Genomic DNA, 72,089 nt, shown 5'->3' on the forward strand with positions numbered 1-72,089 from the left:
AAACACCTTCACTATCCAGCGACGTAGGGCATTTACAGGGCGAGCAGAGGGAGAGGTATTTGCAAAAATTGAGGTTAGCAGGCTTAGAGAACGACGTTTACCTGCTTCCACCAGGATTGTTCACTGACGTACGGAAGTACACGAAGCCCTCGTCTTTACCTGACTTCGGCCCACATGATCTGTATACCTATGTCGTTAAAAACCCATCGCCATACACAGGTATTGATCTGAAAGCGTATAAGAGTTTGGATACCTACAAATATTTTGTGTCAGGCTGGGTAACATGCCTACATCAGCGGGTCGTCCCTGGAGCCGGTGGTCACCATCTTATTACAGCTAAGGTTTGTTCACATTTTCATTTACTTTCGGTCCTCAGGATAAACAAAATGTTATTAAATGTCATTAAAATAACTTCTTAGTCTGTTGAGACATGGCCCGTTATAAATTTGCTCTTACCAGGCAATGACCAAGAACTGTATTATTAGGGTCGGTGTAGTTGTAGCAGTGTATTAGCAACTAGCTGTTAGCACTAGCTAATGCCAACAACATCATAGCTGGTATGTTACTGTAGCAATGTTTACGTTCAGTCATTTGGATGACTGTTAAAACCTTTCAGCCTCAAGTTTTTCCTTTACTGGATTTACTAGTTTACTGAGCTAGTGCGCTTGGGCAAGCTGGGAGCTAGCGCGCGCTAGCCTGCTGGCGGCCGGCGCGTGCTAGCCTGCCGGTGGCCGGCGCGTGCTAGCCTGCCGGTGGCCGGCGCGCGCTAGCCTGCCGGCGGACGGCGCACTAGCTCAGTAAACTAGTAAATCCAGTAAAGGAAAAACTTGAGACTGAAACGTTTTAACAGTCATCCAAATGACTGAACGTAAACATTGCTACAGTAACATACCAGCTACTGTTGTTGACATTAGCTAGCTTGATGTTCAAAATGGCGGACACCAGGGCGTCACGTGACCCTGTGACATCAGGTGAAATACCTCAATTGGAAGTCTCTTTTCTCTTTCTCTAAATCTAGCCATAAAGACCAGACATAAGTTAAAAAAATAAAGGTGTAAAATAGCATGATCATATGAAATATGTCTGGAGAGGGGGCGGCACGGTGGTGTAGTGGTTAGCTCTGTTGCCTCACAGCAAGAAGGTCTGGGTTCGAGCCCTGTGGCCGACGAGGGCCTTTCTGTGCAGAGTTTGCATGTTCTCCTGTGTCCACATGGGTTTCCTCCGGGTGCTCCAGTTTCCCCCACAGTCCAAAGGCATGCAGGATAGGTTAACTGGTGACTCTAAATTGACTGTAGGTGTGAGTGTGAATGGTTGTCTGTGTCTATGTGTCAGCCCTGTGACCTGGCGACTTGTCTAGGGTGTACCCTGCTTATTGCCCATAGGCAGCTGGGATAGGCTCCAGCTTGCCTGTGACCCTGTAGAACAGGATAAAGCGGCTAGAGATAATGAGATGAGATGAGCATACAAATTTAAATCTTTTCACACTTGGCCTGAATACTTGAATCCATACTCAGGGTCAGTTCTGGGCTTGTTTAAGTGAGGGGCTCACATTCACAGGTTTTCTTTCACCTAGAAAAATGATATTAACCAGGTTGATTGGTTGGTTTGTTTAGTAATGTATATTATTTGTTTGTTTGTTTGTTTCCTTTGGTGGCAGCAGCACATTGGTGCAGTGGTTAGCACTGTCGCCTCACAGCAAGAAGGTCCTAGGTTCGAGCCCAGCTGCCAAAGAGAGCTTTTCTGTGTGGAGTTTGCATGTTCTCCCTGTGTCTGTGTGGGTTTCCTCCGGGTGCTCCGGTTTCCCCCACAGTCCAAAGACTTGCAGGTTAGGCTAATTGGTGGCTCTAAATTGACCGTGGGTGTGAATACGAGTGTGAATGATTGTCTCTGTGTGTCAGCCCTGTGATGACCTGGTGACTTGTCCAGGGTGTACCCTGCCTCTCGCCCATTGTCAGCTGGGATAGGCTCCAGCTTGCCTGCGACCCTGCACAGGACAAGCGGTTATGGGCAATGGATGGACATTTTCAGAATGATATTAACAAGGTTGATTGGTTGGTTTGTGTATTATGTGTTTGTTTGTTTCCTTTGGTGGCAGCAGCACATTGCTTCAGTGGTTAGCACTGTTGTCTCACAGCAAGAAGGTTCTGGGTTCAAACCTCACTAGCCAAATGGGGACTTTCATTGTGGGGTTTGCATGTTCTCCCTTTGCCTGTGTGGGTTTCCTCCTATAGTTCAAGGACATGCAGATTAGATCAACTGGCTCCTCTAAATTACCCATACGGTACATTACAAAAGTTTGGACACACCTACTGTACTTGTTAATAGATTTTTCTGTATTTTGACTATTTTCTACATTGTAGAACAACAATGAAGACATCAAAACTATGAAATAACAAATGGAGCATATATGGAATTTTGTGGTAAACAAAAAAGTGTTTAAAAAACAATGTTTGATATTTTAGATTCTTCAAGGTAGCCACCATTTACCTTGATTACACTTTGTACACTATTGGCATTATCTTTGAAACCATCAAACAGTCAAGAGTGAATAATAAAAAAAAAAAAATACAGTAAATAGGCCTATTCAACAACTGGAGTAATTCATATTATATCAAGAACCACTCAACTAAGTAAAGATAAATGATAGTCCATCATTACTTTAATACATGAAGTGTATTTTAATTAATTTAAAAAAACCCTTTTAATTAGAAGGTATGTCCAAACTTTTGACTCATAATGGTGTGAATGGTTGTGTGTCTCTGTCTTAGCCCTATGATAGCCTGATGACCTGCTCAGGGTGTGCCCTGCCTCCCACCTGAAGTGAGCTGGGATTTACCGTAACTTGAACTTCCCTCACAGCCCTGATGGATAAGCAGTATAGATAATGGATGGATGGATGGATAATCAATTTATTTTTTAAAAATCATCCAATTTATTATTGTGACCTAAATTCATTTCAATCGATGCAACAGTCCAAACTGTCCAATGGTTACACCCCGAGTATAGACCATGATAGGTCCAGCTATTTGTAGAAGATAAGGTTTGAAGACAGACAATTTGATGTTATTGCTGTGGCAGCGGGGGTGTGGTAGAGCGTTGGCTGTGGACGGCGAGGAGGCAGGTAGAACCAGCAGGTAACATGTGATGAGTCTCACTTGTGTCAGATTACTGACAATTTATTTGTGTGTCTTTTGTGTTCTTGCAGAGAAACGCTGGTAACCAGAGAGAGAGAACTGAGCAACCCAGCACCATGTGTGTGAGTGTGGGTGCCTAGAGTGCATAAAGTCAAATAAAGGTGCTGAAAAGTGATAGTAAAATGGAGAATAAAAGACACCTTGAGTTGTCACAAGCCTGTCTCCCATTTCCTCATTTCCCCAAGCTGAGAGACTGCTATAATTGCTTTTATTAAGATGGCTGCAGGGGCGGCACGGTGGTGTAGTGGTTAGCGCTGTCGCCTCACAGCAAGAAGGTACGGGTTCGAGCCCCGTGGCCGGCGAGGGCCTTTCTGTGTGGAGTTTGCATGTTCTCCCTGTGTCCGTGTGGGTTTCCTCCGGGTACTCCGGTTTCCCCCACAGTCCAAAGACTTGCAGGTTAGGTTAACTGGTGACTCTAAATTGACCGTAGGTGTGAGTGTGAATGGTTGTCTGTGTCTATGTGTCAGCCCTGTGATGACCTGGCGACTTGTCCAGGGTGTACCCCGCCTTTCGCCCGTAGTCAGCTGGGATAGGCTCCAGCTTGCCTGTGACCCTGTAGAACAGGACAAAGCGGCTACAGATAATGAGATGAGATGAGGAAGATGGCTACATTTTCCCAAGGAAATATTCTCTCAAAACGTGAGCTCAAATACATGCTGGTGCAAACTTCAGGAAGGCATTTGTTCAGTCACTTTCATGCCTCCAAGGCCTTGCAAACTAAAGCTACCATTGCTCTACTCTACAAATGGTGCCATTTTCAAAAAAGGCTTCTATGCTTAAAAAACCCTGTTGGAAACAAAGTGGCCAGCTGGAGGATTTCATTAAAATGGGATTCTAATTTAGTTTAGTTCTTTCAGAATTGGGGTAATTTTGAAAAACTGCTGTTGTGGCCTTAAGCAAGACATTTAACTACAAGCTGCATGAAGGGGAGCAACACAATATAAATGACAATATGCTCACATGCACTTTTCCTGTACTATAAAAATGTCAAGGCTTGCTATAATTATTCAAATTTATATAATGACTACCAAGATGAACAGAAAACTTAGAGATAGAAAATCATCAGGATATCATAATTGTGCAACAGTTCTGAAAAGCACCTGTGAAATGGTGTTCATGGACATGTATTCATCGCTGTAAACCACCCATGTGATGCTGATTTATTTCTCATCTCATCTCATTATCTCTAGCCGCTTTATCCTTCTACAGGGTCGCAGGCAAGCTGGAGCCTATCCCAGCTGACTACGGGCGAAAGGCGGGGTACACCCTGGACAAGTCGCCAGGTCATCACAGGGCTGACACATAGACACAGACAACCATTCACACTCACATTCACACCTACGGTCAATTTAGAGTCACCAGTTAACCTAACCTGCATGTCTTTGGACTGTGGGGGAAACCGGAGCACCCGGAGGAAACCCACGCGGACACGGGGAGAACATGCAAACTCCACACAGAAAGGCCCTCGCCGGCCCCGGGGCTCGAACCCAGGACCTTCTTGCTGTGAGGCGACAGCGCTAACCACTACACCACCGTGCCGCCCGCTGATTTATTTCTTGAAAATTAATTTTGATGAAAAAATGATTTGATAAAAAAGATATATTTAGCTCAATGTACTGCAATCGAATTTGTCACATTCACTCATGTGGTGTGACGTTGTGAAAATAAAGAGGAATTAGAAGTTACTGGGCTTCTGAAAGGAGAAGGTATGTTTTATTTTACATGACAGATGAAATTCGTCAGCATTTTTACAGCGTTTCCACCAAGAACTGTCTTCAACCAAAACTATGAATGTGTGCTTGAAGCCGCTGGCGACGAGAAGGATGAGAAGGATAAAAGCCAAATGTGCAAATAATGTCATAATGCAATAATTACAGGATTAGAGAGATGTAAGGCTCATGGGGGAATAAGGAAATTGTATGTGCGTGTGTGTGTGTATGCGTGTAGATGGCAGCTGCAGAGAGCTCCAGCTGCATCCAGGCTCATATTTTGTGGCCTGCTGTGGTGCTCCTACTAAATGCCAGCCGCTGATGAGTGTTTGTTTATGGCAAGGCTGTGCCTAAACCACAGATCAAGCGCACCGGTTCAGAGATTTTTCCTTTGGAACCAAACAAGATTTAGCTTGCCGTCTCTCGACTGTTTATTTCTGCAGTTTAGCCTGTTATATTTAATTAATTTGAGCACAATTTTTCTTTGGGTTATCCAAATTTACTGTATGAATAAAACCTTTATTCCAGGAATCAGTTGTTTCACTGACTTTTCAAAAATTCATGGTAGTTTGCTTGCTGAGCTCTTTGTGAAAGCATGCTGATGGCTCAGAGAACAGCTTGTTGATGAGCCAGTTGAGCTGGCACAACCTAATAAAACCTCCAGCTTGATAACTCAAACCCATTCCCACTGTTCAGGCTAATCACACTCACAGCACAGGCAACTTTTTTCCAGAAGAATTCTATTTTCCATCATAAATATTTAGCAATAAGTGATTTAACACTATAATTCAGATAACCATCCTTAATACCCAGGAAATCTCTCAGGGAGACCCTGTCCCCAGCATAATGAAATATAACACTGCAAATATAATACAATACTCACAGCTTGTTAAAAGTCAAGTACCCCTTACTGCAGAATCAAAAGTCCAATGGGTGGGGTCAGACCTCCTCCAGCTTCTTTTAACAGGGCAGAGTCCAACCTAAGGTCCAGGGACAGGAGACAACTCAGTGTCCCTGTGTCTGAAATCGCTCCCTACTCACTATATAGTGGGGACGCCATTTTGTAGTGCTGTCCGAAACTGTAGTGAGGATTATTTACACCCTATATAATGCACTCAAAGTATCCCACAATGCATCACGAAAAGTAGTGTTACAACCAATGGTCACTAACCAAAGCAATATATCTCATCATGCATTACGGTCATGGTGAAATTAAAAGTCTCAAACTTGATTTAATAAAAGGCAGCAGCAAAGAAGAAATTATTCAGCCTTGAATTAAAAGAACTGAAAGATGAAGGTACTTTGTATTTATTAATGTGGGAAATGCGCACAGTATAATATGGATTTATCACAAAAATACATGCATGTATTTATTGTTTTGAAAACCCACCAGCCGACTGATCTGGCACGTTTTAATTGTGTGACAGTAATGATGTAAATACCAGAGCGAAAGACTAGTGTCCGAAAGCATTTTTTCATTTTACCAATGAGCATACATAGTCCTCTATATAGTAATTCTCTATATAGTGAGTAGGGAGTAGTGAACGAGTGAGTGATTTTGGACACAGGGAGTGTGTATCAGGCTGGATAAGTGCAGGGCTCTCAAGTTTTGAAGTCAGTTCAGAGTGAGATTTTGTCAGGAAGGGCAGGGGTAGTGTTGGTGAGGGGTGTCGGTGGCGGCACACAGGGGGGTGGAGGAGCGGGGGGGGTTATGATTGGTGTTGTGTGTTGTAAGTGTTAGTGGCAGATTTTGAAGCCTTCAGTACGGGGGTAGGGGGCTCCCACTTGAAACGCAGTGGTTCCAGGCCTGCCGTTTTAACAGCCATGACTGAGGAGAGAGTTCCGTCAAGGGCCAAGCTGTTTCTGGTCTTGGTCTTATTTAAGCCAACCATGGAGAAAACCCTCTCTGCATCGGCATTGGAGTGAGGGAGCACTAAAACTAATTCTGCTATCTTGGATAGCCTCCCAAACTGGCTCAAACCGGTGACCTTTCAAAAAAAGGAACAGGGGTCCTCCATTACTCAAACGTTTTGCTTTCATCATGTCAGTTAAATTAAATGTGTATGTCATGTGGTGCCAAATATTTCTTACCTTGTTCTTGGTTGAGGACATTCTCCCCCAAAACTCCTCGACATCAAAGGTGGTTGGATCTTCGGGCACGGGGATATCCATGAGTTGATACTCAAGAAACTCCTCGCTCACCTTATTATGTTCCTGTGGCCCATGGAATGGAAGTAGTTCATGAAATCTAAAAAGAGCATAATGTGTAAAGAACTGATTAAGATACTGTACAGTGGGAGTAAAAACAGGATTTGTTCTGTGGCCATCATCATCAAACTTAATCTATTCAATATGTTGAAACCCTAGAAAGTATGGAAACCCTTGCCTGTCTACAAAGTATAGGACATCTTACACCCCACACTCAGCCCTCTGCTGCACATCAACAAATTTTGCATGCTTACAGTGCCTTGAAAAAGTATTCATACCCCTTGAACTTTTTCACTTTTTTCTACCTTACAACCACAAACTTAAAAGTTTTTTTATTGAGATTTTATGTGATAGACCAACACAGAGTAGCACATAATTGTGAAGTGAAATGAAAATGATAAATGGTCTTCAAAATTTTAAACAAATAAAAATCTGAAAAATGTGGTGTGCATTAGTATTCAGCCCCCTGTACTCTGATACCTCTAAATACAATCCAGTGCAATCAATTGTCTTCAGAAGTCATCTAATTAGTTAATAGAGTCCTACTGTGTGTAATTTACTCTCAGCATAAATACACTTGTTCTGTGAAGGCCTCAGTGGTTTGTTAGAGAACACTGAAGAACAAACAGCATCATGAAGACCAAAGAACTCACCAGACAGGTCAGGGATAAAGTTCTGGAGAAGTTTAAAGCAGGGTTAGGTTATAAAAAAAATATCCCAAGCTCTGAACATCTCAAGAAGCACTGTTCAATCCATCATTCAAAAATGGAAAAAGTATGGCACAACTGCAAACCTACCAAGACATGGCCGTCCACCTAAACTGACAGAGCGAGCAAGGAGAGCACTGGTCATAGAAGCAGCCAAGAGGCCTATGATCACTCTGGAGGAGCTGCAGAAATCCACAGCTCAGGTGGGAGAATCTGTGCACAGGACAACTATAAGTCGTACACTCCACAAATCTGGCCTTTTTAGAAGAGTGGCAAGAAGAAAGCCATTGTTGAAAGACAGGCATAAGAAGTCCTGTTTGCAGTTTGCCAGAAGCCATGTAGGGGACACAGCAAACATGTGGAAGAAGGTGCTTTGGTCAGATGAGACCAAAGTTGAACTTTTTGGCCTAAATGCAAAGCGCTATGTGTGGTGGAAAACTAACACTACTCATCACCCTGCACACACCATCCCCACTGTGAAACATGGTGGTGGCAGCATCATGCTATGGGGATGCTTTTCTTCAGCAGGGACAGGGAAGCTGGTCAGATTTGATGGGAAGATGGATGGAGCTAAATACAGGGCAATCCTGGAAGAAAACCTGTTGGAGGCTGTAAAAGACTTGAGACTGGGAAGGAGATTCACCTTCCAGCAAGACAATGACCCTAAACATACAGCCAGAGCTACAATGGAATGGTTTAGATCAAAGAATATTCATGTGTTAGAATGGCCCAGTCAAAGTCCAGACCTAAATCCCATTGAGCATCTGTGGCAAGACTTGAAAATTGCTGTTCACAGACACTCTCCATCCAGTCTGGCTGAGCTTGAGCTATTTTGCAAAGAAGAATGGGCAAAAATTTCAGTGTCTAGATGTGCAAAGCTGGTAGAGACATACCACAAAAGACTTGCAGCTGTAATTGCAGCAAAAGGTGGCTCTACAAAGTATTGACGCAGGGGGGCTGAATACTAATGCACACCACATTTTTCAGATTTTTATTTGTTTAAAATTTTGAAGACCATTTATCATTTTCATTTCACTTCACAATTATGTGCTACTCTGTGTTGGTCTATCACATAAAATCTCAATAAAAAACTTTTAAGTTTGTAAGGTGGAAAAATGTGAAAAAGTTCAAGGGGTATGAATACTTTTTCAAGGGACTGTAAGAAGGGCTTCTCTCAGGGGGAGTTTGTCGATTGCGTACTCCACAGCCCTGACCAGAAATGCCAGTGATGCCTGCTGGAATTTCTGAACCTCCTGAGGTGTGACAACTCCAGCCTCAAGGAGCCTGTTGAGGGTAGCTCTAGTGGTAAAGCCAACATTCAGCTTTTCTCCTACTGGAGAGAGAAAAGAGAGAGAGAAAGCAAATCAAATACACGTAGTCTAAATAATATCTATAGGTTTCCTTACAGATTCATGAACAATCAGGGACAACCACAATTGCTAACTTGAATACCCATTTTATGCATTTTCCATCACATCAGTGATATCACCCAACTCATAAGAACAATCTTCACAAACAGTGTATTTGTGCTCAGTGAGCATACAGGTTTATCTCCTTATGTGAGACTTGAAAGCATTACCCGGCAGTTGGTTCAGTGGGTCCTTGTAGTGGATGTCATGGACTTGTCGGCTCTGTCATGCTGCTGGCTTCATGAACCTTGCACACAACTTCAAGATGAACTTTGTCATCTACAAAATTGTATTTCATAAAAAATTTCCATGCATTACATGTAAAAAGGAAATATCAGCTAATGAAAAAAAATAGCCAAACAGATAGCCCAACCCTTCCATTTTAACTCTCCATGGAGCTGGAATATGGATGATTTTTCTCTCTGGAGGAGGAGGTTCAATGTAGAGAACACTGGCAGCGTCGCTTGGAAGAAGAGGAGGTAGACTTCGGTCAAAGGGTTGGAAAATGCATCCACCAGCCTTCTAAACCTTGGATGTTTCTCATCTGTAAATAAAAACAGGTTGTGTTTAAAAGTACATATTTTGTATTGTATAACAATCTTAACCAAGTCACTGAAATGTGCAGCAACATTTCCATGTACTTGCTTCCATGGAAGTCACAAAATTCTGGAAAAAAATACATACAGTATATATAACATCAGTAGTAAAACAATTAGAAATTTTTGCACTTTGTTGTACAACACTATAACACTAGAGCTGGTTGAATCACAAACCTGACAAGTAACCTTCACGGTTGGTGCTTCCCTTAAACCAGTATCCAACATCCACAGTCAGATCCTCGGGATCAAATCCAGATATCTGCAATACATGACATGAACTCAAAGATTTATTACACCACAATACAGCAAACTTTTTTGACTTGGCATTAGGCTTAACAGATACCGTAGGTCAGCGGTTCCCAAACTTTTTTGGCCGCGCACCCCCTTCTATACTCCAACCAGGTTGACGCACCCCCAGTTCCCCAGTTTCAAAAAAACACACGCTTTCTTATAAGGGAAGCATCTTTAATAGTGCTAAATGATAACAAACATCGTTTGCCACACCTGCAGGAAACCATAAAAGTGGAAAAAAAAAACCACACCAAAGCTTTCTTACAAAGGCAGCATGTCATGCTCGAATGAGAACATTGAATCACATTAACATATTATGCACTCTCGTATTTGAATCAGATAGAATTTGATTGAAATGTAACAGTTTTAAAACGTTGCAACACGATAAATGCGCAAATTCATTACAAAGGGAAATCACATCGAGGCATGTACCGTAGTCTACCAGCCAGATATGGGGAAAATATATGATTTTCATCCGTGTTTAAAACACTAGCAACACAACCCTGTCATTACAAGGTTATGAAAATGAATTGAGAATGAATTTAATTTGCAAAAAAGTTAACATATAATAACAGTAAAAATAGCAATGATAATTATGAACATATGCATTTTAAAGAGATATGGTACAACAATTAAGGAGCATATCAGGAACAGATAAACAAGAAGATCCATCTGATTGTGAAGTGCAACGCTGGCGGCTCAGTCTGCAGCGAGAGACAGACAGACAGACAGACGGTGGGTGGGTCAGTAGGCTATATAGGTCCTATTTTCAGTAGCAGTATATATATTTTTAGCAAGATCAATGCCATTTGGCCAAATACATACCAATATTAATGCGACGGATGGGCCTGCGCGCACCACACTTTGGGAACCCCTGCCGTAGGTCATGGAAAGCATACGTGTTTAAACTTACTTCCAGAAACCTCTGCCCAGCCTGTCTGGCAGTGTTGTGAATGATATGGCAGGGGCATCCATGTATGTAAATACTGTCATTTTCCTTCAGCATTTGGGCTGCAATGGAATTTTTTGGCACCTGTATTTACAGGTGCATTGTCAATTGAGAGACCAACACAATTTCTCCAAGGTATGTTATTTTCCTGCAAGGCGTCATTGATTTTTGTATATATAACTTCAGCTGTGCCACAGCTTCGTCCACTGGTGGTGCACATATCCAGAAATCTGTGGACAACTTTGGTGGTGTCAAATATCCTTACAGTGAGGGGATTCATCTTCTCTAGTCCTGCAACAATAAGGTGCATAACTAAACCTACACATTATACAGAAATTGTGTGAATGCACGTGACATGTGCATGTAGAAATGGAAACAAACATATAAAGTAGCTGTCAAAGTCATACCTGTATCATTTGAGCCATCTGTGACAAGTGTGAAGGGATTCTCCCTCATCTTCTTCACCAATTCATTTCTAAAATGTGGTGCCACTGCTTTGTTGATGATGCATGTTGTCTTGGTGCTGGCACTCTTGAAGTTCTGAGCCATGGGGGAATCTTTAAAACACTCCTTGTACAATGGACTGAAATGGTCTGCAACTGCAAATGGCACATTGTGCTGTACCATTACAACGGCCACCTTCACCTCAGCTCTCCTGATCTGCGACAGAAACAACTGATTACATAACTCAATCATAAACGTTCCATTCCATAAGTTTTTATATTGATATAACCTACAATTTGAAGGAAAATGCAATTCATCAAACATTATCACCAGGCTTTTGGTTTTCATGTGCTATGTACCTTGGCTTTTTGTATACTCATGCCTCCAACAGAAGCTGCTGGAGTATAAAATTGTGCAACACTGCTGGCCGAGTTAAGAGCCTGTTCTTTGGCCCGATGTCCCTTATTTTGATGTGCCTGCTTACGTCCCTCACACCTTGATGGACACAGGAGTTCTCTTGTCTGCAGACAGAGCACTAGTAGTAGGAGCTGGTGGTGCCTATTGTGATGAATGGCCATTTGGTTGACCATTCTTTCCTAAAAGAACACCTATAGGTGGCCGCTCCAGACAGTCCTCTCTTTTTTCCTGTTTCCACTGGCTTGTCCACTGTCTCCTCTATAGTCTCCTCAATGGGCTGTTCCACTGACTCTTCTGCTACTGACACCCTAGCTGTCTCCTTCACTGCCTCCTCCACTGTCTCATCTGCATCCACCATTGCCTCTTCCACAGTCTCCTCCTCTGACCTGGCAACCTTTTTAGGGGGCTGACCCTTCAGAGCGAAGCATGAAATAATGCTCATTTGCTTCTTCCCTAACATCTTTGAAACAGATAAATGCAATGATTAATGTATGTATGGCCAGGATATAAAATATAAAAATGAAATATTACAACTAAAAGTAGCCTACTGACTAAAATGGACTATGCAATGATGAAATTGTGTTTATTACAACTGCACTAAAACTGTTAAGCCTAACAACAACAAAAACAGATAATGGAAATATGACTACACTAGTGTAAGGACAAGAAATGGTAACAGAATAAGCCACCCCCCCTTCCTATATATTTTTCAAGTTATTTCATTTCAAATGTTTTGTATGTATTGTATATGCATTGTTCTGTGTAGCAGTGTAGCTCACAAAATAGTATCTGTGCTCCAGTTTCTGTGATGAGTAGTACATAAAGAGAGGTGTGGTTTCTTTGTGTGGCGTGGTACCCGCTAAAGTGAGCACTGCTCAGGAGTAAACAAGGCAAGCACATGTACTGTAGTGCTAAGCGAGAGACCGTGTAAACAGAAGCGCATAACGATCTACTACTATATCTGTGTATTTTGCAGTTTGGCAAGTACCCAGTAAAGGAAGAGATAAAAAATCACACTGAGTTTTCATTCAAGTGTGCAACACTAGGACTAAAAACAGGTGTCATAAATAGCTGCTGAAATTAGCAAGGATTCCAGATTGAAGTGGCGAGACAAGCTCACAGACTCTGGTCAAACTGATAGTTAACGTTATTAGCTGGAGACAATATTCCCCAACATCAGCTCTCATTAATTTTGTGATGCAAGTACTAATTTCATTCAGGAAATACTAAATCATACAATGAGATGACTTACTGTACTGTAGGCTACTCATCAAATATGGCGCTCCCGCATCATCCGATGTGTGTCGGTCTGCACTTCACCGCATCATCTTCTTTGGAAAGTTATTGGTGGGATCGCGTAAATTTTACCCAGATACAACCATGCTATTTTTTGATTGGCTGTTGGGTAGCTACATTTCTCAATTTATTGACTGGTGTGTGGCAAGCTATTCCTGAACTCTGCGGGAAACCGCTTGATGCCTGCTCTTTGTCCACAGTTAAAAAATTGCGGTGCACTTTGGTGGGTATTGTCCTAGTAATTTCTGTGCATGAGAGATACAAGGTGTCGTGTGTAAGCATGTGAACTGCTTGAAATGCGTGTCTCTCACTCCCAATGCATGACACTTGAGAGCATTGCTTTAAGTGTGTTGTGAACTGTGTTGTAGAGCTTCTCTTGGGTGAGAAGTTCAGGCTAGGTAGGGCAAAGTGGGAGATGGATCATGCCCAGTTCTACTCCTAGACCTTTTGGAGTTATGTAAAGAATTTCATGACATAGCTCCCTGTTTAAGACCCACCTTGTCCTGTGCCCACTGATTTTTCCATGGCATTGTAACTGTGAGTAAGTTTGGAAGGAGTAATAGCCCTTGAATTGAACCCTCATTCAATTTATTGGCAACCTGTTCAGGGTGTGCCCTACTGAAAGTCAGCTGGGATTGGCTCCAGCTTCCCTGAGACCCTGATGGATAAGCAGTATAGATAATTCATGGGTGGATAGATGGATGGATGAGGTACAGTGTCTTGCAAAAGTATTCATCCCCCTTTGTGTTTGTCCTATTTTTTTTTTTTTTTTGCATTACAAGATGGAATTAAAATGGATTTTTGGAGGGTTAGCACCATTTGATTTACACAACATGCCTACTACTTTAAAGGTGCCATTTTTTTTTTATATTGTGACACAAACAATAAGATGAAAAAAAAAACAGAAATCTGGAGTGTGCATAGGTATTCACCCCCTTTCAGATAAATCCCTTCAATAAGAGCTGGTCCAAACAATTCACTTCATAAGTTACATAATTAGTTGATTAAGCTCCACCTGTGTGCAATCAAAGTGTCATGTGATCTGTCACATGATATCTGTATAAATCAACCTGTTCTGGAAGGACCCTGACTCTGCAACACTACTAAGCAAGCAACATGAAAATCAAGGAGCACTCCAAACAGGTCAGAGACTAAGTTATGTAGAAGTATGGATCAGGGTTGGGTTATAAACACATATCCCAAACTCTGAATATCCCAGGGAGCACCATTAAATCCATTATAGCAAAATAGAAAGAATATGGCACCACTACAAACCTGACAAGAGAACGCCACCCACCAAAACTCACAGACCAGGCAAGGAGAGCATTAATCAGAGATGCAACAAAGACACCAAAGATAACACTGAAAGAGCTGCAAAGATCCACAGCGGAGATGGAAGTATCTGTCTATAGGACTGCTTTAAGCCATACATGCCACAGAGCAGGACTTTATGGAAGAGTGGCCAGAAAAAAAGCCATTGCTTCAAAAAAAAAAAAACCCTAAGAAAACACATTTTAAGTTTGCCCAATAACATATGGCAGACCCCACAGACACATGGAAGAAGATTCTCTGGTCAGATGAGACTAAAATTGAACTTTTTTGGCTATCATGGAAAATGCCATGATGGCCAAAAAGTGTGGTGCACACCCAACACTTCCCATGTGTGGTGCAAACCCAACACTTCCCATCACCCTAAGAACACCATTCCTACAGTGAAACATGGTGGTGGCAGCAGCATGCTGTGGGGATGTTTTTCATCTGCAGGGACAGGAAAGTTGGTCAGGACTAAAGGAAAGATGGATGGCACTAAATACAGGGCAATTCTAGAGGAAAACCTGTTTGAGCCAGCCCGAGGTTTGAGACTGGAACAAAGGTTCACATTACAGCAGGACAATGACCCTGAACATACTGCTAAAGCTACACTGGAATGGTTTAAAGGGAAACATTCAAATGTCTTGGAATGGCCTAATCAAAGCTCAGACCTCAATCCAATTGAGAATCTGTGGCATAACTTGAAGATTGCTGTACACCAACACAACCCATCTAACTTGAAGGAGTTGGAGCAGTTTTGCCTTGAGGAATGGGCAAAAATCCTAGTGCCTAGATGTGGTAAGCTAATTGAGACATACCCCAAGAGACCTGAGGCTGTAATTGCAGCAAAAAGTGGCTCTACAAAGTATCGACATTAGGCATTAGGGGGTGAATACCTGTGCACACTCCAGATTTCTGTTCTTGTTTTTTTTTTTTTTCATCTTAATTATTGTTTGTGTCACAATAAAAAGAAAGAAAGAAAAAAACAGCTTGCACCTTTAAAGTGGTAGGCATGTTGTGTAATCAAATGGTACTAAAGCCCCCCCCCCCCATCCATTTTAATTCCAGCTTGTAATGCGACAAAACAGGACAAACACCAAGGGGGATGAATACTTTTGCAAGACACTGTAATAACAAGCAGTGTCTTACTGAAATCAGTGACTGGCAGGATTTTTTTTCATTGGTTTCTAGCCAGTTAGCACCTCGAGATGTCACTGATTCATACGTGATCCTAGCAAGAGTTCTTACATCATCAGTGTGAATTCCACAGAGATCTAAAAGCTAGAGAATTTCCCACAGTTCAGGGGAACAGATGAAATCCTTCAGTTACATGAAGACATGTTTTTAAGATGAAACAACATTCTCAGTTTGCTATGCCTCAGTTTCAGCTGCTGGATAATTGCAGTGAGATCAGCAGGCTGGTTGGTTGGTTCTATTTAATTGTGGTTGAAATTCCCTTTGAGCCCAAAGACATTTAGAAGATGCAAAAAATTATATCAAAAAGATGTCTCTGAGTGGCAGATGTTGGTGTCCAGATTTTGGCCAGAGTGAAAGTTTTTCGCACATCTTTTGAGAATGCTGAAAAGGTTCTTGAGATTGAAGACCACACATCAAACTTCTTTTGGTGCAGATCAAAGCAGAGTTACTGCCAGTGGACCAGTAGCAATGTGTTTGCAGTCAGGCAGGTTGGTTCAATAATGAAGGTCCATGAACATCAAGGAACTGGTCCTCACTGGCTGATTGCTTGTACAGTACATGGGTGGAAAAGGCTTGAGAAAGGCCATCTGATTTTTTTTTTTTTTGCATTACTCGTTCTTTACCCCTAGATGTCAGTATAGTGCTGAGAATAGACTGATGAATTTAATGAGGCAGTCTTTTCTCATTAGTGAGCCTCTGATGGCATGAACTCTCATTAGATTTGAAATTCAAATCAGGAATCGGAATTCAGAGAAACTGTAACAACCGAGACAGGCTAACGGATCTGATGTGTTTAATAAGCACTCATTTCCTTAAACCCAGTAGTTATTTTTAACAAGCAAGCGGTGTGGTAATGAGGACATTTTGAGGACCTTTTTTCTCAAGAAAAAAAGGAAAATGGAAAGAAAACCCCTTCAGGCTTTGACTTGGTTGGCTCTAAGCCATTCTCAAAAATCAACCCTTGTAGCAATATTGATTTAGCTGTTATCAATTCCCTGTGCTGTTATTATGAGACGAAGAGGCACAAAAGCTTCTTGCTCAACACAACTATTCAGCTGACAGAAGAGGAGTGTTCAGCACCTTAGTGCAAGTGGACAACACAAATGAAGAGGGAGAGACAGTAACACAGGATAAGAGACAGAGAGATAGACAGAAAGAGAAAGAGAGTGAGACAGTGAGGGATCAGAGTCTCAGACACAAGGGAAGAGAGAGGGAAAGGCAGTTTGGGAGAAAATAAACATCACAGATACAACCCAATTCCAGAAAGGTTGTGAAAAATGGAAATAAAAGCATAATGCAATAATTTGTAAATCATGAAAACCCTATATTTAATTGAAAATTGTACAAGGACAATAGAGGAAATGTTAAAACTGATAAATTTTATTGGTGTTTGAAAAATATATGCTAATTTTGAATTTGATGCCAGCAACATGCTTCAAAATATTGGGATGGGGAAACAAGACTGGTAATTTTGTGTAATGTTAAAAATAAAAAAATTCTGAGTCTCTCAGAAGTAAAGATAGGGAGGGGTTCACCAATCTGTGAAATACTGCATGGGCAAACAGTGCAACAATTTAAAAATAACATTCCTCAACATAAAGTTGCAAAGAATTTGGGGATCACATAAACTACATGACATAATATCATTAAAAGATTCAGAAAATCTGGAGACATCTTTGTATGAAAGGGACAAGGAAACTGACATTGGATGCCTGTGATCTTCAGGCCCTCAGGCGAGACTGCATTAAAAGCAGACATGTGTCTGTAGTGGAAATCACTGTATGGGCTCAGGAACACTTTAATAAACTATCATCTATGAAAACAATTCATTACTGCATCCACAAATGCAAGTTAAAACGTAAACAATATCCAGAAAAATCGCTGTGTTCTCTAGGCCCAAGCTCTTTTATGGTGGACTGAGATGAAGTGGAAAACTGTCCTATGGTCTGAAAAATCAAAATTTAAAATTATTTTTAGAAATCATGGACAACACATCCTCCAGGCTAAAGAGGAGCGGGACCATCCAGCATGTTATCAGTGCACAGTTCAAAAGCTAGCATCTGTAATGGTATGGAGGTGCATTAGTGCACATGGCATGGGCAGCCTGAACATCTGGGAAGACATCTTTAATTCTGAATGATATATACAGGTTTTGGAGCAATATATACTGCCATTCAGACAAAATCTTTTTCAGGGAAAACCTTTCTTCTTTCAGCAAGACAATGCCAAACCGCTTTCTGTACATATTACAACTGCATGGCTCGGTAGTAAAAGAGCCCAGGTGCTAAACTGGCCCGCCTGCAGTCCAGACCTGTAGAAACATCTGGTGCACTATGAAGCACAATATACAATAACGGAGATGCCAAACTGTTCAGCAAATAAAATTGTATATCAGGCAAGAATGGGACAACATTTCACTTTCAAAACTACAGCAACTGTCCCCTCAGCTCCCAAACAATTACAGAGTGTTGTTAAAAGTAGAGGTGATGCAACACAGTGGCAAACATGCCCCTGGCCCAACTTTTTTTGAAACATGTTGCTGGCATCAAATTCAAAATGAGCAGATATTTAAAAAAAAAAATTCTCAGTTTCAACATTTGATATGTTGTCTTTGTACTATTTTCAACAAAATCTAGGGTTTCCATGATTTCAAATAATCACATTCTGTTTTTATTCACAGTTTACACAGCATTCCAACTTTTTTGGCCTTGGATATATATTAAAAGGAATGATTTTTAGAATGGGTGGCATGGTGGTGTAGTGGTTAGCGCTGTCGCCTCACAGCAAGAAGGTCCGGGTTTGAGCCCTGTGGCCGACGAGGGCCTTTCTGTGTGGAGTTTGCATGTTCTCCCCGTGTCCGCGTGGGTTTCCTCCGGGTGCTCCGGTTTCCCCCACAGTCCAAAGACATGCAGGTTAGGTTAACTGGTGACTCTAAATTGACCGTAGGTGTGAGTGTGAATGGTTGTCTATGTGTCAGCCCTGTGATGACCTGGCGACTTGTCCAGGGTGTACCCCGCCTTTCGCCCGTAGTCAGCTGGGATAGGCTCCAGCTTGCCTGCGACCCTGTAGAACAGGACAAAGCGGCTAGAGATAATGAGATGAGATGAGTGCCACTGTAGTAAGATTGAATGAAAGAAGGACAACAGAGAAATAGGCAGATTATAGGGTTTTTTTTTTTTAAACTAATGTGCATTGTTATTTCAGTGAATTGAACTGTATTGAATTAGACTGAATTGAATTCAAGTTAATTGAGAGAGATGGGACAAAACAGAAGTAGCAAGGCAAAGAGTAGACAAGAGAAAGGTGCAGTGAGAAGAAAGCAGATGGTGTGAAATGTTGACAGAGACAAACAGATGGATAGAAAAAGAGGAAAACAGATGGAGAGGGAGAAAAAGAGAGTCATAATGGGTAAAAAGGTGAAAGGGAGACAGGGAGCAGGAAATACAGAAAGAGTGATAAACAGAGAGAGACAGGAAGAAAGATGACATGAAGCAGAGAGAAATACAGAAGGGGTGGGGAGAAAACAGCAAAAGAAAAATAAAGGAAGGGATGACAGAGAGGGAGACAGTGGTAGAGAGGAAAAGAGACAGCAATCACAAAGAGGTTGGGAGTAAAAAAGTGAAATACAGAATAAGAATGTGCTTTCAGTAGGCCAAAGTAATTCAGAAGTTTAGAGATTAAATGAAGTTTGCAGATTGGTGTCCCATTGATGCAAAAAACAAGTTATCGACAAATCCGAGGTTACTGGACGACTGGTGGGGCCTACTAGCCACATGCACAGAAGCACTGGCTATTAGGAAGACCCTGAGGAGGAGAGATTTTACATGAAAAATTGGGCAACACACAACATGATACATCATATACAAGCTAGTCAATGTACAGTAACAGAATTTGAATGAGCCATCAACATCTAAACCCACATTAATCATGCCAATGCAAAGAAAATTTAAAAGGCAAAATAAGCATAATGAGTCAGATTATAAACAAACTAAAATGGGTCAAAGAAGGTTCAACATGTTATAACTGCTGGAGATTGAATGACTGGCCATCCATCCATTATCTGTAGCCACTTATCCTGTACAAGGTCACGGGCAAGCTGGAGCCTATCCCAGCTGACTATGGGCGAGAGGCGGGGTACACCCTGGACAAGTCACCAGATCATCACAGGGCTGACACTGAGGCTACGTTTACATTACGTCGAATCAGCGGATCATCAGATTAACGTTCTTAAAATGATTCGCGTTTACACTAAAACCGTTAGCCGTGCACACAGCAACACCAATACGCGGATACGCTCAGCTCCGCAGGCATTCTGCGCTCCAAATCACTCCACCCTGAACAGCGAGTGCCCTCTGGAGGGTGCGCACTCCGGCCCTGCGCAGCTCACAGAGTGCGCGAGTGAAGTGAACAAGCCACGATTCGGGACTGAGCCGCTGTGTGTGTGATCCCAGCGCATATCACTTATTACTTGCAAGTGGAAGGATGGCAAGCCTAAAGACAATCATAACTACACAGTGGGCAGTATTTGCATCAGTATTTGCAGTATTTTCATACTTTTATACTCTTTAATGAAAGGTGATACAAGGCGGAAGTCCGCGCCGTTTTTCAGCAGTCGCGTCACATGACCAACGCCAGCGAATCAGGAAGGTGGATGTCACAGTGACGTTGTCCAATGAGACGCCAGCTAGAGCTCAGCACAGCGTATTCGCGTATTCTGAATGTTTACACAGCACCGGAGCTGACACGATCTGGATTGAATACGTGGACGCTGGCGGATTCCCGTTTCCCCGCTTTTCCAGGGGGGTTAATGTAAACGGACAGTGCATCCGCGAAGAAAACGAGACAGATACGGTCTAGTGTAAACGTAGCCATAGAGACAAACAACCATTCACACTCACATTCACACCGGTCAATTTAGAGCCATCAATTAGCCTAACCTGCATGTCTTTGGACTGTGGGGGGAACTGGAGTACCCGGTGGAAACCCACACAGACATGGGGAGAACATGCAAACTCCACATAGAAAGGCCCTCATCAGCCACTGGGGTCAAACCCAGAACCTTCTTGCGGTGAGGCGACTGCTAACCACTACACCACCGTGCCGCCCTGGACATTGAATGGGAACTTGTTAAACAGCTAGATTTTGATGGTTTGGTGGATAACTGAAAAGCAAGAACAAAGTCAGTCACCTAAGATAAGACTTCCTTTTGCATATCACAGAGACTAGTTAAACACTCATGATGAATGTGTAATGTACTAATTCATTCTACCATAAGTAATGCAGTAATGAGATAAAGGGATGAAAAGACTGAACAAGATAATGGAGAAAGACTAAGGTATGGATTTGGAGGAAGAGGAACAGTCAGTCAGAATACAGAAAGAGGGAGTGAAATAGTGATAGACAGAGAGAGAGAGAGAGAGAGAGAGAAGGTAGAAATAGGGAAGCCCAAGGAGGTGCACTAATGAGCCCATGCTTGTGTGTTGTGGTGAGACACTGCTGGACAGGAGGACCATCTTTAATAAGTGAGCCATTGATCCAACCAGCAATTAAGAATCCAAACTCTTTAATGAGCTCCAATTGGATGGCTGGCAATTACAAAGCCAGTGGCTGGAAGAGTGAGCATGAGGCTGGTACTCTGATTGGCTTCAGTGCTCTTAATGGGATCGTGGCTCCACTCAGCTCAATGGCTGACTAGTAATAGCAGTCCAACTGCAGATAGATATCGGTGTGAGACCTGATTGCACCCTGCTGTCAATAAGCCGTCCTCACTTTAATAGGAACACATGTGTGTCCCTGTAGTTGCTAGGGTCATCTTGTGTCATAGACTGTTCTAGTTGCGCACGGGGGCGTATGAATCCTCACTAATGAGAGAAAAAGTATCAAATGCTTGTGACTTGTGATGCCACCAAGCTGTTTTAAAGCCACTTGCTGCACTGAGAGAGAAACAGACATTATTCTTATTTTGCGCAATCATGAAGCTATTCATGCAGCAACCAAGTGGCCTTGGGAAACTTTTGAAAGAGGATGATGAGCTGGATAAAGAAATATATAAACTACAGGAAGCTCAGTCATAAGAACAAATTGAAAGAATGCACTTTCGGGAACTTGAAAAATTACTGAAAGACGATGTGAAAGAACTCATATCTACATTATTTGTGCAAACAGGCAAGATTGCAAGTTTTTTTTTTAATTCAGTGGACAAATTGGAACACTAAATGTATAAGGGATATTACTCTATCCACATTCACTGGATATGAGCAATGTTATGCTCTGATTGACTACTCTCCTACTAAGCTTTCAGCTCATATACTATGAGTAGAGGAAAACAAAATGGCGGAGTGTGTTGCTGAACAAACCAAGGACGAAATAAAAACTCTGCTCAAACAAAATCCCCCAAAATACAAAAAAAACCCAACAAAATATGAAATAAAAGTATTTGATGATACATTCTTATCTTTTTGGATTTTTCAAGAATTATTATTATAGCATTTTTCACAAATTGCTACTGTCATTTCACCGGTTTGTTTACATTCTAAGCAGAAATGATTTTGTCGGACATTTTGTGTAAAATTGTATTTATTGAATTTGCAAAAAATACAAATAAGAATGCTCTGTTTCTCAAAATCCAGTGAATGTGGATAGAATAAAACAGTTATTCCACTCAATCTCATCGTACATGGCTTATAGCCAACTCGGAGCTATGCACCTCATCGACTATCAGCTCATGTACAACTTGATTTCGTGGAATAACTGTTAATTGTAGGTTGATCTGTTGCAGAGAGTTAAATAAGGAAGCCACTCAAAGTTATAGCCTCATTAAAGTGAGATAGTGAAATTAATTAATTTATTCTTTTATTTGTTCATATATCTTCAGTCACGGTCATAGGGATCAAGAGCTTACTCTGAGAATTGGGAGCAAGACAAGAATGCACTATTGAATGGATTATAGTCCATCACATGATTGTGGAACTGAATATTAAAAACTGACTCCTGACATCGTTTACCGGATATCACTGGTTATCATGGCTAATTTTTTTGTTTGTTTGTTTTTGTTTTAAATGAGGTCACTTATTAACTGGACTCTATGCACATGAAGGTCAGTGCTGAACTCATAAGTGTATTAACCCATAACTTATCAAATGCCATTAGTGTGACATCCTTAGGGTTACATAGCATATGGTAAAATCTCAAATACGAATTGAATTGAAATAGGGCTAATAGTCATATTCCATAGGACAAGAATTCATAAAGGATAAAAAGGGAGGTATAACAAGTGAGATGATTTTTTAAACCAGGGATATAGCCCTTTCTCACATCACCATCCACAATTTGAGTCCCTTGTTGATGTGAGAGGTCAGAGGAGTCTGTCCGCATTGGTTTGAGCTGAACGGATAGCTATAGGAAGTCAAACAAGAAGACAGAGTCATCTATATCTCCCACCCTATATACCAACTATATACCAAGTTTCAAGAAATTATTTGTCAGATTTTTCAAATTCTGCTGCAGGAAACCAACCCTACCTCTTTACACTGACCTCAGCAGCCCATGGCATAAGCCCACTGGACCTTTGGTCCAGGTGAGCTAAAAATTTAAATTTCTCACATTTATTAGTATCAAAAGGCACATATACATTAATTAATCAACACATGTACCAACTTTCAAGACCATACCACTCATAGTTTTCAAGTTCTGCTCTGGAAACAAAACCTACCCCTAAGACAAACCTGAGAGACTCAGTCTGAAATTGTTTCCATGGAAATATGAAAAATTTAAATATTGCAAATTTCTTAGTATGAAAAGGCACATCTACATCACCTTGTTAACATGTATACCAAGTTTCAAATCCGCATCATGAATAGTTTTGGATATATGCTCCGGAAACGGACATTGCTCTTAGAAACTAAGTCAAAATCTGTTTTTTATGTAAATGTTTGAAAAATACTGTTTTTCAAAAATCCAAAATAGCAAAAGGCACCAGTTGATATGTCGCTTGATATGCATACAAAGTTTCATGTAGATATCTTCAGTAGGTTTAAAGATATGGCCCGGAAATGAAAACATGATCAGATGGACAGCCAGACAGACGGACAGATGGACAGGCGGATGGACAGAAGGAACCCATTTCTACATCCCCTGCCAAGCTTTGTTTGGACAGGGCATAGTAACCATAATATACAACCATAGTGAGCAGAAATGCATTACAAAAGGCACAAGACATTTGTAGGGATGGGCTGCCATGCCATAGCCATAGTAACCAATTCCCTTTCACTGTACAGCATTGAATACACCAATCCCTGTACTCGATGCCATGTTCTATCTCCGCCCATTCTTCTGACTCCCTGTAATGGTATTGGATACAGAGATGATACCGGATACCAAATACAGTGACGTCACGACTATGCTTAAAACCTGCGGCGAAATTGAAATTCCTTCTCTCTGGCGGTGGGTTTCCACACGTGAGACGTCATTGCATCTGTGGTACAGGAGAACAAAGAACAAAGAACGAGCTATTGATACTGGACCTTTAGCCAAAGTTCAATGTATTTGATCTTCGCATAGTTGCAATAATAACTGAACCGATTAGTTACTGCAGCCCACATAGTATTTTAAAGAGAAAAGGCGACCGGATCCCTTTCCCTTTCACAATGTCAATGAACTACAAACAAGATTCCTTCCAGATCATCGGACGACCGATGGGACACCAAAGATCTTCAGCTGACGAGCTGTGAAAGTAAAAAGAACAGAACTGTTTTTTTTCCCTGGACCTGTGCTCCGTGCTGTCTTCAGATAACAGACGGCGCACTTCAGTCGCCAAGCAAGAGCGATCTCAAGTAAGGCTGGCATCTGAGCAATTGTTAGTCTTAGTTGTGGCTAGTTAATGTGAAGAGTGTTGTTTATTTGAATTCATTCATGGTTTAAATGTACGCATTTTGATTCACATGAAAGTCGGTCTTAGACCGCGTGTTGTTTGATTTGCTTTGTTTACTATCTGTATTTAGTTATATCGTGCATGCGTTCTCTCTCTTTCTCTCTCTCTCTCTCGTTTTAATTCCCTCCGTCTCATGACACCCCTCAACATTGGGATTTAATGGATAGCTAAGGGTTGAGTAGAAGTTGGGTTTAAGGCCTAGCCGAGACTAGTTTTTAAACTACAGATCCTTTGTCTCTCTCTCCCTCGTGTGCTCTCCTTGTTGCCCATCCCCTTTTAGGCAAGGCCGAGCACAAGGCTCGCACATTACATTCACATACTCACACACACACCCATCTCGCCCACGCATGCACACAGCCTCGTTCCCCCACTCCCCTCCTCCTTGTCGTGCGCCTGTCCACGCCCTCTCTCCCTAGCTCCTCCTCATCTCGTTAGTATGCAGCTGCGCACACGCACGCACACGCCTACACCCACACACACACTCTTACACACACACACTCTCACACACACAAATACTCACACACACACATAAACATGTGATTTCTCTTTCACATTGTAACATCCACTCGCCCCTACACTGTAAACTTGCATATAGCTTATTACTTCTGATCACCATTAGTACCTTAGTTATCATCATATACACTACTGATTATTACCTGTATACATTGTATCACCATTTATATTGAATTATTCCTTGGCTGCTATTGTTGCTATATCTGATCAGTATTAGTTTGCTAATTCATGTCAGCTATTTCAATAAATGGTATCTTTGGAATAAACTGTGTCCTGTCTGTTGTTACAACATTCACTGAGTGCCAACCTCTGCCAAACAAGTATTCTAATTGCCTTCACCCATTTGGTTGTTATATGAATGTTATAGATCTAGAGTAAACATATTACATTAGAGCTACAATACTCACTAAAACCATGTATCTATAAACTATATAAAACTATATATCAAACTATATAAAACTATATATCTTCACTAAGTTATTCCATTGATTTTAATAGTTTAGCTATAAACTATTAGACACTTGAATTAATGATTAATGAATTTATGAGACTGATCCCTTTTTACATGAGACTGATTTGATAAGCCTATTGCACCTACACATTGAACCTGAGGGGTATGGGCTACAACAGCAGAAGATCGCAACAGGTTTGACTCCTGTCATCCAATATCAGTACTCTGAAGTTAGCGTGAACACAGACTCACCAAATCTCATGGCTGAAGTGTTGAAAAAACATTGCCTGTTCCAAAGCTTTTTCCTGAAACATGCAAATGATAGGGTCACAATTTCATGTCAAAACCATGAATTCATGGACTAAACCTGCCTTTTTTTTTTTTTAAGAAATGGTGGCGGTAGTGGTGTAATGCTGTGGGGAATGGTTTCTTGGCTAATATTGGTCTCCTTAATATGAACTGAACATTTTTAAATGTCAGAGCCTATCTGAGTATAGTTGCTGACCACATGGACCCCTTTGTAGCTGTAATGGTTATAATGGTTTATAAGGGCAGTGGTGGCTCAGCAGTTAAACCACTGGGTTACTGATGATAAACTCAGGGTCACAAGGCCCTTGAGAGATGCCTTTAACTTTTTCTGCTTCCAGGTTTTTGTATCCTCAGTCGGGCCCTGCACTCTGACCCCAGCTTCCTAATAAGCTGGGACATGTGAAGAAATTAATTTTATTGTAAAATAGCAGACACACTTATCCAGAGCAACCTACACGGAGCAGCCTGGGGAGCAGTTGGGGGTTAGATGCCTTGCTCAAGGGCATTTCAGCCATTCCTGCTGGTCCAGGGAATTGAACTAGTGACCTTTTGCTCCCAAAGCTGCTTCTCTAACCATTAGGCAATGGATGGATCTTTGTCATTACAAAGTACAGGTACTCAATGGAGTGCAGTTTAGCATCTACCAGAAGTGCAAATAGTAAGACCAGAATCTCAAAAGAATGTTTCCAAGATTGGCCAAGAAAAAATTGTGGATGTTCTGAAGGATAGGGGTTCATAATAAGCAAGGTCTTCCTAATAAAGTAGCTGGCAAGTGTATGTTGAAAAATAATGAATTATACCCCTCTTGTTATGTGGAAAAGCTAGCCATGAGAGCCAAGAGATATGTCTCCACACCTTTACCTCATTAAATAATGCAAGAATGCAATCTACAGATATCTATGTATCTGCAAATTGGACATTCCCCCCCCCCAATGTTGCTGTCATCCCACCCACCCTTCTGCACAATATGTTCATGTTGCTAACATTACTGCTTGTAAACTAGTTCACATTTGTCACAGGGCATGAACAGATTTCAGATTTCTTGATGTCTCAATAATTTGTGTCGAAGAATCTATGCAGCAGTTATCTATGTGTAATCCCTTCCATGCCTTCTTGCAACTAGATCATGATGTTCTCATCTTGCTGAAGCAGTTTGGACTGTGAAAGCTCTGTAAAAATGCCTAGCAACAGCTAGCTCTGCATGCTTGCTCACATTCAATCAGCATAGTAATGCTCAGGAATTCTTAAAAACGCTCATCTTCAACTCCTAACTCAGGTTGAGAACCAGATCTGTTTTGTGATGAGGGATTTGTTTTTCTCTGAATTAATTTATTTCAATTAAAGGTTTGATTTTTTTCTCATTTTTCAGTGTGACATGAAGCTACTTCACTGAAAGATGGATTTTTTTTTCTAACCAATTTTATTAATCTTTATGGGGGGATAATCACAGAGGACACTGTATATATCCTAAAATAGAATAAACAATGGTGGCATGCTGGTGTAGTGGTTAGTGCTGTTGCCTCACAGCAAGAAGGTCCGTGTTCGAGCCCCGTGGCCGACGAGGGCCTTTCTGTGCAGAGTTTGCATGTTCTTCCCGTGTCCGCGTGGGTTTCCTTCGGGTGCTCCGGTTTCCCCCACAGTCCAAAGACATGCAGCTGAGGTTAACTGATGACTCTAAATTGACCATAGGTGTGAATGTGAGTGTGAATGGTTGTCTGTGTCTGTCAGCCCTGTGATGACCTGGCGACTTGTCCAGGGTGTATCCCACTTTTTGCCCATAGTCAGCTGGGATAGGCTCCAGCTTGCCTGCAGAACAGGATAACGCGGCTAGAGATAATGAGATGAGATGAGATGAGATGAGATGAGATGAGAATGAACAATACCATGACATATCCATGTCTGTAACTCCTGAAGACTACAACTCCCATGATCTACAGCACATGACGTTATCACATGACCTCCATTCAAAATTATTTCCTTGTTCAGTCTCCTCATTACTAGTGGAACTCACCTTTTTGCGATCACTCTACTCCCTTGAAATAACCCTGACTCGCAGTGGTAGTTTGTAGTGTCTTATTCCTGCATTGTGTTTGATGAATCCAAGCCTTTCCTAGCTTCCTGTCTTTGATTAGTGGTTTGAGCACTGCCTGCTTTATGTTTCCTGATTTGGTCTTGTATGGTTTTATGTCTATTTGTCAAGCTTCTGAGTTTTTGCCTGCCTCATGTTTCTGCATATTGCCTTTTTTTTTTTTTTTTGGTTACACTGTTTTTAATAAAAACCGAAAACCTCAATTGTACCTGTCTGCCTTGCTCATTATAAACCAACATTGAAAAAGTTAGAACTTGTCTTGTAAGTTTATTCTTTTAAATGTGTTTATTAATTCTGTCAGATTTTATTTTGTCTCCAATAAAAATGCACAGTTCAAGTCAAGATAATTTAATGTGTTTTTGCATCGTTTTAGAATTAGTTTCAATAAAAAAAACATGGAAAACAAAACTGTTTAAGAGAATATAAGATGCATACAGGTGACAAATTAAAAGGAAAAAGAAATTCAAGGAGAAAAAAAAAAACATTAAAATGTCTGGACCACCATAAGCTGCCAGAACAGTTTCAGTGCATCTCTGCATATATTCTCCAAAAATTACTTCCTCAGCTAATGTTTTGGTGATGGTGGTGAAGAGTGCTTCTTGTTAGTCAAAAACCCACTATAGGTCTTCAGTTGGGTCGAGATTTGGTTGAGATTGTGAAGTCTATAGCACATTTTTATTCTCATTAAACCATTTAGTGAGCTCTTAGATCCACTGAGTAGAAGCCACTCCCATCAGGATAGAAGTGCTTCATCTAAAACATAAAGCTGATCAGTCAGTGCGTTTACATGCACATAGAGAAAATCGAATTTCTGCCGTTGCTCGTCTGAAATCGAAGTTCTAAATGGCATGTAAACACCTTAGCTCGGCTGAAATTGAACCGAACTTGATTTCTCGCAATCAAGCTACACGACCTAGATTATGCGATTTCTGCCGAGCTACTTAGTGCATGTAAACCCTATCGAGCTACGTATTCGAGCTACTTACTTCAGCACTGCCCCTTCCGGAAGTGACGAGTGACGAGACCACAAGCTGGAAACACAACAGCCTCGGTTGGCATGACACTTCACCTTAGCCGCCCACTTTATTAGGAACACTTCTGTTCGTACATACAAACTACAAACACTCTTCTTAGAGTTTATTTTATTTTTAAAAGGGACAGTGTACAAATTAAACATTATCCTTGTGGTCAGGACAGATGTCTGTACCAGGTTATAGCAGTATATGCTAATTTCCGCCTGTAGTCCCTTTGTGTATACTCTTGAATAGCTCTTCATGACGACAACCGGAAGTGTACCAACACGATGGGGCGTGTAGCACCACCTGTGGCTCGGGTGCACAATGCACCTCACTCAATAGCTCGATTTCACAGTATGCATGTAGGATTGGATTTCTCTGGCACCCCTGCTGGGACCCTTTGCTCGATTACCGACAGCAGCTCGATTTGGATGCGCATGTAAATGTACTGAGTCAGAATAACTTTGTACTGATTGGACCATGGGCAGCACAGTGGTGTAGTGGTTAGCACTGTTGCCTCACAGCAAGAAGGTTCTGGGTTTGAGCCCAGTGGCTGACGAGGGCTTTTCTGTGTGGAGTGTGCATGTTCTCCCCGTGTCTGCATGGGTTTCCTCTGGGTGCTCCGATTTCCCCCACAGTCCAAAGACATGCAGGTTAGGCTAATTGGTGGCTCTAATGGCCCTTTTCCACTACCCTTTTTCAGCTCACTTCAGCTCGCTTCAGCTCACTTCAGCCCGACACGGCTCGCGTTTCGACTATCTAAGAACAGCACGACTCAGCTCGCTTCAGCCCTGCTCAGCCCCCAAAACTCACACGGTTTTGGAGTGGGGCTGAAGCGAGCCAAACCGAGCTGAGTGAGGCTAGGGGCGTGAGGAGACACTCCCCTGTGCACTGATTGGTGAGGAGGAGTGTCCTCACACGCCCACACACGCCCCGCGAGCACGCTGGGATCTGTAAACACCGTAAACCCGGAAGAAGAATAATTACGAATTACAAGAATTATGAAGCCTTATGCGCCTTGCCTCATCTATACGCTCTTGCCAGTATCTGTTGGCGTTGTCGGTGACAACAAGCCACAGCACCAAGACCAGCAACACTAACGACTCCATGTCCTCCATGTTTATTGTTTACTCTCCAGGTTGTGAGACTACCGCTTAAAAGGTCACTGATGTCACTGTTTGCGCCGCCTAACGACATCACCTGACGTCCACCCACTTTCGCTAACTCCACCCAATGTGTCCACCCACTTCCAGCCAGCATGGTTCAGCGCGATTGTAGTCGAAATGCAATGCCAACAGCCCCACTCAGCTCGACTCAGCCCAACTCAGCACGGCACGGCTCAGCCCAACTCAGCCGTGTTGGTAGTGGAAAAGCGGCATAAATTGACTGTGAGTGTGAATGGTTGTTTGTCTCTATGTGTCAGCCCTGTGATAATCTCACGACTTGTCCAGGGTGTACCCCGCCTCTCGCCCATAGTCAACTGGGATAGGTTCCAGCTTGTCCATGACCCTGCACAGGATAAAGGCCAATTTATGCTGACAACCCAGTCCTTGCAGATAGCATCGCAGACAGTGTCTGCGTAGCCCCCCCACCTTCGCAGACGCTCTGCGCGCACCTCCCAAAAATTGTGACCACCGCAGAAGCCTCGCAGACAGCGTCGCAGACAAGAGGGCTCTGATTGGTCCACTCTACATCCGCTGTACACGCACTTCCGCTTCCCTACTTTCCCGGTTTGGTTTGTTTTCACTACCGCCATTTTTAAAAACACGAGCGAAGATGGAGCAGCACGAAGAGTGGTTGATCGAGGAAGTGAGGAAGTACGTACATCTATACGACTCCAGTTCTAGTCATTATAAGTAACCGGAGGATAAACACTCCACTAACCACACCCACCAACTACTCCTAGCGATTTCGCGACTTTGCGCCCCCTTGCGTTGTGGCAGTGAATAACATCGCACACGCCTATTACTCCCCGCTCAATGATAAATTACAACTGTCTGAGAAAAGCTATCTGCGAAAGCCTTGTTGCAAGAGCATGCAGAGGCCTTAAGCGGCTACAGATAATGGATGCATGATTTGACCATTCACTTGCAGGGGACAAGTAAACCCAAAACTAACAGCAAAATGTCCTCCACAGCCTAACATAGCTAGTGGTTTTTTACTTTAATTTTTTCCAATTTTTATAAAACATAATGATGCCATGTTTTTGAAAAAACAGAAAACAATCAACCCCAAACTGTAGGACTGTAATGCTCACATCAGTCAGCAGGTAGCACTAATGTTCTTCCTCTCTGTTTGGTCTATATGCTTCTCTGTCATTCATTGCTGTCCTATATGTACCATTTACTGAGATGTTGATGACATAAATTGATATCTCTTGGAAAAAAAGTGTCTTATTTGCTGAATATGAAATGACTGTGAGGAAAATTTAAACTCTTTATAGCCAAGTGTACTTTTAGTTCTTGTATATTTACTGTCTCTTATACAGGAGTCTTCTTTTTTTATAATAATTAGAGTGACTTTAGAAATTCCACGTGTGTCATCATCATCATCATCATCATCATCATTATTATTATTATAGGCTGTGATATATTGCAAAATATTTTAGAACAAATATTTATATATAGGGGCGTGTCATCAGGGTGGAGGGGATGTTTGTACCTCTTAGCAACCACTACTGAGTTTCTTGCTCTGTTTCCAGGCAAATAAATAAATAAATAAAGCAAGCTAGATAGCTATCCACTGCCCCACTATGATCCTCCCAAACTCACACCACACCTGGAGAACACATAAATTGCCTGATTTTAGCACAAAAAGAAATCCATTTTTCACATCCTGTAGTTTTACTTTTTGCCATAGTCTTTGCCCTCAACATTTTTTGGTCTACAGAACTTTTTTTTTTCCTTTTCAAAAGCCTCAGAATATCAGCCAATCCTACTCCTATTCTAAGCACAGACGGCACTGCCAAAAACCTTTCAGACTGAACAGTAGGTTAGGGCACTGCCACTATCAAAACCGACAGAGATATACAGCAAAAATACTTATTTATTAATTCAAGTATGTATTTATAACAACTTTGCCCAGCATTCGGCTCTAAGCCCAAGGAGCTGACAGACAGTGAGTGTGATAATCTCTAAAAGTATCATACAGAATCAATACAGATGTCAAACTAAGCCAAGGCAGCTTTTTAAAACTTCATCTGGACTTTTCTTATTTCAGAATATGTACATGCGGTATATGTGATTCATATATGTACCGGTGAGTGGCCTAGTGGTTAGCGTGTCCATCTCTCGATCGGGAGTTCTACTCACGGTCGGGTCATACCAAAGACCATCATAAAAATGGTGCCTACTGCCATTTGGCAAGGCATGCTGCAATACAGATATGAGTGGGGAGTCAAACTCTTGTGGTTACCAGAGGACTAGCCCCCCACCATAACCCCAGCTATGTAATATAGGTGAGAGGCTGAGGGCTATGAAACAGAGATCGGCGCTGCCAAACGCGCCATGAATGGTGCGGGAAGGACTTTGACCTTTTGATTCATATATGTGATTCTTGTAATAGCCTTTCTGACACCAAGTGTTTTAGCCTGGATATTTTTGAAACATGTACTAATGTTTTACAGAGCCAATTAGTAGTGAAGGCCTGCTGTATGTCATAAAAGTATAAGGAAATATTACATTGTAATTACAAGTACACACATTAGCAACTACATCAACTGTGAATAATAAACACTGCTAATTTAAATGTTCATTTAAAAATTTAGATGGACAGCATGGTAGTGTAGTGGTTAGCACTGTCGCCTCACAGCAAGAAGGTTCTGGATTCGAGCCCAGTGGCTGACAGGGGCCTTTCTGTGTGGAGTTTGCATGTTCTCCCCATGTCTGTGCAGGTTTCCTCCGGGTGCTCCGGTTTCCCTGACAGTCCAAAGACATGCAGGTAAGGTTAATTGGTGACTCTAAATTGACCGTAGGTGTGAATGTAAGTGTAAATGGTTGTTTGTCTCTATGTATCAGCCCTGTGATGATCTGCCGACTTGTCCAGGGTGTACCCCGCCTCTCGCCCATAGTCAGCTGGAATAAGCTCCAGCTTGCCTGCGACCCTGCACAGGATAAGCAGCTACAGTGCCATGAGAAAGTTTGGGCACCCTTGACAAATCCCAGTATTTTTCATTCATATATAATTGGGTGTTTGATTCTACAACTTAGTCTTGACATATGAAATAAATAAAAGACACAGACATATTTCAGCATTGAAGAGAAGTTTATTGGGCTAACAGAAAAAGTGCAATATGCAGCAAAACAAAAATAGGCCCGTGCATAAATTTGGGCACCCTAACAGAAACATTCCATCAATATTTAGTGGAGCCTCCTTTTGCAAAAATTACAGCCTCTAGACGCTTTCTATAGCCACCAATGAGTGTATGGATCTTGGACGAAGGCATCTTGGCCCACTCCTCCTTGCAAAACATCTCTAATTCCTTGAGGTTTGAAGGTCTACGAGCATGGACAGCTTGCTTCAATTCATCCCACAGATTTTCAATGATATTCAAATCTGGGGACTGGGATGGCCATTCCAAGACATTGTACTTGTTCCTCTGCATGTATGCCCGAGTGGATTTTGAGCAATGTTTCGGGTCATTGTCTTGTTGAAACATCCATCCCCGGCGCAACTTCAACTTTGTTACAGACTCTAGCACATTATCCTCAAGAATCTGCTGGTATTGAGTGGAATCCATGCGACCGTCAACTTTAACAAGGTTCCCAGTACCAGTACTCGCCACACAGCCCCACAGCATGATGGAACCACCAAATTTCACTGTGGGTAGCAGATGTTTCTCTTGGAATTCTGTGTTCTTTTTACGCCATGTGTATTGCCTCTTGTTGTGACCAAATAACTCGATTTTTGTTTCGTCAGTCCACAAGATCTTATTCCAAAAGGATACTGGCTTGTCCAAATGTGCTTTTGCATAGTTCAAGCGACTCAATTTGTGGCGACTGCGAAGAAAGGGCTTCTTCCTCATCACTCTCCCGTACAGTCTTTCCTCATGCAAATTGCGCTGTATTGTTGCCCTATGCACAGTGACCCCATCTGCAGCTAGATCCCTTTGCAAGTCTCTGGTGGTGGTCTGTGGGTTGTTTTTAACAATTCTCAGCATCCTTCGTCTTTGCCTCCCTGAAATTTTTCTTGGCCTACCACTTCTGGCCTTGACAAGGACTGTGCCTGTGGCTTTCCATTTTCTTACAATGTTCCTCACGGTAGACACTGACAGCTGAAATCTTTTGGAAAGTTTTTTGTAGCCTTCCCCTAGTCCATACTGCTCTATAATCTTCGTTTTGAGGTCATGAGAAAGTTGTTTTGAGGCCCCCATCTTGCAGCTCTTCAGAGGACAGTCAAAGAGAAAGAGAACTGGCATTTGGCCACCTTAAATAGCCTTTGTCATGATTGGATGCACCTGCCTATTAAGTTCAAGGCTTAATGAGCTCACTTAACCAACTTGATGTTTTCAATTACTCTGTGATGATTAGTTACAGGTTTTCAAAGCAACAAAATGTCAAGGGTTCCCATACTTTTGCACAGCCTATTTTTCACATTTGATTTAATTTCATACAAAGGAATACACCAATAATTAAAATCAGTGTCTGCAAAACAACCCAGCACTTGGCTCTGATGGGCAAAGGAAGGACATGCCACTAGGGTGTTTTTCTGTGGAGACAGAGTCAATTATTGTACAACCTCAGACGGGGTGCCCAAACTTTCTCATGGCACTGTATGGATAATGGATGGATGGATTAAAAATTTGGAAGAAACTTTTGCTTGTAGTCATAAATGATCCATGAACAATTTGTATATTAATGAGCAAATACGTGAAGTATAATTTTAAGTGTCACTTAAACATTTGTTAATGTTTTAATATGAATAACTAGTAATTCGTTCATCACTATTAAATGATGAGTTCACAGTATATACACACTAACAGTGAACTATGAACTAGAATTTACAAACATTTGTTAATTATCAAATTCAGAATAACTAATGATTTATTCATACTATTAATTGACATAGCTGACGTCCTTCTACATAAATTTTCTTCCCCTAATGCTTGGTAAACATTCAGGAGTTGGAAGGTACCAATGAATAAAGATCCACATGAGGTGTTCGTAACACGTACTATGCTACTGTATATGTGAATGTTACTCAGGCCTATGTTTAAACCATGGGTGTCAAACTTGTCCAAGAAATGTTCTAATCAGGCCTAAGAAATGAACTGAGGATTTGTGTTCCAAATTAAAATTGTCTTGTGGTCTCGAACAGAATTTAACATTTTTGAAGAGCTAGTTTCTGTTATTATATTGGGACAAAGTAGAATAATAAACAATTACAGCAATGCATGACAATGATGTGTATCATTAGCAAGTTAAAAAAAAAAACTGTCACCATCTCTTTCTTTTTACTACCTCCGCCAAGGAGGTTATCTTTTTGGTAGCGTTGGTTTGTTTGTTTGTTGGTTTGTCTGTTAGCAACATTACAGAAAAAGTTATGAACGGATTGCTCTGAATTTTTTTCCAGAGGTGTGACTGGGCACAAGTAACAATCCATTAAATTTTGGCGGTGATCCGGATCACCTTCTGGATCCCGGATTTTTTTAAAGGATTCTTGGCAGAGGTCTGCGCTCTCCGAGTGCTTTTCTAGTGTTTTATTTAAATCAAGTCCTTGTGTATTTTTCTAATCATTTACACAATAAAATTTCCACGTCTGCACCTGCTTGCACTCAAAACTCCACTTCTCAGAATTCACAGCGGCCTTCAAGTACGGCCACCTTGGACTGCAGCTCCGACCCTACACTTCACCACTCACATTCTCCCGACTACTGAGTGCAGTCACCTGTTCACAATCACCACAGCACACTATAAAGAGGCTTTTAGTTTTAATAGCTTGAGTTGACTTTGTTTTGTACTTTAGACTTTGCCTTTTTGAAATTGCCTCTAATGTTCTGTTTGTGCCTCATCTGACTGTTTTTGATTCTGCTTTCTGCCTTATGATTTGGATTCATCTGCCAGTTTGCCTGAATAATCTCTCTTTCAGCTTTTGCATTTGTCTGTCGCCTGCATTTCCCACAAAAATGGAAATTATTTGGTCCAATTGTTTTTTTAATGATGTACACTATAATTAGACACAAATGGTAACTTGAGTATTTTTGTTCAATAATTGATTTCACCATACAGCTGATTTTGCATTAAATCAATGGACATACAATTGATTATCTATCTATCTATCTATCTATCTATCTATCTATCTATCTATCTATCTATCTATGGTATACCTACCAAGTGCTTTGGCTGTATCACAAAATATCACTCCAATGTTTGCATGGGATCATGCATTGGCTGTATCACAAAATATCACTCCAATGTTTGCATGGGATCAAACATGCTGGCATGAAATCAAATTGCTTTACTGTCCAGACACACAAAAAGGAAAGTGTGTAACCCTGGAGGAAGGACAAATAAATAAAAAAATATGCATTTGAAAAAATATGATGCTTATTTTGACATTAAAATCAATCAGTCCTCCATGGATGGTGAAAGACTTGTCTCTTAGTCATGAACCTGGAGATGTCAGTAAAAGATTGATAGATGAGATGAGAGAGACAGCGATCAAAGCCAAATCTTTGCCTCCATTTCCTCTTCAGCTCATTTACTTGATGTCACTCATTCCTATCCTTATTTATTGTTTTCTATTAGTGGCTGAGTGATCAATATTGTCCTTTTTCAGGACTTACTGTCTCTTCGCTCCCTTTCACTGACAGATCTGGGATGAGCAGCCTTTATTTATTGCCCTTTCATATTGTTAAGACGATGGATTTACTTTGCTCACGTTCACAGGTGCGCTGTATTTTGAGGCTAAATGATGCCATTTCACCATGTGGTCTTTAAGTGAATAGTGCTGGAAGGCCCAAAATGCATCATGCAGGAGTGTGATACATGCTTAATGGGTACTGAATACCCTTCGCAATCTCAAACCCATTATGGGGACAAGAATAGAATGAAGATATTAAGAATTTAGCTTGACAAACAGGGTGAGTATAACCTTGGACTACCTTAGTGCATAGTGGAATATAATGTAAAATAGTACACATTGAATGTTAGTTTCTGCTGGAATTAAAATGGATTTTTGAAGGGTTAGCACCATTTGATTTACACAACATGCCTACCACTATAAAGGTGAAAATTGTTGTTTTATAGTGACACAAACAATAATTAAGATGAAAAAACATAAATCTGGAGTGTGCATAGGTATTAATCCCCCAAAGTCAATACTTTGTAGAGCCACTTTTTGCTGCAATTACAGCTGCAGATCTCTTCGGGTATGTCTCTATTAGCTTAGCACATATTGACCCTTCCCACTCACGTGACCTTCGTAAACGCGACCGCCATTTTGGACATGAAGAAATAACGGTTTATGGCACACACCCTTTCGGTTCTCGCTCATCTAGCTGCTACAATGACCGCTTACACTGCAACAATAATACCTAACACACATTTAAGTATCCGTCGTAAAGACGTGAAACTCATCGAGTGACGAGTGTGTTCATTGATAAGCTAACACAATCTAAAACTAGACATACCATCACTATGCCCTGGCGCTGTGTACAGTTTACCTTCTATGGTTTGTGCACTCACTATTTGCCATTACTTTCTCCAACCCAGTGTTCGAACTATGCCGATATTTTCGGGGGGTCCCTTTTTTTCCCTTGGGGGGGGGGGGGGGTGCTTGCGCTTGTCTCAGAGCACGGATCTCCAAACACATGAGAAGCCTATCTTACGCACATATCACGCAGACTCCACACCTCCACACACACATCGCGTCTGAAGTCATAACTCATCAGGGGAAATCGTGTCCGCATTGGCATGTTCAAAAAACAACCTCGCATCAACAATGATACCACACGCAAGGAAAAAAAAAAACAGTCAGGCTACTCAACACATCTGATCCACAGTAGCACCAAAGCATCACTGGAAATCATGTCAACAACCAATCTTCCATTTCAACACGCGTCAACAAACAAATGGCACCACAAACATGAACAAATCGGTCAGGATACCGATTCCAAACCCACAGCAGATGAATAATTAAATGCATCTTAACTTAAAGCAGAATCGACCACAAAGGAAGTGTGTTGGCACTGTTGGCACACTTTCTTTCTACTAGTTTGTGTCTCCAACCTGGCAGCAGCAGTCGTTGTCATATCGGTTTATTTTATCTTTGATGTAAACACAACACTTCGGATATGCAAATGCTTCCCATTACACACAATTGCTATGTCAATAAACATCATTTTGCCAATATTTTAGAGACCATCCATCTTCTCCGTCGGTCAGCATCTGTCGGGATCCGATAAAATGATAAATCTTGCCTTGTGTGTTGATGGTTACTACATCCAGGTGCACAACAATATAATGGCATGATGGAAGTCTTGCTGAAAGTAAAAACTTTCTTTGATGGCTATATTCCTTTCGATGCTTCGCCGTCGTTCCTCATTGTTGGCTGTGGTAGACTACTGGTAGTTCATGTCCAAAATGGCAGCCGCATTTGTCGTGACGTCACGTGGGATGGGTCAATAGCCACTGGGATTGTTGCCCATTCTTCAAGGCAAAACTGCTCCAACTCCTTCAAGTTAAATGGGTTGCGTTGTTGGTGTACAGCAATCTTCAAGTTATGCCACAGATTCTCAATTGGATTGAGGTCTGGGCTTTGATTAGGCCATTCCAAGACATTTAAATGTTTCCCTTTAAACCACTCCAGTGTAGGTTTATCAGTTTGTTTAGGGTCATTGTCCTGCTGGAATGTAAACCTTCTGTTAGGGTGGGTGGAGGTACGGTGAAGTTAGGATCCACAAGCAGAACACAGACAGCAATCCAATAAATAATATGATTTAATTCAGGGAAAAAAGGGTGTGGCAAAAAGGTAAACAAACAGGACAAAAAACAAATAGCAAAAATAGTCCGGACAAAATAAGACAAACAACTTGACAAAAACATGAGACAGGCAAAGACAAAAACCATGAACAAGAAAAGATCCTTAGTGCAAGAAACCATGAATCTGAAATAACCCTTAGTGCAAAAAACACCATGAACCAGAAGAGTGCTAGTGCAAAAACCATGAACAAGAAAAAGTCACGAGAGAGAATAACCATGAACAGTAAGAGAGGCACAGAAACGGCTAAAGAAGCAAACGAGACGTTCTGGCAAAGTCTGAGTCTGAAAACAGCTTATTTATACACAGCAGTGAAAACCAGGAAGTGAATACGGGTGAGAGGGAATTCCTGTCCTGGATCTGGATCGGCACTGGCATGAGAGATCCATAATCTCCGGAGTGGACGTCCAGGGCAGAGAATGACACCTTCGTCTCTGACTCAAACAGGTTTTCCTCCAGAATTGCCCTGTATTTAGTGTCATCCATTTTTCCTTCGGTCCTGACCAGCTTTCCTGTCCCTGCAGATGAAAAACATCCACACAGCATGATGTTGCCACCACCATGTTTCACTGTAGGAATGGTGTCAGGGTGATGGGAAGTGTTGGGTTTGCGCCACACATAGCATTTCCCATGATGATGATGTGGATGTCCAGGGCAGAGAATGACAGTACCCCCCCCAATGAGTGCCTCCAGGTGCTTTAGGAAGAGCGTCCGGGTATTGCCGGTGAAAGTCAGAGATGAGGGTTGGGTCCAAGATGAACCTGGCAGGGACGCAACTTCTCTCCTCGGGACTGTGACCTTCCCAGTCCACCAGGTACTGGAGTTCTCTGCCTCGCCACCGCACCTTCAGCAGCTTCTTGACCATGTAGGCTTCACTGCCATTGATGAGCCTGGGAGGAGTAGGGGGTTTGGAGGGTGGGAGCAAAGAACAAGAGACCAGAGGTTTAAGCTGTAACATGTGGAACGTGGGGTGGATGCATCGCATGGTGAGTGGTAGTGCTAGTCTGACAGAACATGGGTTGATTACCTTTTTGATGAGGAAGGGTCCTAGGTACCTGGGAGCCAGCTTGCAGGAGACGGTTCTGAGTGGTAGATGGCATGTGGAGAGCATGACTCGTTGCCCCACCCGGTAAGTGGGTGCCTTAGAGCAGAGTTTGTCGGCCTGCCTCTTGGATGCTAGGACAGAGCGAATGAGTTTTCTCCGGGCCAATGCCCACGTCCTCCTGCAGCAGGATATGAAGATCTGGGCAGAGGGTATGGCGACCTCCTCCTCTTGGTTGGGGAAGAGTGGTGGTTGGTAACCTAGAGAGCACTAGAAGGGTGAGAGACCTGTGGCAGATGAAGGAAGAGTGTTATGAGTGTACTCGATCCAGGGTAGGTACTTACTCCAAGAACTGGCATCCCTGGACACCATGCACCCGAGTACAACCTCCAAAGCCTGGTTCACCCGTTCTGCCTGGCCGTTGGTCTGTGGGCGGAAGCCAGATGAGAGACTACAGGTGGCCCCGATGAGTTTGTAGAAAGCCCTCCAGAAATGATGTCAGTGGGCAGTCCATGTAGACGGAAAATGTGCTGGATGAGTAGTTCAGCAGTTTCTTTGGCTGAGGGGAGCTTGGGAAGAGGGATGAAATGAACTGTCTTGGAGAAATGGTCAATGACAGTGAGAATGCATGTGTTGCCACCTGAGTTGGGGAGTCCTGCGATGAAGTCCAGGGCGATGTGAGACCAAGGTTGATGTGGAGTCGGGAGGGGTCTTAGTAAGCCGGCAGGGGGTCGATTGGCTGTCTTGTTCCAGGAGCATGTGTCATAGGCTGCCACAAACTCCTGGATGTCCTCCTTGATGGATGACCACCAAAAGTGCTGCTGGATGAGTGCCAGGGTTCGGGCGGCTCCCGGATGACAGGCCAGCTTGGAGACATGACCCTACTGCAGCACCTGGGTTCACACAGGACCGGGAACAAACAGATGGTTAGGATGAATGTTGTTGGGGTTACCTTCACCGGGCTCCTGCTCCAGGGCCTTCTGCACAAGCATCTCAACCTCTAGAATGGCGGCTCCCACCAGGCAGCATGGAGGAAGGATGATCTCAGGCGGCTTGGACTCCTCTTGGTGGGAGGAGAACATCCTGGACAGGGTGTCAGGTTTGCTGTTCTTGGAGCCTGGGCAGTAGGAAAATGTGAAGTTGAACCGGGAGAAGAAGAGAGACCAACGGGCTTGACAGGAATTAAGGCATTTGAGGAACTTGAGGACTTAAGGATTTGAGGTACGTCAGATTCTTATGGTCGGTCCAGACTAGGAAGGAGAACTCCGACCCCTCGAGCCAGTGCCTCCACTCCTCCAAGGCTAGTTTAACAGCCAGTAGTTCTCGTCGCTGGTGTCGTAATTCTGTTCGGCTAGGGATAGCCGGCGGGAGAAGAAGGATCATGGGTGGACCTTGTCGTCACTGGCCCCCTGGGAAAGTATAGCTCCAACTCCCGACTCGGAAGCGTCAACCTCGACAATAAACTGCTTGGTAGGATCGGGTATGGTGAGAATGGGTGCTGTGGTAAACCTGTGCTTGAGCATGGAAAAGGCTTTCTCTGCTTCCTCCCCCCACTTGAATTGGGTCTTGGTTGAGGTCAGGGCTGAGAGCGGTCTGGCCAACGTGCTGAAGTTGCAAATGAAGCACCTGTAGAAGTTGGTGAATCCTAGGAAGCGCTGGAGCTCTCGTCTTGAAGATGGGGTGGGCCAATCAGCAACTGCCTTGAGCTTGAGGGGGTCTATCTGGATCCTTGCCGGGGAAATGATGAATCCCAGAAACGAGACAGAGCTCTGGTGAAATTCACTCTTTTCTGCCTTGACAAACAACTTGTTCTCTAGCAGGTGCTGGAGGACCTGCCGGACGTGACCCCGATGTTCCTCCAGGGAGCAGGAGAAGATCAGGATGTCATCCAGGTACACAAAAATGAAGATGTTTAGGAAGTCCCTTAAGACGTTGTTAACAAGTGCCTGGAAGACTGCGGGCGCGTTGGTCAGGCCGAAAGGGACCACGAAGTACTCATCATGACCAGTGGTGGCATTAAAGGCTGTCTTCCACTCATCCCCCTCCCTGATCCTGATGAGATGGTATGCATTGCATAGATCTAGCTTGGTTAATACCTTGGCTCCCTGGAGTAGTTCAAAGGCCATGGTCATGAGTGGTAGTGGGTAGCGGTTCATGACCGTGATGGCGTTGAGACCCGATAATCAATGCAGGGGTGGAGTGACTTGTCCTTCTTTTCAATGAACAAGAACCCCACCCCTGCTGGGGAGGAGGAAGGGCGGATGATCCCAGCTGCCAGCGATTTGGTGATGTACTTTTCCATGGCTTGTCTTTCAGTGGGAGAAAGAGAGTAGAGGCGTCCCTTGGGTGGCACTGTCCCGGGCAGGAGGTCAATACCACAGTTGTAGGGTCTGTGAGGAGGGAGGGACACTGCTCGGGTCTTACTGAAAACTAGCTTAAGGTCCAGATATTCTGGAGGCACATGAGAGAGGTCGGGAAACTCGCTGGCTGAGGGCTGTGGTGGTTTGGTGGGAAGCAGAGCGGAGTTCAGACAGGAGGCCAGGCAGGAAGAACTCCAGCCTAGGATGGTGTTATTAGTCCAGTAAAGGTGGCGATTGTGCTGCATTAACCATGGTAATCCTAGGACAATGGGTACGTGGGGGTTGTTCATGATGTGAAGCTGGCTGGTTTCTGAGTGGTTACCAGAAATCCTTAGGGTGAGCAGGATGATGCTGGTCAAGCCGGTGCCATTGAGTGTCAGGACAGTGAGAGGAACGTCAAGAGCAAGTAGAGGGATTCCCAGATGCTTGGCAGTGGCAGAGCAGATCAGGTTACTGTCTGCCCCTGAGTCGACAAGGGCCTGGAGGTGGTGATACTGGTTGTCATGGATAATGATGACAGGAAGTAAAGGACAATTAGTGGGGGACTGGTTCCGAGCGTTGCCCACCAGGGCCCCTTGAGTCACTGGTGGGCTCGTCCTTTTAGCAGGCAGGCTCGGCAGATGTATCCCAGCTGACCGCAGTAGAAGCAGGCCCCCGTGCTCTGCCGGCGATGTCATTCCTCCACTGACGCCCGAACACGGACTACCTGCATGGGTTCGACGGACGCGGCGGAAGGTGGAGAGGAGGTGAGTCTGGGGCGGTTCTTCTCTCTCCTCCATTGCTGGATCCAAGTGTCAATGTGGTTGGCGAGGTCCATGAGGCTGGAGAGGTCTGACAGCAGTTCCTGCAATACCAATTCATCCTTGATGGTGTCGGACAAGCCGTGCAGGAACGTGTTGATCTGGGCGTTCTCATTCCAACCGCATGAAGCTGCCAACGTCTGGAACTCGATGGCGTAATCAGAGGTAGACCGGGACCCCTGCCACAGCTCCATGAGCTCTCTGGCTGCCTCACGGACGGACAGAGAACGGTCAAAAATTCACCTCATCTCCTCGGAGAAATCCTTGAAACTGGAACAAAAGGGTGCATTGGCATCCCTGACCGCTGTTCCCCACTCTCTGGCCTTGCCAGTGAGGAGCGTTATTGTATATGCTACCCGGGAGCGTTCTGTGGGGAAGGCCAGAGGTTGTAGCTCTAATGTCAACGAACATTGAGACAAAAACGATCTGCAAGTACCTGGTTCTCCATTGTAGGGCTGAGGTGCTGGAAGTCTCGGTTCCTGGGTCTGGATCGGTGCTGGTGTGAGAGATCCATAATCTCCAGAGTGGATGTCCGAGGCGGAGAATGACATCTTCATCCCTGACTCAAACAGGTTTTCCTCCAGAATTGCCCTGTATTTAGTGTCATCCATTTTTCCTTCGGTCCTGACCAGCTTTCCTGTCCCTGCAGATGAAAAACATCCACACAGCATGATGCTGCCACCACCATGTTTCACTGTAGGAATGGTGTCAGGGTGATTGGAAGTGTTGGGTTTGCGCCACACATAGCATTTCCCATGATGGCCAAAAAGTTCAATTTTACTCTCATCTGACCAGAGAATCTTCTTCCATGTTGTGGCAGCGGGGGCGTGGTCAAGCACCGGTCTGTGACAGGAGGGCGGAGTCAGGGAAGGTAAGTGGCAGAATCACTTCACCTGAGAGCAATTAACCTGTGTTTGTGTGTCTTCCCAGTGACCGCGCCCTATATGAGGAGGGAGAGCGAGAGCAGAGGGAAGCTCTCCCTGGAACCAGACGCCGAGTGTGTGTGTGTCTGTAACAGTAACTCTTAGTGGTTAGACTGAAAAGTTTGGCAATAAAACCGAGTTGCAAACCTGATCTCTGTCCTGCCATCCTCTGTGCTCCACCCACACCTAGGGAAAGCTACAGTGGTGCCGAAACCCGGGACATGGAGCACCAACCCAGCAGCCCCATGGAATACTCCCCGTTCACCGACCTGGTCCACGCCCTCGCCACAGCTCAGCAAAGCCAGCACCAGGCGCTCGTCACACTCCGAAAGGAACAAGAGCGGCGCTTCGATGCCCTGGTGCTGGCCCAGCAAGAAGATCGCAAGGCGTTCCGGCATCTCCTCGCGTCAGCGGGGTCCACCAGCGCTCCGGCCGCGGGCCCGTCTCCCCTCACCTTAACTAAGATGGGCCCGCAGGACGACCCCGAGGCTTTCTTCACGTTGTTCGAGCAGGTCGCCGAAGCCTCGGGGTGGCCGATGGAGCAGCGCGCGGCGCGCCTCCTCCCCCTCCTGACAGGAGAGGCGCAGCTGGCTGCACTACAGCTCCCCGCCGATCGCCGGCTGGCCTACGCCGACCTTCGCCGGGCTGTCCTTCAGCGCGTGGGGCGCACGCCGGAGCAGCAGCGCCAGCGCTTCCGCGCGCTGCGGAAGGAGGAAGTCGGCAGCCCGTTCGCGTTCGGCCAGCAGCTCCGGGATGCCTGCTGGTGGTGGCTGAGGGCCGAAGATCGCGACGCCGAGGGAATCGTCGATCAGGTGGTACTGGAACAGTTCATCGCCCGCTTACCAGCAGGAACCGCGGAGTGGGTCCAGTGCCACCGCCCGGCGTCGCTGGATCAGGCAGTCGAGCTGGCGGAGGATCATCTGGCGGCTGTCTCGGCGGCAGGACAGCAGATGACGACATCTCTTCTCTCCTCTTCTCTCTCTCTCTCTCTCTCCCCCCTCCTCCTGTGTCCCGTCCTCGCCCCATTCCCCCACCGCGGAGGCGGGGGCCGGCACCACCCCTGCCGGCCCGCCGCACCCGCGGTGCCCTCCCGTTTCTCCCTTCTGTGTCTGTCTCTCCCCCACCTCAGGTGAGTGAGCCCCAGATCACCGGTGCAGAGGGGAAGCCCGGGCCGGTTTGCTGGCACTGCGGGGAACCGGGCCACCTTCAACAGCAGTGCACAGCAATGGAAGTGGGCGCGGTGGTTCGGATCCCCGACGCGCCAGAGGCCGCCCTCGATCAGGCCGGAGCGTATCACATACCGGTGAGTATCCAAGGGGCTACATATCAGACGTTGGTGGATTCTGGTTGTAATCAGACCTCAATTCGCCAAAGCCTGGTGCAAAACGAGGCATTGGGGGGAGCACAAGGGGTGAAGGTGTTGTGTGTGCACGGGGATGTTCACCGCTACCCTTTGGTGTCGGTCCACATTATTTTCAGAGGGGAAAAATTTATAGTGAAGGCGGTGGTTAATCCTCACCTTACCCACTCTTTAATTTTGGGGACTGATTGGCCGGGATTTCGGGGTTTAATGACGCGCCTAGTAGAGAGTGGGTCCTGCCAGTTGACGGGGGGGGTCCCGGGGTCGTTTTGGCGGGAGCAGCTGTCGCAGAGCCGTCTACGTCATCTCCGCGTCAGGGTGAGGAGCCACCGGCTCCTCCTCTCTCTATTGGGGAATCCCTCGCGGATTTCCCATTAGAGCAGTCGCGAGATGAGACTCTGCGGCATGCGTTTGACCAAGTGAGAGTAATCGATGGTCAAATGCTCCTGCCGAACGCCACCCCGTCCTTCCCCTACTTCGCGATTATGAAGGATAGGTTATACCGAGTGACGCAGGACACTCAAACTAAAGAGCGAGTCACGCAGCTTTTGATTCCAAAGAGCCGCCGGGAATTGGTATTCCAGGCGGCTCACTTTAATCCCATGGCTGGACACTTAGGGCAGGATAAAACACTAGCCCGAATAATGGCCCGATTCTATTGGCCGGGGATTCGCGGCGATGTCCGTAGGTGGTGTACGGCATGCCGCGAATGCCAGTTAATAAATCCAGCGGCCATTCCAAAAGCGCCATTGCGCCCTCTACCGTTAATCGAGACCCCGTTTGAAAGAATTGGGATGGATCTCGTCGGGCCATTAGATCGGTCAGCACGAGGGTACCGCTTTATATTAGTTCTAGTGGACTATGCAACGCGATACCCGGAAGCAGTGCCTCTGCGCAATATCTCAGCACGCAGTATTGCAGAGGCACTCTTCCGCGTCATCTCCCGAGTTGGAATCCCGAAAGAGATTCTGACTGATCAAGGCACTACGTTTATGTCACGAACACTACGCGAACTGTATGGGTTATTGGGGATTAAGCCGATCCGTACCAGTGTATATCACCCACAAACGGACGGTTTAGTGGAACGGTTCAACCGCACCCTCAAAAATATCATTAAGAAATTCATAAGTGAGGACGCACGTAATTGGGATAAGTGGCTCGAACCCTTGCTGTTCTCAGTGCGAGAGGTCCCCCAAGCCTCCACGGGGTTCTCCCCGTTCAAATTATTATATGGGCGTAAGCCGCGCGGCATCCTGGACATGCTGCGGGAAAATTGGGAGGAGGGACCTTCACAAAGTAAGAATGAAATTCAGTACGTTATGGACCTGCGCGCAAAACTCCACACGCTCACCCACCTAACTCAGGAGAATTTGCGGCAGGCCCAGGAACGGCAAGCCCGCCTGTACAACAAGGGTATGCGCCTTAGAGAGCTCACACTGGGAGATAAAGTACTCGTACTCTTGCCCACGTCGAGCTCCAAATTAATCGCCAAGTGGCAAGGACCCTTTGAGGTCACACGGCGAGTCGGGGACGTCGACTATGAGGTGAGGCGAACAGACAGGGGGGGGCGCTACAGATTTACCACCTCAATCTGCTCAAACTCTGGAATGAGGAGGTCCCCGTGGCATTGGTGTCGGTAGTTCCGGAGAAGGCGGAGCTGGGGCCGGAGGTTCAAAAAGGGAATTTGGCATCACGTACCTCTCCGGTCCCCTGTGGAGACCACCTCTCCCCGACCCAACTCACAGAGGTCGCCCAGTTGCAGGCCGAGTTTTCGGATGTGTTCTCGCCCCTGCCCGGTCGCACTAACCTCATAGAACACCACATAGAGACACCCCCGGGGGTGGTAGTGCGAAGCCGCCCTTATAGACTACCCGAACACAAAAAAAAGGTGGTTCGGGAAGAATTTCAGGCCATGCTCGAAATGGGCATCATCGAGGAGTCCCACAGCGACTGGAGCAGCCCGGTGGTCTTGGTTCCCAAGGCCGACGGCTCGGTCCGGTTCTGTGTGGACTATAGAAAAGTCAACGCGGTGTCTAAATTCGACGCGTACCCAATGCCTCGTATTGATGAGCTGCTCGATCGTCTAGGCACGGCTCGCTTCTACTCGACACTGGATTTAACAAAGGGATATTGGCAGATCCCCTTGACTCCATTATCCTGGGAGAAAACGGCCTTTTCCACACCGTTCGGCTTACACCAGTTCGTCACACTTCCGTTTGGGCTGTTTGGGGCGCCCGCTACGTTTCAGTGGCTGATGGACCGGGTCCTCCGGCCCCACGCCACCTATGTGGCCGCCTACCTGGACGACATTATCGTTTATAGTAACAACTGGCAGCGGCACCTGCAACACCTGAGGGCCGTCCTTAGGTCGCTGAGACGGGCGGGACTCACTGCCAACCCAAAGAAGTGTGCGATTGGGCGGGTGGAAGTACGGTATCTGGGCTTCCACTTGGGCAACGGGCAGGTGCGTCCCCAAATTAATTAGACCGCAGCGATTGCGGCCTGCCCGAGGCCCAAGACCAAAAAGGGGGTGAGACAGTTCCTGGGGCTGGCTGGCTACTATCGTAGGTTTATACCTAATTATTCGGACGTCACCAGCCCGCTGACTGACCTCACTAAAAAGGGGGCGCCAGATCCGGTCCAGTGGACGGAGCAGTGCCAGCGGGCTTTCTCGGAGGTAAAGGCTGTACTGTGTGGGGGGCCACTTTTACACTCCCCTGACTTCTCTCTCCCTTTTATGTTACAGACGGATGCGTCGGACAGAGGGCTGGGGGCCGTTTTGTCCCAGCAGGTGGAGGGGGAGGATCGCCCGGTCCTATACATCAGCCGGAAGCTGTCAGTGCATGAGGGGCACTACAGCACGATTGAGAAGGAGTGCCTGGCGATCAAATGGGCGGTCCTCGCCCTCCGGTACTACCTGCTGGGGCGCCCTTTCACCCTCTGTTCGGACCACGCACCCCTCCAGTGGCTCCACCGCATGAAAGATGCCAACGCGCGGATCACCCGTTGGTATCTGGCGCTCCAACCCTTTAATTTCAAGGTGGTCCACAGGCCGGGGACGCAGATGGTCGTGGCAGACTTCCTCTCCCATCGGGGGGGGGGGGGGGGGGGGGGGAGTCGGCTGCAGTTCAGACGGCTGCCCGGCCTGAGTCGGGCGGTGGGGGTATGTGGCAGCGGGGGCGTGGTCAAGCACCGGTCTGTGACGGGAGGGCGGAGTCAGGGAAGGTAAGTGGCAGAATCACTTCACCTGAGAGCAATTAACCTGTGTTTGTGTGTCTTCCCAGTGACCGCGCCCTATATGAGGAGGGAGAGCGAGAGCAGAGCGAAGCTCTCCCTGGAACCAGACGCCGAGTGTGTGTGTGTGTCTGTAACAGTAACTCTTAGTGGTTAGACTGAAAAGTTTGGCAATAAAACCGATTTGCAAACCTGATCTCTGTCCTGCCGTCCTCTGTGCTCCACCCACACCTAGGGAAAGCTACACATGTGTTTGGGGAGTCTGCCACATGCTGTTGGGCAAACTCCAAGTGTGTTTTCTTAGTGTTTTTCTTGAAGCAATGGCTTTTTTCTGGCTACTCTTCCATAAACCCCACTCTGTGTCATGTATGGCTTAAAGTGGTCCTATGGACAGATACTCCCATCTCTGCTGTGGATCTTTGTAGTTCCTTTAACCTCCTAAGGCCCAAGCTGTTTTTTTACATGCATTTTTTATTTCTCTTTGCTATTTGGGCTTATTAGAACCTGATTAGAATAAAAACTAAGCATCATCTTTTGATAAGATGTACTTTTAGAGAAAAAGTATGTCCACATATGTGGATTCTTGTTCCGAATTTCCATAAAGTGCTGTCCACGCATGTGACCGCTAAGCCCTAGGAGGTTAATGTTATCTTTGGTGTCTTTGTTGCATCTCTGATTAATGCCCTCCTTGCCCGGTCTGCGAGTTTTGGTGGGTGGCCTTCTCTTGTCAGGTTTGTAGTGGTGCCATATTATTTCCATTTTGCTATAATGGATTTAGTGATACTCTGTGGGATATTCAAAGTTTGAGATATTTTTTGTAACCCAACCCTGATCTATCCTTCTCCACAACTTTGTCTCTGACCTGTTTGGAGGCTCCTTGGTTTTCATGTTGCTTGCTTAGTAGTGTTGCAGAGTCAAGGTCCTTCCAGAACAGGTTGATTTATACAGACATCATGTGACAGATCATGTGACACTTTGATTGCACACAGGTGGATCTTAATCAACTAATTATGTGACTTATGAAGTGAATTGGTTGGACCAACTCTTATTCAGGGGTTTCATATGAAAAGGGGTGAATACCTATACACACTCCAGATTTCTGTTTTTTTTTCCAACTTAATTATTGTTTGTGTCACAATAAAACAACAACTTTCACCTTTAAAGTTGTAGGCATGTTATGTAAACGAAATGGTGCTAACCCTGCAAAAATCCATTTGAATTCCAGCTTGTAATGTGACAAAACAGGACAAACACAAAGTGGGATGAATACTTTTGCAAGACACTGTACATCTGTCCACAGTCTGTTACCTGACATGGCAGAGTTAACAGGGTTTTTTTTTCATGTAAGATGAATATCTTTCATTTTGAAGCTTAGCTATTGGTGATAAAATTACAAGCAATTAAAATGAAGTAACTACGGTAAACGCAACAGGTAGGTGAACCAATTTGCAATGTGATCAGTGCTTATTTGGGCAGCACATTGGTGCAATGGTTAGCAGTGTTGCCTCACCGCAAGAAGGCTCCATGTTCAAACCTCATGACTGACGTGTTCGAACATGCCTTTCTATGTGGAGCTTGCATGTTCTCCCTGTGTCTGCATGGGTTTCCTCTAGGTGCTCTGGTTTCCCCCACAGTCTAAAGACATGCGTTAACTAGCTACTCTAAATTGTCCATTGGCCAAGCATGGAGAGGGATGGGCTCCACCAAGTTTAAATGCCCTACACACACCAATGATGGACTGTTTAATATGTCATCAGTGGTACCTTGCTGACTATGTGGGGAAGAAGAAGAGATGCTTATCTTTGTTAGTCAAATCTTGGCAATGGCACATCTGGCTCTGTTAGAAGACATTTAGGCCCTGTCCACACGGCAACGGATTCAGATGAATCTGATAAAATTGTTTATCGTTTCGGCCTGGCGTCCACATGGCACCGGCGTTTTGGGTGCCCCAAAACGAAATCTTTTGAGAACGGGTTCCAGAGTGGAAAGATCTGGCAACGGCGCCGTTGCGAAGTCGTCTGGATGAGTAGAACGGATTTGTTTATGATGACGTCACAACCACATGTGGTTGACGCCTGGTAGAAGTGTAACGAACTCGATGCGAGTTGTCAACAAATCCTATAACTTGGTTCATGAAACGCGCTTACAAAATATTTTCACTGTGAATATTTATTGTGTAATGGTGCAAAGTGAGAGAGAGAGAGAGAGAGAGAGAGAGAGAGAGAGAGAGAAAGAGAGAGAATAGCCCTTAGGGCAGAGTCAATCCCGCCAGCAAAAATAGGGAAAAAAAGGAGCGATCTCACCTCTTCAGATGTTGGTTTAAGTCCTACAATACATTCCTCAAAAAGGGTGTAGAAGAACAAATTAATCCATCAACGTGTAGCATTCAATTTATTCCGGACCATTAAAGACGCCGCCTTCCAAGTAGAATCATACGTCATCCTCGCCACCATATTGGATGGGTCAAAGTGGAGAATAAAGATGCCTCATTCATATGCTGCGTTTAACTGTACCAACAGGTTTGCCGTCCAAACGAGATCACATGGGATTACCTTTCACAGGTGAGACTGGAAAAATACTTTTCATTGTATTTGGTCATTATAATGTAATTTTACAAACAGATTTTTCTGACTTTGTGGCTAATATGAAGTCTCGCGCATAATAGTTTATGCGCATGCGTCCTTACTTCTTCTATTGTTCTGGTGTCTCTGAAGGGACCGTCTTACAGCGCCCCTAGAGGTGTGGCATGTGTATTGCATCGTTTTCAGCAAGCGTTGCGTTGCCATATGTACCTGATATTTTACTGATCCGTTGCCCATGTGGACGCGATATTTTTTTTAATAACATCTCGTTGCCATTGTCGTGTGGATGTAGCCTTAGAAGACTCATGTTTTTTGGGAGTACAGGGATTTTTATGTGGAGTGGTGAGTGGCTATTAAGTCACTTTTGTCTCTCAAGACATCCAGGGTGGTTATGTGCCAGCATGGAGGGCAGAGGGCATGCTCTCTCTCTCTCTCTCTCTCTCTCTCTCTCTCTCACAGCTTACAGTTGGCTCCAGGCTGATTTGTCTAGCCGAAGGCTGAACACCACTGGTGCCTGTCTCTGATTGATCTGAAACATCGAAACATCATTAAAATGAGGATCTGGTTTGAGATCTGACAATTTATTCTTCACGTACGTGCAAAGATTTCTGATATAAGCTCTTATATTACTATTATATGAGCCCACATAGTATAGGCTATATATATATATAAAATATATAATATTTAACCATCAGCTGGAGTTCGATTGCTGACAGCAATGCTGTTGACTGCAGCAGTGATTTCTTTCCATACTGCATTTTTGTGACTTCTTATAAGGCTACTCGTTAGGCTGCCAAATTGAAATAATTTGTTCAATTGGACTTGCGATGTTAGAGCTTCTATTTCAAGGACAGAGAGGTTTCTCTTCTTTGCGGTATTATGCCTCTCCATGTTGTAAAGTCCAGGGGCATCCTCGAAACCAAAAATATTTCCGGGCATGATTATTTAAATGACAATACTTTTCAGCCACCACATTATTCAATGCCTGATCATTTTTTCCACTGTGATTCCATCCATCCATTATCTGTAGCCGCTTATCCTGTGCAGGGTTGCAGGCAAACTGGAGCCTATCCCAGCTGACTATGGGCGCGAGGTGGGGTACACCCTGGACAAGTCACCAGATCATCGCAGGGCTGACACAAACAACCATTCACACTCACATTCACACCTACTGTCAATTTAGAGCCACCAATTAGCCGAACCTGCATGTCTTTGGACTGTCGGGGAAACCAGAACACCCGGAGGAAACCCACGCAGGCACAGGAAGAACATGCAAACTCCACACAGAAAGGCCCCCACTAGTTATTGGGCTCAAACCCAGAACCTTCTTGCTGTGAGGCGACAGTGCTAACCACTACACCACTGTGCCACCCTCCACTGTGATTGATAAGATAAAAATGTTTTATGAATCATACATGAACCATGCCATGTAATGTTTCCTGCACTTAGATCTGTGGTGGTTTCTATGTTAGATTGATAAATGAAGGCCAATATCTATTGTTAAAATCACTTTAAAAAATAAAATTTTATTGATTTCAAACTCTGACTCAATTCACTGATCAGAGATATCTTGAGAGATATCGGACAATGTATGGGCACTATCTTGTCTGATATCTTGAGAGATATCGGACAATTCACTGATCAGAGATATCACTGATCAGAGCTATTGGACAATGTACGGGCGCTGTGTGAAACAGCTGCCTCTCCAGTAGCTCTGTAGTTTTTAGCTCTTTAAACCTCTTTTTTCCACCTTTTTTTACTTTTCTGCTCTTCTTACGAAGACATAGTGTGTTTTACTACATAACATGGATATATTTAACTTTAACACGCAACCAGGAGCCAGTTTTCTCTCTTATTCGAGAGAGGAGCTGCTGGCCCTGAAAACAATGGGACAAACCGGGATACGACACCCCATCCTGGCTGAGCTGAGGAGGAAACCCAGGGGCTGCAAGGCTGGAGCTAAGCTAAAGGCTAGGCTAGCGGACAACCAGCGTCGCTACAAACCATCCATTCCCGCCGTTATCATGGGGAATGTGAACTCGCTGCCGAATAAAGTTGACGAGCTTTCCGCTCTGAACAACCAGCGGATTTACCAGGAAAGCAGCTTATTTATCTTTACGGAGACATGGCTAACACACCTTGTACCGGATGCTAATGTGGACCTGTGGGGATTCACTGCTGTGAGAGCCGACAGAGACACTAACACATGCGGGAAAAGCAAAGGTGGGGGACTCATCATTTATGTTAACAACTGCTGGTGTAACCCGGGACATATCTCCATAAAGACAGTTTTATGTTGCCCAGACTTGGAGCTGCTAGCCATTAGCCTGTGGCCATATTATCTGCTGAGGGAGTTCAGTCACGTGATCACCATCTGCGTTTACATCCCTCTGAGGGCAGATGCAGCCGCTGCATGTGAGAGGATTCACTCTGTCACAGCAAGGCTGTAGACACAGTACCCTGAGGCCTTTATCATCATTTCCGGGGACTTTAATCGTGCTACTTTGGACACTAATTTGGCTGCTTTTTACCAGGCTGTGGATTGTCCAACAAGGAACAACAGGACAATTGACTTGCTGTATGCTAATGTGAGGGATGCATACAGAGTCACACCCCTCCTACCACTAGGGAAGTCTGACCACAACCTGGTTCTTCTACAGCCGAAATACATCCCCCTGGTTCAAAGGCAGCTTGCAACAACTAGCTCCATCAGGAGGTGGTCCCCTGAAATGGAAGGTGCCCTCAGGGACTGTTATGACATCACGGACTGGGATGTGCTGCTTAGCCCACACTGTGAGGACATAGAGGGGCTGACACACTGTCTGACAGATTACCTTAACTTCTGTGCAGACGTGGTCTCCCCCACTAAGACTGTACGGTATTACCCTAATAACAAGCCATGGGTAACACAGGAAGTCAAAGCTGTCCTCAACAGGAAGAAGGCTGCCTTCAGGAGCAGGGATAGGGAGGCAATGAAAGCAGCACAGCAGGAGGTAAAACGCTGCATGAGGGAAGCTAAGGACAGCTACAGGAGAAAGGTGGAGCAGAAGCTGAAGGAGGACAGCATGAGGGAGGTCTGGGAAGATATGAAAACCATCAAAGGCCACAATACAAAGACCAGAGTCATTGAGGGGACAATGGAGAGGGCGAATGAGTTGAATGACTTTTTCAAATCGGTTCAACCAGCCCACGTCCCTCCCACCCTCTCCCTCACTGCAGCCATCTCTCCTTCTTCCCTCAACACACCTCCCCCCAGTCATCACAGCAGCCCCCTCCTCCCCCACCTCAACACAGACTCTTCCATGCATTACTGCAGACCAGGTCAGAGGTCAACTGAGGAAGCTTCAGCCCAGGAAAGCAGCAGGCCCAGACAAGGTGTGTCCCCAACTACTGAAGACCTGTGCTGCTGAACTGGGTGAACCACTCCAATGCATCTTCAACCTTAGCCTGCAGCTGGGGAGAGTGCCCACCCTATGGAAGACATCATGTATCGTTCCAGTTCCCAAAAAGAATCTGCCAAGCGAGCTGAATGACTTCCGACCGGTGGCACTTACTTCACATCTGATGAAGACGTTGGAGAGGCTCTTCCTCAGCCTCCTCAGACCCCAGGTACAACATGCCCAGGACTGTCTGCAGTTTGCGTACTGGGCAGGTGTTGGTGTGGAAGACGCCATCCTCTACCTGCTACACCGAGCCCACTCGCATCTGGATAAGGGAAATGGCACAGTGAGGATCCTCTTCTTGAACTCCTCGAGTGCCTTCAACACCATCCAGCCCTTATTGCTTCAGGACAAACTGAACAGGATGTGAGTGGACCCCTGCCTGGTCACCTGGATCTCCAGCTACCTCACTGACAGGCTGCAGTATGTCAGGCTGAAGGACATCACGTCTGACACTGTGATTAGCAGCACTGGAGCACCCCAGGGCACGGTGCTGGCCCCTCTTCTCTTCACCCTGTACACCACGGACTTCTGCTACAACTCGGAGCTGTGTCACATTCAGATGTTTGCCGATGACACAGCCATCGTTGGGTGTATCAGTGATGACGGAGAGGAGGAGTATAGGAGCCTGGTGAGGGACTTTGCTGTGTGGTGCAACAGGAACCATCTGGAGCTCAACATCTTGAAGACCAAGGAGCTGGTCATTGACTTTGGGAGGTCCAGACCAAGGTCACGACCAGTTCTGATCGAGGGAGTTGAGATGGAGGCTGTGGATTCCTACAAGTACCTCAGGCTGTGGCTGGACAGCAAGCTGGACTGGACTTGCAACACCAAACACTTATACAGGAAGGGACAGAGCAGGCTATACTTCCAGAGGAGGCTGCGGTCCTTTAACATCTGCAGGAAACTCCTGTGGATGTTCTATCAGTCTGTGGTCACCAGTGTCCTGTTTTACACCATGGTGTGCTGGGGGGGCAGCACATCCAAGAAGGACACATCCAGGCTGGACAAACTGATCAGGTGGGCCAGCTCTGTGGTCGGCATGAAGCTGGACTCTCTGGTGATGGTGGCAGAGAAGCGGTCTATGGACAAACTATTGAACATCATGGACGATGCCAGTCACCCTCTGCACACCGTCATCAGCAACCAGAGGAGCCTGTTCAGTGACAGAATGCTCCTTCCCAAGTGCAGGACGAACAGTCTCAAAAACTCCTTTGTCCCTCACGCCATCAGACTGTACAACTCCTCTCTGGTGGGGAGGAGGGGTAACAGGAGGACAGAGGATGGGAAGGAGCAGTAGCCTAAACTAACAATAAGCAATAGCGAACAATGTGCAATATAATGTGCAACATAAAGTGCAATATCTGTCCTGCCGCCGCCCCGCCTTCTCCCCACCTTTCCCCCCCCTCCTTCCCCCTCCCCCTTCCTCTCTTCCCCATATCTTATTCTTTTTATATTTGTATATGTAAATACTTAATTTATTTTAATTTATCTCGAAGTTTTTTCTATTTCTTTTCTCTGTTTATCTGTAATGATGCTGCTGGAATCTTAATTTCCCTGAGGGAACCCGCCCAAAGGGATCAATAAAGTTTTATCTAATCTAATCTAATCTAATCTAATCTAATCTAATCTAATCTAATCTAATCTAATCTAATCTAATCTAATCTAATCTAAGAACTGCCCAGACATGGTCTAATACTCTAACAAGCATGCTTCACTGGCGTCCCTCTGTCCGATACTGCCAGGTTATTAGCAAAATTTGAAATCACAGGAGACTATGCAAAGAACATACTCTGGTCAACAATTTTTCAGAAGTTGTCTGCATCAGAGATGAAACTGGTTGTTTGTTATGAAATTTGGTGTGTAGAATTCAAATATGACAATTAAAATAGCTGATTGGCTACAGCTTCCAAAGTATTTAAGACTTTACATTTTATACTTATGTACATTGTGTAGATAGTAACGCTTTAAGTATAAATTGTAAATCTAGGCCTCTTCATGTGTTTATGGTTGGTTTACATGATATTTCACCTGTTCTCTTCATGTAACACTAGAAAATCAGCAAAAAGTGTATATAAATAAAATGTACTATGAACCAAATGGCAAAAAACAATTATGTATAAGTACTGAATAGGTTTAGTCCTTATTCGGTGTGTACTCAGTGCTTTTTGGCAGCTTGTCTCTTGTATTCATGAAATGGAGCATCTCTTGTCAAGCTTGTCAAGCAAAGACTTAATCTCGAGTGCATAGCAGTGTATGTTTTTTTTTTTCAGCTGATATAGGGCAATTTGTTCAGCAGAGTGATGTAAGTTGACTTATGATTGCATCATCAGTGACTTCTAGGAATAACATGATGCAATAAAATGTATGATGCAATACCAGCTTCAGATTACAGCATTCATTTTTTTGCCAAAAAAGTAAGTACTATCCACACCCAATCATAGATTTATTCATCGAGCCAATCTTGAAAACTAGAACCAATCAAGGGCGATTGCTCTAAGACAACAAGGGAGGCTCAGCCTCCTCTAAAAATGACGAACATCGTGTAGGATGAATTGCGCTAGGCTTATGTTATAGCCGACCTTATAACATTGCTATTTCAGATCCAGAATCATAGAAATATATGTGCTCAACCCAACTACAGTGTGAAATAATTCCGTTATAACTTTCCCCAGTTCGCCTAATGTGTGCGTGAGTTTTTCCCCCTCGTGACAACGCGATGCAGCCCAGCCTCAGTGGACTTCAATGGCATTTGGGAGCTATGCGCTTTTCAATCTCAAAATGCAAGACGATTATTGGACAAATACTGCGAAAATGCCCGCCCACAGACTCCGAGCCTCACAGTGGGAGGGACATGGCAAAGCTTTTCGCGAGGAGACTGGTGATTGGTGAAAGTGGCCGGATATTTTCTTTGATTGACAGCTCGTTTCAAATATAGACAGGCAGCAGTGAATCTCAGTTCAGTCCCATGCGGATTCGCAAGTGCTGTGGTGTATTGTAAGAGATCAGCTTACATTTCGATGTCATTCATTACATACGGTTTCTACCAGCTTTTTTAGTTTGTATATATTTTCATTGTAAATAAAGTATAAATATAGTGTTGTCAAGTTTGCTATCTTAGTTCCAGAAATTTCGTTTATTTGAGTGACTGAACTTGAACTTGAGGGGGCTAGTCAGCTAGCAAGAAAGCTGCGCACGGATGCCAAGCATTGCTGATTTAATTTTGGCGAAGCCATTTGCCAGTCTTCCTTTCGAGGAAAAAATTAAAATTAAAGAGCAGGGTAGACCAACGCCTCAAATTGACTTGGTGAAAAAGGTAGGGAATAATACTCGTTCCTTTCAGCTCTCCTGGTACGAGAAAGTGAATTGGCTAACAGCAAGTGACCCACATCAACAACAGTAAACAGGCTACTTTAGTAATATGTCATGGATGGACCAAAAATATAGAATCTATTTAAAATGTTTATGCTGAGTATATTATATTGGAATATATATTTTTCTGGATAGGAATTAAACACAGCGACAATTTGGAAAACATTTTAAACAAAAACACAGCCAAGAACATTTCACACTACAGACCTAGATTAAAAGTGAAGGGTTATCAAAATTGTCAATAAAACATTTCTCAGTCAAAATAAGTAAAATATAGGGAAAGTGTCATTGAATGAAATGTGTGGCATCCAGCTCTATGTTTGGCTCCCCAAGGTCAGTGCTTGTGCCTATTCCAGAACACTCTGCTGTTACTGCTGAGGTTCCTGACAAAGAGCTGCTTTCAATAATGATCAATTTTTAAACAACATGCCACAATTTTAAAATATAAAATGTTAAAATATACCCCCCCCAACACCACCATCATGTATATTGGACAGTAGGCTAATGGGCCAAAAGAACCTGTTATTTCACAGTTTGTGACCCTGCCAACAATCAGCCAGATCAGAGGCAAGAGTATGGGCAAAATTGATGTGTTTTTTCTTTTAAAATCTGGAAATATCATAACCGACCAGCCTCCCCTGTTTGAAAGACTATCAGCTGCCACTGGAGCCAATGGACAATTTTAAAGGAGAACTGAAGGCACATTTTTGATTATCAAAATTATATTTATCTCATTTTATTAAATATAGGAATACATTTTTGATAGCTATTTTGTCACTGCTATAACAAGTAATGAGTGTTTGAACTATGCTATGTAATATATAAGTCCATATGTCAAAGCATTGGCCATAAACGAGATTTGTTGAGACCTGTGCGAGGCATCGTAGGATGGAAGTAAAACGTACAGTGGAAATCAAAGTGACCAACATCTGCCAACATTGTCAAAAGACGCATGCACCCTCTTTCGAATGCTGATGTAATCAAGCTGGAAGTTTTGTTTGTTTTGATAGCAATCAGGAAAGTTTGAAAAAAGTAGGCAGTAATCGTCAGTTAAACTCGTTTTTGTGCAATATTTAGTTTGGAAAACAGTTTTCAAAATGGTGGCACTGACACCTGGCTAACACTTCACGTTTCGAAGTCTCGCACACGTCTTGTGAAGATCGCGCAGATAAGCGACGCCTGCCGTGGACCAAACGAACTAAATTCAACATGGCTAAATACTGAATAGGCCGATAAGTATAATATTTAATTGCAATTAGTTGCCAATACAAGTCACAATATAAGGTTACTAAAACCAAAAATGTAATTCAATAACACGTTAAGAAATAAAGCAAGTTTAAAAATGACTTCAGTTCTCCTTTCAGTTTCATTTTCATTCTCAGTGACCCAGAATTAATAAAGTTTGACTATATTTATTTTGGAAGTAATTTGGCTGTAGACCAGTGTTATTGGCTGGGCTGAAACAGTGATTTCAGCATATGATTTTCACTTCCTCCAAGTCAACTCTAACTGCTGCTGAAACTTATTCAGCCATTGTAGTACTTCTTTCCTGGCTTTAAAGTCTGACCTTACATTTGAAGAAGCTCAGTAATGATTTTACTAGGAGAGGTTGCTGTGGAATAGAACCTTACTGATGTTAGGGTTTCGCTGGGATTCAAACCTGGTTCGTTGGTGTGATAATCCAGCAAACCCCCACTAGGCCACCAGGGGTATGACTCAAATGCAGAGGCGTGAGGCGGAAGTAGAAAAAGTATCAAAAAGGTTTATTTACAATATGTACAAAAAATATCCAAAAAGTAAAAATACAAAAACGCTCAGAAGATATAAGGGAAAAAAATAAAAAATCCAAAAGTACAAAACAAAAGCCCAAAAAAAAGAAAAGAAAAGGCAAAAATACCAAAGCTCAGAAGATCCAAAAAACACAGTAACTACTAGGTCCAAAAGAAAAGCAAAATGCAAAATAAAGAACACAGTACAGAGGAAACTGGAGATAAAAATAACAGCACAAAGACTCCGTGACAAGAGGACTGAACTCAGGGGGTATAAATACACAAACTAAATAGAACACAGGTGAAGATAATCAGGACTAAACAGGCAATTAACACAAACACAAAACCCAGGAACAGTGGCGGCCTCTAGAGGCCAAAATAAACATGACACGAAAAGGAAATAACAGCGGCCTCTAGAGGCCAAAACAGTCCTAGTCCTAACAGGACCCCCCCTCTAGGAGCGTCTCCTGATGTTCCCAGGGCGATCCGGATGGGCCGAATGGAAGTCCCGACACAGTTCTTTATCTAGGACATCCCAAGCAGGAACCCAGCAGCGCTCCTCAGGACCATAGCCCTCCCAGTCCACCAGATATTGCAACCCGCCACGGACCCGGCGGGAGTCAAGCAGGTGATGCACAGTGAACACAGTCTGACCCTGGAAGATGCGGGGGGTGGGGGGTTCCTAGGGGCAGGGGCATACGTAGACGTCAGTACGGGCCGCAACAGGGAAACATGGAAAGTGGGGTTGATCCTCAGAGTCCGGGGCAACTGGAGCCGGTAGGAGACAGGGTTCACCCTGCGCACCACCTTGAAGGGGCCAATGTAGCGAGGAGCAAGCTTGCGGTTCTCCACCCGCAGCGGAAGGTCCTTAGTGGACAGCCAAGCCCGCTGCCCAGGGCGGAAAGCGTGTGCAGGTCTTCTATGGCAGTTGGCCTGAGTCTGGTTGGTTCTGGAGGTCTGTATGAGGGTCTTCCTGACCTTGCTCCAGGTCTTGTGACACCGTCTCACATATTGGTTGACCGAGGGCACCCCCGCGTCCTCCTCCTGGTCCGGGAACAGAGGTGGCTGGAACCCGAATTGGCACTGGAATGGCGACAGCTTGGTGGCCGATGACTGCAGGGTGTTGTGGGCGTACTCCGCCCATGGCAGCCAGGTGCTCCACGATGTCGGGTTATCCATAGCCAGGCCTCGCAGGGTGGTTTCCAGGTCCTGGTTGAGCCTCTCCGTCTGACCATTGGACTGTGGGTGAAACCCAGAGGAGAGGCTGGCAGTGGCTCCGATGACCTTGCAGAACCCGTGCCACACTCGGGAGGAGAACTGGGGCCCTCGGTCTGAGACGATGTCCTGTGGAAGATCAAAGACTCGGAAGACATGATTAAACATAAGTTTCGCTGTTTCAAGAGCAGAGGGGAGTTTGCACAGTGGTATGAAGCGGCAGGCCTTGGAGAATCTGTCAACTATGACCAAAATGACCATGTTACCTTGTGACTCAGGGAGACCCGTGATGAAGTCGACTGCCACGTGGGACCAGGGACGCCGGGGAATGGTCAGAGGATGCAGGAGACCCTGGGGACGCTGTCATGGGTTCTTGGTTCTGGTGCAAACCTCACAGGACAGGACAAATGACCTTACTTCCTTCTCCATGTTAGGCCACCAGAAGCGTCTTTTCAGGAAGTCCAGGGTCCTCCGAGCTCCCGGGTGGGCGGTGAGAGGGGAAGAGTGACCCCACTGGAGAACCTTGGCCCGGGCTTGATGTGGGACGTACAAGAGGCCCGGTGGCCCCGTCCCAGGACCGGGGTCCTGGTGTTGGGCTTGTCGGACAGCCTCCTCAATACCCCAGCGGACAGGGGCCACAATCCGGGACACAGGGATAATAGGCCTGACTTCATTCTCCCTGTTAGTGGCAGAGAACAGCCTGGACAGTGCGTCAGGTTTGGTGTTCTTGGAGCCGGGGCGGTACGAGAGGGTGAAGTCAAACCGACTGAAAAACAGGGCCCACCTAGCCTGTCGAGGGTTCAGTCTCTTGGCTTGCTGGAGGTACTCCAGGTTCTTGTGGTCAGTCCAAACCAGGAATGGATGTTGCACTCCCTCCAGCCAGTGCCTCCACTCCTCAAGGGCCAGTTTGACCGCTAGCAGTTCTCAATCCCCCACATCGTACCGGGACTCCGCAGGACTCAGGCGGTGGGAGAAGTAACCGCAGGGGTGCAGCTTTCCTTCTGAACGTTGAGAGAGCACTGCGCCGACACCACTGTCCGAGGCGTCCACCTCCACGATGAATGGTTGGGAGGTGTCCGGGAGGACCAGAATGGGTGCCGTGCAGAAGCGGTCCTTGAGGTCTTTGAATGCCTTTTCCACCTGAGGAGACCAGACATAAGATCCACCTGTCCCTTTGGTGAGGTCTGACATGGGTGCTGTGACAGAACTGAAGTTCCTGATGAACTTGCGGTAGAAGTTAGCGAATCCTAAGAACCGCTGAACCTCCTTAACGGACTTGGGAGTAGGCCAGTCCCGGACGGCCAGGGTCTTGGCAGGGTCCATTTGGAGTTGGCCTGTCCGTACAATAAATCCCAGAAAGGAGACCTCGGGAACATGAAATTCGCATTTCTGGGCCTTGGCGAACAGATTGTTCTGTAGCAGCCTCTGGAGAACCTGGCGGACATGGTGGCGGTGCTCCTGCACGGTCTTGGAAAAGATAAGGATGTCGTCGAGGTAGACAAAAACGTACAGGTTAATCATGTCCCTTAAGACGTCATTGATTAGGGCCTGAAAAACAGCTGGTGCGTTGGTGAGTCCGAAGGGCATCACCTGGTATTCGTAGTGCCCAGACGGGGTGTTAAAGGCAGTCTTCCACTTGTCTCCCTGTTGGATACGGATGAGGTGGTATGCGTTCCGTAGGTCCAACTTGGTGAAGATGGTGGCGCCTTGGAGCAGGTCGAAAGCAGTGGACATCAGAGGAAGGGGATATCAGTTGCGCACAGTGATCTTGTTCAGGTCCCTGTAGTCAATACATGGTCGGAGCCCCCCATCCTTCTTGCCGACAAAGAAGAAGCCGGCACCAGCAGGTGAGGTGGAGGGTCGAATGAACCCAGAGACCAGGGCGTCTTTGAGGTATTCCTCCATGGCCTTGCGTTCTGGCTGAGAGAGGGAAAACAGTCTGCCACAAGGAGGGGTAGTCCCAGGGAGCAAGTCGATGGCACAGTCGTAGGCCCGGTGCGGAGGAAGAACGGCAGCCCTGCTCTTGCTGAATACTTCCTTGAGATCCCAGTACTCTGTGGGAACTTGAGTTAACTCGGTGAGATCAGGGGGCTCGGCAGGAGACACAGGAGAGCTAGAGAGCAGACAAGAGGCATGACATGCAAGGCCCCATTCCACAACCTGGCTTGTTACCCAGTCTATGCAAGGGTTGTGGCGAGTAAGCCAAGGAAGGCCTAGAATAACTGGGAACTCAGGTGAAGGAATCAGGTGCAGGGATATTTCTTCCTTGTGACCTTGAGAGTGGAGGAAGACTGGAGAAGTAACTTGGGTGACGCTTCCATCACCTAACGCTTGGCCATCGAGGGCAGACACAGACAGTGGGACTTCAAGAGGTGCAGTTGGAATATTGATGCTTTGGGCGAAGTGAATATCCATAAAGTTCCCAGCTGCCCCTGAGTCTAACAAAGCTTGACAAGAGTGGACAGACTCACCCCAGGAGATGGAGACCAGGATGTAGATTCCTTGGCCAGGGAGTCCGGGAGAGAGGGTAGGCCCCGTCACAACCCTCCCTCGGCTGGACGGGGCGGTCCTTTTCCCAAGAGTTCGGGACATGATGCTCGGAAGTGACCAGGCTTGCCACAGTAGATGCAGCACTTGTCCCTCCTTCTGCGCTCCCTCTCAGATGCGGAGAGGCAAGTACGACCCACTTGCATGGGTTCTGGACAGTCACTGAAGGAGGTAGACGGTCTCCAGGTAGAGGTAGGGAGGCTGGGGGGGCTCAAGGCTTGGTGGCGTTCTCTCATCCTGTTGTCCAGACGAATAGCATGTGAGATGAGGGTTTCGAGGTCACTTGGGCATCCAGTAGAGGCCAGACCGTCCTTGATGGGGTCAGACAGACCATGGTGGAAGGCTGACACCAGGGCAGTCTTGTTCCATCCACTTACTGCTGCGAGCATCCGGAACGAGATGGCGTAATCTGCGACGCTTCCTCCTTGCCAGATGGACATGAGCTTTCGGGCTGCGTCGGTACTGATGTCCACCTGATCGAAGACCCGAAGCATCTCTTCAGAAAACAGCTGGAAATCAAGGCACTCAGGTCCCTGTCTTTGCCAGATAGCAGTAGCCCAGGCTCGCGCCTTACCAGCTAATAAGGTGATCACAAAGGCAATCTTGCGGCGATCCGTAGTGTAGGTGGTAGGCTGAAGCTCGAAGGTGAGTTGACACTGGGTAAGGAACTCTCGGCACTCACTGTGCTTGCCGTCGTACCTCTGTGGTGCAGGAAGGCTGGGTTCACGAGGTGAAGAAGGCAGCATGACAGGAGGCACAGGAGCAGGAGCGGGATCAGGAGATGCAGGCAGAGATGTCAGCTGTGCCAGGGTTTTCCCAATTTGCTGAAGCAGTTCCTCGTGGTGAGCAAGGGCCTCACGTTGGCTGGTGAGCGTACGTCCATGAGCGTCCATGGTTGCTCCGAAGCGTGTCGGAGCTGCCATAATTCCCTGAAGGTTGGCCGGGTAGACAGTTGAAGCAGCCTCTGCTGAGTCGGTCATGACGGAGTCTTTCTGTTAGGGTTTCGCTGGGATTCGAACCTGGTTCGTTGGTGTGATAATCCAGCAAACCCCCACTAGGCCACCAGGGGTATGACTCAAATGCAGAGGCGTGAGGTGGAAGTAGAAAAAGTATCAAAAAGGTTTATTTACAATATGTACAAAAAATATCCAAAAAGTAAAAATACAAAAACGCTCAGAAGATATAAGGGAAAAAAATAAAAAATCCAAAAGTACAAAACAAAAGCCCAAAAAAAAGAAAAGAAAAGGCAAAAATACCAAAGCTCAGAAGATCCAAAAAACACAGTAACTACTAGGTCCAAAAGAAAAGCAAAATGCAAAATAAAGAACACGGTACAGAGGAAACTGGAGATAAACATAACAGCACAAAGACTCCGTGACAAGAGGACTGAACTCAGGGGGTATAAATACACAAACTAAATAGAACACAGGTGAAGATAATCAGGACTAAACAGGCAATTAACACAAACACAAAACCCAGGAACAGTGGTGGCCTCTAGAGGCCAAAATAAACATGACACGAAAAGGAAATAACAGCGGCCTCTAGAGGCCAAAACAGTCCTAGTCCTAACAACTGACTTCAGTCCAAAGTTAATTGAGTCTATGCTTTCAATGAAGTGATTTTCAAACTTGTCTTTGGCTATTTTGAAAAGAGCTGTCAGTAGTCCTCTTCTGATACATCTGATTAATAGGAAGGCTACTCTGAAAACTAACTTATGACTGAAATAGTTATGTGACATAATGATGGCTTCTATCCATCACATTATCACTTTCTTGGGTTATATAACATTGTCTTTTAGAATGGTTTCAATTTCTCTTGACTAAAGGATCGATCTTATGTCTTTTATAAATGATTAAGGGAACATAGTGGATCTTATGGTAGGAGAGAGACTGTTAAATAACTGAGTGACAGAGACATGAAATATTCCAGTTTCTAGGGGTACAAGAAGACTTGGAGCATTTGTTGATCTCAGTTTGCGGTTGTGGATATGCTGTTCCATTGGTAGATACAGTGGCCATGAGGGGTTGTGAAGAGCTTTGTGAGTACTTCTCAAGATGTTCATCTGCACGAGTTCTTTAATCAGGAGCCAGCCAATGCCAAGGATGTCGGTTTTGGAAGCATTCAGCACAAATCCAGTGGCACTGGTCTGGACTGGTATGTCACAGAGAATTTGGGATGAATTTGCATTCATATAATATATTCTACTTAGCATTATAACCCATAATACTTCTAAGCAAATCTGAACACTCGGTGATTGCTGTAGTTTCAGCACTATACAGTGTACAGGATATATATCAGTTATTCCACAAAATCAAGTTGTACATGAGCTGATAGCCAATGAGGTGTGTAGCACCGAATTGACTATAAGCCATGCATGATGAGATTGAGTGGAATAACTGTTTTATTCTATCCACATTCACTGGATTTTAAGAAACAGAGCATTTTTTTTTGCAAATTTGATAAATAAAAAGTTTATATAAGATGTCCAACCAAATCATTTTGCTTTGAATGCAAACAAACCAGTGAAATGACAGGAGCGATTTGTGAAAAATGCTATAATAATAATTCTTGAAAAATAAAAGATACATTCTTACCATCAAATACTTTTATTCCATATTTTGTTGCCTTTTTTTGTATTTTGGGGGGGGGGTTGTTTTCGAGTAGTTTTTATTTCATCCTCAGTTGGTTCAGCAACACACTGCCATTTTGTTTTTCTTTTGGCATGGTGTATGAGCTGATAGCCTAGTAGTAGAGTAGCCAATTAGAGCGTGCAATTGCGCATATCCAGTGAATGTGGATAGAATATATAATATATAATATGCACCTATATAGGCCTACTGATATATAACCTAATTAGAAAACAAACAAAAAATATTGGATTAAGAAATACAGTATATCATGTCTTTGGTAAATTGCAATATCTTTGATATGTTCTTCACTTTTTCACAAACACAGAGTGACAGAAAACTGCTGGAATACTTCTTAAAGCTGTACCGAGGAAGTTAGATAGATGCATTGGGCTGAGTGTAGTTTGATGAGGCTCTGGATGTGACAAAGATGCTAAAAGAAAGCTCCAGAATTTGTTTAACCTTTGCCCTATTTTACCCATCTCTTTGGGTTCAAATATTTACTAAGGTCTACTGTATACTGGACCAATTTCTTGTCCCTAGTAAATACTTGGACTCAAAGAGATGGGAAAATAGAACCCAGGTTAAAAAGTCCTGGAGTTTTCTGGGATTTTTTTGTTTAACATGGGCCCTATTTCCTCATGTCTTTGGGTGAAATCATCATACCGTTCAGTAGTTTATCAAAACAATAAAGAAAATTTCAATAGTCATGATAAACCTAGAAATAACTGTAATAACTATTTTGTAATACCTGTGCAACATTACACTCCTAATGAGTTCATACTATCACTGTTTAAACTGTATCTATACGTAGTGTTTTCATACTAATTATTGTTCTATTGATTAAATCGATTATAGTTCATTTATAATTCCAGTTGTCAGGCACTGATCTACCGGTTATCCTTCCCTTCCATTAGGTGAACAGATATCTATGCAAAAGTGTGCCATTTCAATTAAAAAAATGAACAACACCCCAGAGACTTAAACCTAGAGAACAGTGAAATTAACTATCAATACAGAACATGCCAGCCCTGCAATAGCTAGCTGGACGTGTCCCAGTAGACAGAGAGATTGCCACAAAACAGGTCACAATACTCCCTCCGTTACCTATTTGAACTTAATTATCGAATGAATAATTAATGTTTGATTGTGCAGTTTCCCATGGCTGTCAACAGAGGATCATTTATCATAAGATTATAATTCATTACTAATTGGTCTGGCATGAGGGCTTTTCATTAAAATAATTTGTTTATTTAAATGAGGAGATTTAGTAAGCTTGAGAATTTACCAAAAAAAGCACACAAGGTCATATCAAATTAAATATGCATGCTTAAAATAAATTTAATACCAATACACAGCTCAGTACTTAACTAAATTAGTTGAAACAGATTAATAGGTACAAGAATATCTAATCCATCAAATGGCCACACAGTGTGACCTCTTGTTCACGTTTTACACGTAGTCGGTTTGAGACACACTAGCCCATTACATACACAGTTGAGAATGTTGCAAAACAGGATAAAATACTACTTGTGTATATCAACCAGAATGCATAATGTTGATTATTAAAGACAACGATTTAATCAGCTTTGTTTCACCAACCTATAGGCAAATGGTTATGGATATTAAATAGTAGGTGTATCCTAGATCCTTGTGTTTTGATATAGATTTATTTTCTTTTAGCTTTCATGAGAAAAAGTAATGTAAAGAAAATAAGAAAAAAAAGCATGCACACAAATAGCTGTAATCTACCCTTTATCAGTCATGATGCTGAAAGCCTGACTTTGGAGCAGCCTCCAAACATGGCCACTCTGGACTACACCTCCCAAAAGCCACAGCGCCCCCCGTCACCAGAATTCTAATTACATCACCTGTCACCAATCCACCTGCAATCACCCCACCTATATATACACAATTCGCACACACATTCATAGCGAAGTATTATTCTGTGTCCCTGTACTTGACTTTACCGAGCTGTTTTGACTTCACGTTTAGACCACTGTTTACATTTACTTTCGACCTTGTCTTCTTGTCTCCCCTCCTACGTTGTCCTGTTCGCCGATCAACTGACCTCCACCTGTCCCTGACTGTGATTCCTGTTTCCCGATTAGGCTCTGTTTACAGTTTGTGATGCACCCGCTCTCCCCTGCCATTGCATCTGTAAGTGCCTGCATGCTGACACCCTTCTTGCTAACACCCAGTTATCGCTATATATCCAATCTGTGGTATTCAAGATCATTCATTAATTTTAGCCCCCAAATGAATCTGAAATGGTGAAAAAACAAGAAAAGGGAAAATACAAGACTTTTTTTTTTTTTGTAATTTTTAATGATCCCCTCCTAGAACTGCCACCTTATTGTGGTGGAGGGGTTTGTGTGCTTGAATGATCCTAGGAGCTGTGTTGTCGGGGGCATTATGCCCCTGTTAGGGTTTCCCAAGGCAGACAGGTCCTAGGTGACAGGCCAGACCAAGAGCAGTTCACCAAAAAACCCCTATGGAGGAAAAATCCAGGACCGTGACGTCGCCCGGTAGGACGCAGCCGGGGCCCCACCCTGGAGCCAGGCCCGGGGTTGGGGCTCGTATGCGAGCGCTTGGTGGCCGGGCCTTTGCCCATGGGGCCCGGCCGGGCTCAGCCCGAAGAGGTGACGTGGGCCCGACCTCCTGTGGGTTCACCACCCACAGAGGTAGCAGTAGGGGTTTGGTGCAGTGTGGATTGGGTGGCAGTCGAAGGCAGGGGCCTCGACGACCTGATCCCCGGACACAGCGGCTGGCTGTTGGGACATGGAATGTCACTTCGCTGGGGGGGAAGGAGCCTGAGCTTGTGCGGGAGGTTGAGAGGTACCGGCTAGAGATAGTCGGGCTCGCCTCCACGCACAGCTTGGGCTCTGGAACCCAGCTCCTTGAGAGGGGCTGGACTTTCCACTTCTCTGGAGTCGCCCGTGGTGAGCGGCGGCGGGCTGGTGTGGGCTTCCTTATAGCTCCCCAGCTCAGCCGCCATGTGTTGGAGTTTACCCCAGTGAACGAGAGGGTCGCCTCTCTGCGCCTTCGGATTGGGGAGAGGGCTCTTGCTCTTGTTTGTGCCTACGGGCCAAATAGCAGTATAGAGTATCCAGCCTTCTTGGAGTCCCTGGGAGAGGTACTGAGGGGTGCTCAGACTGGGGACTCCATTGTGCTACTGGGGGACTTCAATGCTCACGTGGGCGATGACAGTGACACCTGGAGGGGCGTGGTTGGGAGGAACGGCCTCCCCGATCTGAACCCGAGTGGTGTTTTGTTATTGGACTTCTGTGCTAGTCACAGTTTGTCCATAACGAACACCATGTTCGAGCATAGGGGTGTCCATAAGTGCACGTGGCACCAGGACACCTTAGGTCGGAGGTCGATGATCGACTTTGTAGTCGTGTCATCTGATCTCCGACCCTATGTCTTGGACACTCGGGTGAAGAGAGGGGCTGAGTTGTCAACTGATCACCACCTGGTGGTGAGTTGGATCCGCTGGCGGAGGAGGAAGCTGGACAGACCTGGCAGGCCCAAACGTATGGTGAGGGTCTGCTGGGAACGTCTGGCCGAACACTCTGTTGGGGAGGTCTTTAACTCCCACCTCCGGGAGAGCTTTTCCCAGCTTCCGAGGGAGGCGGGGGACATTGAGTCTGAGTGGACCATGTTCTCTACCTCCATTGTGGATGCAGCTGTTCGGAGCTGTGGCCGCAAGGTCTCCGGTGCCTGTCGTGGCGGCAATCCCCGAACCCGGTGGTGGACACCGGAAGTAAGGGATGCCGTCAAGCTGAAGAAGGAGTCCTATCGGGCCATGTTGACCTCCAGGACTCCTGAGGCAGCCGACGGGTATCGGCAGGCCAGGCGTGCTGCAGCTCGGGCAGTTGCGGAGGCAAAAACTCGGAATTGGGAGGAGTTCGGGGAGGCCATGGAGAAGGACTATCGGTCGGCCTCGAAGAAATTCTGGCAAACCGTCCGGCGCCTCAGGAGGGGGAAGCAGTACTCTGCCAACACTGTTTACAGTGCGGGTGGGGAGCTGTTGACCTCGACTGGGGACATTGTCGGGCGGTGGAAGGAATACTTTGAGGATCTCCTCAATCCCACCGTCATGTCTTCCACTGAGGAGACTGAGGCTGATGACTCAGAGGTGGACTCGTCCATTACCCAAGCCGAAGTCACTGAGGTGGTTTGCAAGCTCCTCGGTGGCAAGGCACCGGGGGTGGATGAGATCCGCCCTGAGTATCTCAAGTCTCTGGATGTTGTGGGGCTGTCTTGGTTGACACGCCTCTGCAACATCGCGTGGCGGTCGGGGACAGTGCCTCTGGAGTGGCAGACTGGGGTGGTGGTCCCTCTTTTTAAGAAAGGGGACCGGAGAGTGTGCTCCAATTATAGGGGAATCACACTTCTCAGCCTCCCAGGGAAAGTTTACTCCAGGGTACTGGAGAGGAGAATTCGACCAATAGTCGAACCTCGGATCCAGGAGGAACAATGCGGTTTTCGTCCTGGTCGCGGAACACTGGACCAGCTCTATACCCTTTATAGGGTGCTCGAGGGTTCATGGGAGTTTGCCCAACCAGTCCACATGTGCTTTGTGGATCTGGAGAAGGCATTCGACCGTGTCCCCCGTGGTATTCTGTGGGGGGTGCTTCGGGAGTATGGGGTTCGGGGCTCTTTGCTAAGGGCTGTCCGGTCCCTGTACAAATGGAGCAGGAGTCTGGTTCGCATTGCCGGCAGTAAGTCAGACCTGTTCCCAGTGCATGTTGGACTCCGTCAGGGCTGCCCTTTGTCACCGGTTCTGTTCATAATTTTTATGGACAGAATTTCTAGGTGCAGCCAGGGGCCGGAAGGAATCCTGTTTGGGAACCACAGGATTTCATCTCTGCTTTTTGTGGATGATGTTGTCCTGTTGGCTTCTTCAAACCAGGACCTTCAGCATGCACTGGGGCGGTTTGCAGTCGAGTGTGAAGCGGCTGGGATGAGAATCAGCACCTCCAAGTCCGAGGCCATGGTTCTCGACCGGAAAAGGGTGGCTTGCCCTCTCCAGGTTGGTGGAGAAGTCCTGCCTCAAGTGGAGGAGTTTAAGTATCTCGGGATCTTGTTCACGAGTGAGGGAAGGATGGAGCGTGAGATCGACAGGCGGATCGGTGCAGCCTCCGCAGTGATGCGGTCGCTTTACCGGTCCGTCGTGGTGAAGAAGGAGCTGAGCCAAAAGGCGAAGCTCTCAATTTACCGGTCGATCTACGTTCCGACTCTCACCTATGGTCATGAGCTTTGGGTAATGACAGAAAGAACAAGATCGCGGATACAAGCGGCTGAAATGAGTTTCCTTCGCAGGGTGGCTGGGCGCTCCCTTAGAGATAGGGTGAGAAGCACAGTCACTCGGGAGGAGCTCGGAGTAGAGCCGCTGCTCCTTCACATCGAGAGGAACCAGCTGAGGTGGCTCGGGCATCTTTTTCGGATGCCTCCTGGACGCCTCCCTGGGGAGGTGTTCCAGGCATGTCCCCCCGGGAGGAGGCCCCGGGGAAGACCCAGGACACGCTGGAGGGACTATGTCTCTCGGCTGGCCTGGGAACGCCTCGGTGTTCTTCCCGAGGAGCTGGCCGAGGTGTCTGGGGAAAGGGAAGTTTGGGCTTCCATGCTTAGACTGCTGTCTCCGTGACCCGGTCCTGGATAAGCGGAAGAAGACGACGAGAATTTTTAATGATGTAAAGCCAAAAACTGTTTTCGGCATCTCATGTACACCTCTGACACGAACTGGTGGAAGGATTATGTATGTATTTGGGTTGTCCATCTGTTATTGGCTGGAAG

The sequence above is a fragment of the Neoarius graeffei genome, chromosome 21 (assembly GCF_027579695.1).
Source record: "Neoarius graeffei isolate fNeoGra1 chromosome 21, fNeoGra1.pri, whole genome shotgun sequence".
In the NCBI taxonomy this organism is placed as follows: domain Eukaryota; kingdom Metazoa; phylum Chordata; class Actinopteri; order Siluriformes; family Ariidae; genus Neoarius; species Neoarius graeffei.